The sequence below is a fragment of the Spea bombifrons genome, chromosome 9 (genome assembly GCF_027358695.1).
Source record: "Spea bombifrons isolate aSpeBom1 chromosome 9, aSpeBom1.2.pri, whole genome shotgun sequence".
In the NCBI taxonomy this organism is placed as follows: Eukaryota; Metazoa; Chordata; class Amphibia; order Anura; family Pelobatidae; genus Spea; species Spea bombifrons.
Genome location: NC_071095.1, coordinates 31,071,626 through 31,143,714, shown reverse-complemented (window position 1 = coordinate 31,143,714; position 72,089 = coordinate 31,071,626). Strand labels below are relative to the sequence as shown.

General features: G+C 39.1%; 3 protein-coding genes across 3 annotated transcripts in view; all 3 read left to right on the top strand.

Annotated features, from left to right (window-relative positions):
• DISP2 (dispatched RND transporter family member 2) overlaps nt 1–14,858 on the top strand; it is a 23,286-nt gene extending 8,428 nt beyond the window's left edge. Inside the window, exons 2-8 of the mRNA XM_053475504.1 lie at nt 1,524–1,958; nt 3,839–3,868; nt 4,553–4,676; nt 6,682–6,797; nt 9,407–9,528; nt 10,728–10,825; nt 11,375–14,858. Of these exons, the coding sequence (XP_053331479.1) occupies nt 1,524–1,958; nt 3,839–3,868; nt 4,553–4,676; nt 6,682–6,797; nt 9,407–9,528; nt 10,728–10,825; nt 11,375–14,752 (4,303 nt within the window). The 3' untranslated portion in view covers nt 14,753–14,858. The remainder of the gene's footprint in view (nt 1–1,523; nt 1,959–3,838; nt 3,869–4,552; nt 4,677–6,681; nt 6,798–9,406; nt 9,529–10,727; nt 10,826–11,374) is intronic.
• Nucleotides 14,859–23,153: 8,295 nt separating this feature from the next.
• Nucleotides 23,154–35,448, top strand: KNSTRN (kinetochore localized astrin (SPAG5) binding protein). The gene is made up of 8 exons (XM_053475160.1): nt 23,154–23,242; nt 23,792–23,921; nt 24,065–24,109; nt 25,985–26,084; nt 27,298–27,412; nt 32,019–32,080; nt 34,071–34,145; nt 35,225–35,448. The coding sequence occupies exons 1-8, from the start codon at nt 23,182–23,184 to the stop codon at nt 35,354–35,356; spliced, it is 720 nt and encodes a 239-aa protein (XP_053331135.1). The 5' UTR covers nt 23,154–23,181; the 3' UTR covers nt 35,357–35,448.
• A 1,095-nt stretch (nt 35,449–36,543) lies between these two features.
• IVD (isovaleryl-CoA dehydrogenase) lies at nt 36,544–46,430 on the top strand. Its single transcript, XM_053474904.1, has 12 exons — nt 36,544–36,716; nt 38,797–38,886; nt 39,264–39,315; nt 39,970–40,139; nt 40,571–40,664; nt 40,937–41,073; nt 41,185–41,281; nt 41,644–41,737; nt 41,945–42,026; nt 44,778–44,882; nt 45,367–45,439; nt 45,753–46,430. Exons 1-12 carry the CDS (start codon nt 36,579–36,581, stop codon nt 45,884–45,886), a joined length of 1,266 nt encoding a protein of 421 aa, XP_053330879.1. The 5' UTR covers nt 36,544–36,578; the 3' UTR covers nt 45,887–46,430.
• Nucleotides 46,431–72,089: the final 25,659 nt, after the last annotated feature.

Below are 72,089 nucleotides of genomic sequence, written 5' to 3'. Positions count from 1 at the left end.
GGCTTGATTCCTGGACTTTGTTTTTGGATTATCCCTTGTACTGCGAACCTTCTGATTGATTTACGGACTTTTGACCCTCGGCTGGATTTCTGGACTTTGTCTTTGGATTACCCTTGTTGTACTGCGCACCTTCTATTTGATTACACGGACTTTTGACCCTTGGCTAAGATACTGGACTTTGTGTGTTGGATTGCCCTTACTTCACTCCCTTGCACCCGGTGTCTCTCTGCGCTGCGCTCCGAACCCCACTCAGCCTTGACACACACAATAATTTAATCTCTCCAAAGTTCATTCTATTGATTAATGTCCTCAAAAATATTTTAAATGTGTAAATTCAAACATCATACTAGGTACGCTAAGAATGAATGCTTAATATAAAATTGTTTCTTAGGAGAAAAAAAATGAACAGTGAACTACTCAGAAATAATGAATGTTGCTAATAAGGATACACTGTTCTTTGATGCAGTGGTAACAGAGACATTTTCTTTGAGCTCACACACAATACAAAAACAGATTGACTAATTTGGATATGACTGCACATTAGCATATGAGAGCCATGTTTGATCAATCCCTGGTCATCAGCCATTATTTAGTAACAGAGTTTGCCACCTTAAAAACATACAATTCAACATATATAGCTTGGTTTGATCATAAAAATACAGTATCATGTAAGGTATTTATGTATTTAATTTAAATGTTCAGATTATTCATACAACAAAATGTGTTCACTAACTAATGTTACTTTAAAAGTTTTACTTATTTATTTTGCATTAAGCTTCAAGCAGCTAACTTGTAACGAGCCTGCCTCTTAATTTTTATAGTACACACGTTAACAGCAAATACGGCACGTACCAAAACCATATACTTACACATGCTAACACCATACACTAACACATACAATCTAATGCCCTACAGTCTAACATCCTACACTCACAGGCCATACACTTACAGATACACACACAGACACACACTCTCCTTTTAGCCATACAGCTCACACAGTTCTTCCTTCCCTCCTTCTCCCTATTAACTCTCACGGGTTCCTGTCTTCACTGACGCTTAATACCATTAGGGCCATGTAACTAGGTAATATGCAGTTTTAGCTTCCAACAACATTGATAACAGGTACGTTTTGATTGCCAAATAAAAAGCTACAGGAAGTTGTAACAAATTTAGCTACCGCACATTCATTTAGCTCCTTACTGGCTGTAGGAGAAAAGTGCAAGTTAATAGATGCACATGTCCAAACTCCAACACTATCTCTTAACCCTGCAGCTTGAGCTAAAATGAAGGGAAGAAGGCCTATAACTCACTTAAAGTTGTAGCACATGTATAAGGTAATTGTTCAATTATGCAAATTTGTGTAAACAGTATATTTTTCATTTTATTCCTGTATGTTAATCTTAACAAGACAAAAGCTGTACAGCATTATATCCAACACATAGAAAAATACTTGAAACACAAGAAAATAACCATGTCCAATACAGTTCATTTTTATTTAGGGTTTATTTACTTTTTCCTTACAGGGTTCTTATGGACGGGGAATACAGTCAAGGCAGTGAGAATGAGCTAAAAGATTTTGGACAGCGGGACTCTGTTGCTGTGCAGGAAGTCCACCATTGCTTGCTTCAGGAGTCACCTAGTTTTGTCAGAGATCGCTTGCTGACATCAAGTTATTGCCACACACCTGCCTCAAACAAATCTAATGGACAATTGACACCGCAATCCGTTGATATACACCAGCATCCAAAGTGCTGCCACTGTAAACATCAAGAGTGTAAACTCAGCTATAGTGTGCCACAACTACCAGGTCATGAAGATAGGGGAACATTGTGTTCTCATCTCTCAAGTGTGAATCCTTCTTCAGACACCTCTCATTTGACAACTGATTGTCTCTGGAAGCAGTGGCCAAGTGATCAGACAACAACACAACCAATGCAACATCATGTTGTGACTGTGAGGTAACACATTCTGATGTACCACTTAGCTTAAAGTAAAATGGTCAATGCATGTGGGAATACAGCTATATCAACCATATGGGATCATTGACACGTCCGCTCTCATGTTTGGATGCAAATAAATGTCTTGACTAGCCATCAAAAGACAAGATTTTGTCTCATTAATTATAATTATATAAATAACAAGACTGATACTTGATGTGAGTACATCAAGTGCCATCATACTACCCACGCTTAGTGTATTTCTAGCAAACATAGATACAATGTTTTCATTCAAACCTCTTCAGCTTTTGTGAATGTATCTTATACATCAGTCAATAGGATTCCATAGTGTCTTTGTGAGAATAACAGTACACTAAAGCTGCTTCGTAGTAAGTACTGTTTGTTCCAATATTAGGAACATCTTGCCTCATAACCTGGAGAGGGCTGGCATTAGGGATCGAATGCATTTGCCCTGGGGAGGCTCTCATTTTAAAACTTTGGGCAACCAGTTGAAGGTAGTTAATGGCTGGATTTACTAAAATTCCATTTGGGGTATCAAGAGTAACAATGACTTTAGGCAGGATTTACACATTGACTGTGTTCCTTTTTGTATTCCTTTTACAGACATTCTGTAAATGTGTTTTGCACTAGATACAATTTAAGTCTGTGTCTAAAGTTTGTTATCATAGGAGACCCTGACTACAGAGTCATCAGAGTGAGGGGATGGAAATGCCCAAATCAAATCCCGTAATATGAAAGAGCTCATGTTGCATTTGATTGCTGCGCTTGGAGCCACAAATTCTGGCCCCAGCTAGCATGGGGAAACTAGGCTGTTTGACAGCCTGATCTACCGTGTTTATCACCTGCCGATGCTTGAAGTGGCAGTACGTAACAGTATGTTGTGAAGTACAGAATGTAACCCTCACCCAAATCGATCACGTGCAGCGAGTCCCTGGGTGGATCTTACTATATAGAGGCATTCATAACACAAAGAAATTGGGGGGGGGGACACAAAAGAAAGTGCTACCACAAATGTTGACAAAGGCTAGTGGTAAAAACTGCTTTTGAAATACCCTGAGGTGTCTACTTTTCAAAAATATATGGTTTGATAGGGAAAACTAAATTGGCTGGCTTCAAGGATGTCCCAAATAGGACATGGCAGAATTTCAAGTTGACAAACTGAATCCTCCCAAACAGCCCATGCATGGGAAGTATCACTCTACTCAGGAGATGTTGTTGAAGACATGTTGAGGTGATGTTTGAAAGTGACATATACCAGGAGATGTACATTTATACTTGTAATATCTGTGGAAAATACATGCAAAAAAGTACTACCACAAAGTGCATGTAAAGTGTTAAAATACTAGCATTTAAAATACCCGGGAGTTTCTATTTTTCAAAAATATATGGTTTGAAGGGGGTAAATTGAACTGACCGGTTTCAAAGATGTCCCAAATAGCACATGGGAGGCAGAATGACCAGTTTTGAAAACAAATGGTTTTAAAATAGCGATATGCTAATAAAAACACTGGGTATTTCTAAACTTAGGGCAGAAAGTAGAATCTATTTAACAGTTTTTTTATTAGCTTTTTATAGTTTTGAAATAAAAGTTAAAAAAGTGCTTTTTTTTTGCAATATTTCACCATATTTTTTTTTTTTAAGTAATTAAATGAGAGAGAAGAAAACTACAGCTTAACATGAGCACCGCAGAAAGGGTACAAAAAATAAAAAAACAGCTCTGTCCTCACAGGGTTAACAGAGGAATCGATCAATCGACATGTTCCGTTAATGATCAGCATATGATATTTTTGATCAGATATTCCTTTTGATTCCTTAACTATACAATCCATTGTTAATTATTATTATTACTACTACTAATGATTTACATTTTTCCCTACAAGGCATGATAAAGCTTTCAGGATGCCAAAAAGGTATGTGTAAGAAATGCCTAAAAATACTACTGCAAAATAGGTGTGTAGTGGGGGCAACCTACTTTAGTTAATGTCAGAAAGTTAGTTCTAATATGACATGAAAATTAATGAATGTGATGAAAAGTTATTTGTAAAACATTAGCATCACTGATTAATTTGGCGTCTAGATGTTTTACAGTGAATTAGGGAATCTGTGAAAATAGCTGTACTTTAGAAGTGACACGTTTTTTTCTGTGGCGATTAGCGAGGTCTGTAATGACTGTCTGCAGTGGACTATTCTGTTTTTACCTAGATGAAAAGAGCAGCTCTTAAAGTGCGCTGTTCAGCCTATACAAAACAATAACTGAGCTCTCTAACATGTTAAACATATAAACCTTAACAGATCTGTCATATTATTGAATCATCGGAAGGTTTAATAACATAAAAACAACACAGACACTCTTAAGTAGTTTTAATTTATATGACAAAAACTGTAAGTGGTTGTTCTTACATTACTTGACAACCACTGTTTCCTCATTGGTACTGTGCTAACAAATGCAAATTTTTATACAAAACTAGAGAGTCAGGGTGTTAGTCTACTAGAGTAGGGCCTTTTAGATTTACAGAAATGACTGCATTAAATGAATATGATAAATAGTGATTGTTCATCAGATGCTAAGCAGATATCCTGTGCTTTACTCACAGTTATTCTCAGCTGATAACTGACTGGCCGCTCCCAGTCTTGGCAATCTGGTTGCTTCTAATACTCATCTGTACTCTGGCAGGGCTCCTGGTTGGACAAATGCCAGATTTTTCTGATCCTTTAATGGTGAGTTTTCCCTCAGACTACAGAAAGCATGGTTCACCTTGGCAGTTAGATATCCTTGGTATGGCCCTGGTTAATTGTACCTCCTAGTAGACTTGGCGATAGATTATGACAAATGTAAACATATTGACCATGTGGGTTACCATAGAAAGTAATTGTCAGAAATGGAGGTACATATTGTCTTTTTTTTTTCTTAAGTAACTGTATAAAAAAACACCTCCCAAGCGTCCTTATTTTACATTCTGACTTCAGCTTTTAATTCCAGAATATATATAGTCTGTGTTCACATATACAATCGTTTAAAAAAGAAAGTACATCCTCATCTTAGAATAGATAACAATAATACCACTTCTAGCCAGCCCCAATGCACTATATAACTGAATTGAAGATTAGCCTAAATCATTAATTAACCAAACCATACTGGACCAACAAGAGATATCTGTAGTGTACATATTTGTTCATAAACAGTCATGTGAAAAGAAGTACACCCTGCTTGAATTCCATGGTTTTACATATCAGGACATAACAAAAATCATCTGTTCCTTATCAAGTCTAAAAATTAGATAAATACAACCTCAGATGAACAACAACACATGACATATTACACTTTATCATGATTTATTCAACAGAAATGGAGAAGCCATGTGTAAAAAACTTAGGAATTAAGATGCTAAGTAGCAGGCAGGTGCTGCTAATCAAAGGCCCTTGATTAATTGTGACCACCTTTTTAAAAGCCAAAGTTTTAGCAATGATCTTAGAGAAGCAATTGTTGCTGTCCATCAATTAGGGAAGGGTTATAGGGCTATTTCCAGTCTATAATTTTACAGTGAGAAAGATAGTTAAAAAGTGGAAAATATTCAAGACCGTTGCCAATCTTCCCAGGAGTGGATGTCCCAGCTAATTCACCCCAAGGTCAGGCTGTGAAGGCTCAAAGAAATTGCAAAAAACACAAGTTACATCTCAGGAGTCTACAGGTCTCAGTTAACATGTGAAATGTTAAAGTTCATGACAGCACAAACACCTCATACCAACTGTCAAGCATGGTAGTGGAGAGGTGATGATTTGGGCTTGTTTTGCAGTCACAGGACCTGGAAACCTTGCAGTCGTTAAGTAGACTATGAACTCCTCTGTATACCAAAGTATTCTACAGTCAAATGTGAGGCCATTTGTCCGACTGCTAAAGCTTGGTTGAAATTGGGTCATGCAACAGGACAGTGATCCCAAGCACACTACCAAATCTACAACAGAAAGGCTTAAAAATAGAATCAAGGTGTTGCAATGGCCCAGTCAAAGTCCAAACCTTAATCCGATTGGAAGGCTGTGGCAGGACCTTAAGAGCTCTGTATATAAACAAATGCCTGCAAACCTCAATTCACTTACAACAATGTGAAAGACTGATAAATTCATAGAGAGAACAATAATTTAAAATTATTGTTGCTAAAGGTGGTTCTACAAGCTATTGAGTCATAAGGTGTACTTTTTCACACATGGCTTCTCCATTTTGGCTTTATTTTTGTTGAATAAATCATGATACAGTGTAATATGTCATGTGTTGTAAATCTGAGGCTGTATTCAGACCTGCTAAGGAACAGATGATTGGTACTATGTCCTGATATGTAAAACCATACAATTCAAAGAGGGTGTGCTTCCTTTTACAAACAACTGTATTATGAACAAATATATACACTACAGGTATCTCTGTTGGTCCAGTATGGTTTGGTAAATTAATAATTTAAGATTGTCTTCAGTTCTGTGCATTGTAAGTGGTATTATTTTTAAGCTGTATCTCTGGAAATGTTCAAAAGGATAATAATGTGGGATAGCATAACATTGTTCATTTAGAATATGCACAGCTGGCTCTGTGTAAATTCTCAGTGCCTCTTTGATTAATGTATTTATTTTTCCACTGCTATGCTCTTTAAATACTATTTTATTCTCTTTTTATGGCTCTGCATAACATTTGTTTTCCTGTTGTTACATGTATACAACTAATGTTGCTCTGTTTCAGGGGTTCGAGCCCAGGGACACAGATATTGGTAAAAAATTGACAACCTGGAAAAACATGCAAAGCAATACTGGCTTTAGGAAGACTCTTTCTATCTATCCCCATGGTGAGAAGAACAGGTATAGCATTTGATTACTGACAAATGTGTGCAAATGTGTTGAATATAAGCAATCAGTGGTTGTGGCCGGGGCCGGAGAGGGAATGAAAAGCAGCCCTGGAATCATTTGGAGACCTGCCCCATATATTGTATCTCGTGGTTGAGCTCTTGTACCCACACGCACCCCTTATACATACCTGAGTCACACTATTTGCCATACATATAACTATAAAACATTATTTTTATCACATTATTTGTATTAAAATGCCAGAAAGCAAAATTGTTAATAGGCTTTAATAAATGAAATACATTAGACATAATAAAATTAAAACATTTGCTACTGCAAAAATGTTTAAATTAAGTTCCATTTTATTCAGTGCAACAAAACAGTGATCCCATTATTCTTCACGATATTATTCTAGCACTGCATTATCCAATGAATTCCTCATCCCAGATACATTATTCATGTTTTTTTTTAAATGCACACAGTTCATGGTGCCAAGTGGTCTGCCAATAATGAAATCCGTTCTTACAACTAAATTGGGTTTCACTCTGAAGATCCCAACCACCATTCAAGTTTCTGCGATTCATCCTTTGTGATAAAATATGCAGATTGAAATATGAGTAAATAACACAATATCTTTACTTTTCCTCTCACTGATTTCTGGGCCTAGAAAGTTTCGTCCTCTGAAGGAGTAAGTACAGTGCACACACACAGACAGGCTCTACCACACAGACACCCAAATACACACACACCAGGACAGGGTCTACCACACAGACACCCAAATACACACACACCAGGACGGGCTCTACCACATAGACACCCAAAGACACACACCAGGACAGGCTCTGCCACACCGACACACCCAAACACACACCAGGACAGTCTCTGCCACACCGACACCCAGACACACACCAGGAAAGGCTCTGCTACACCGACACCAAAACACACACACCAGGACAGGCTGTGCCACACAGACACCTGAATACACACCAGGAAAGGCTCTGCCATACCGACACACACACACACACCAGGACAGGCTCTACTGCACTGACACACCCAAACACACACACACCAGGACAGGCTTTACCACACCGACACACCCAAACACACACACACTAGGACAGGCTCTACCACACTGACACATCCAAACCCATACCAGGACAGGCTCTGCCACACCAACGCATCGAAACACATACCAGGAAAGGCTCTGCCACACTGACATCCAGACACACACACCAGGACAGGCTCTACCACAGTGACACCCAAATACACACACACACCAGGACAGGCTCTGCCACACAGACACCCAAATACACACCAGGAAAGGCTCTGCCACAGAAACACCCAGACACACACACTAGGACAGGCTCTGCCACACTGAAGCATAGTGTATTTTCTATACTGCTTTGTCATTAAGCCCTATTGTATTTTTGTCCCCTTCTGTATTGATGCCCCAGCCAGGTCTACCTTTAGTATTGATTACTGTCTTCCCCCCACAACACAACCTTGTGTATTGCCCCCTTTGTGCATTTATTCCCCACACCCTTGTGTATTGCCCCCCAGCATTGATTTATGTGATGCCCCAACTAACCCCCTCCCTTGTGTATTGATGCCACCACCACTTTTGTATTGGTTAATGTGATGCCCAAGCACTCTCTTGTCTATTGTTGATGCCCCCACTGCCGTGTGTATTAACCCCAGCCACACACACCTCGTTTATATTGATTTTGTGATGCCACAACCCAGCCACCCCCCCTTTTGTATTTAATTTTTAATGCTGTCCCAAGGCAATCCCCCCCTCCCTTGAATATGGGTCTGCTTTCCTTTAACTTCCTATATTTTGGTAATACCATATTTTTGTGTTATTTTTTTTTCCTGCTCTCCTCTGACGTGACGATCCTCTTCCTGTCACGAACAACTCTTGAGAGCCGCTGAGCGGATGCGAGCGAGATTGAAATCTCTTTCAATCTCGCTCGCATCTGCTCAGCGCATTTAATTTTATTGGCCGCGCGGCGGCCTTTTGAATGTTGGGCTGCCCGGTTTGTTTCGACAAATGACCGGGTGATGGAGAATTTAGCACCCTTTCTTGACCAAATGTTATGTATAACCCAAAAGCCAGGGCTTTTTTCCACTTTGCCACTTCACCATATGTGACATTTTTACATCCAGTTCTTACCTTTAGTGAGTTTGTTCTGCTCTCTCACAGTCAATATGCTTATGAACTCATCTGCCCCATTAACATGATCAGATTTTGAAAATACATCAGCCTTCAGGCATCAGTTATCTATCCATTGCAAGTGGCTAGAAAACACTTTAAGTAAAAAATGTCCAATTGCCACAGCAACAGTGGAGGATCTTACTCATGATTTAACAGGGTAAATAAGACTGTCTTAGCTATTAAGAGGAGTTTATACTGTATATTTTTTATATTTAATTGTTTTTATACAGAGAGATTCTGATGCATTAGATATATACGTGAATGGGACATAAGGCATTTATACTGCCAAATAGGTCCTATGGTTTTGTCATTTTGGTATATTATTTTATTGGTCTGTTAATGAAACATTTGTAAGGAATCAGCAATCGCCATTCCAAACATTCATTGTATGCCCATCTTCTGATTTAAGTCTGGATGACGTGGACCTCAGCAGAAGAAATGAGAAGTTATTTCAAGGGGGACGTGAAACACGGTTCCGGCGGATGGTAGAGCAAAATGATGGCGTGGATGGCTTTTTCTGTGGTCCTCCAGGTATGTATATATCTGCTCATACTCTGATTCTCTCTTAATCATTCTGCTTTTCAAATCAAAATTAACTAATAATCATTGCCATAGGGCAGTCTTAATGATCTGTCATGGCATTGATAGTTGTGATCAGCCAGCATGGGAAAGCCCAGCAAGGCTCTTGTGTCCTCAAGTGATCGGGCCTTCCTTATATAATGGTATAACAGCGCTTGCAAAGAGCGCTTATACATAATCGATGAACAGGAACCCAGCAGTGCTGGTGTCCCCAGTGTTTTCCTCACACCTGGGAAAAATCTGCTCTTCCAGAAAATCCACCCCAGGGACTCAAAGCACTTGGTGCAAAATAGTTGGATTTACAGCTGCACCATGCTCTCTTCCCACTGCCAAGGGTAAAAATGCAACATCCTGGGTCCAAAACACATCCCCTCAGATAAAAGAGTGATACAAAGCACTATATCATATAATCATCAAACAATTTTTGGATTATAGCGACCCCGACACACTAACCACAAATGTGCAAACCAATACAAATAGTGAAAAAAAGGGAAGAAAGTGTTGCGCATCAATTAATGTGAACACCACAAATATTATTATTATTATTAGTTATTGTTTTTTTATAGCGCCATCATATTCCATAGCACTGCACAATGGGTAGACAGGACATAACAAATGGTACATAGCATAACAATTTGATTTACAGAAACAGCAGGTGAGAAGGAAACTCAGGTACAAAAAAAAAAGGTACACATAGTATAATCCTGTTGTGTAAAGCAGGTAAGCAGCTACTCACCAGCTTTGGCTTTGATGGACATCAATAACCACTGATGCAGGAATCATCAGAGACTGTAAGTTCTCTGTAAGTATAAGAGTCTTATGTGATATTCTTTCTATTGTATGGACATCTGCAGTTCACTTGATTCAGGGATGGAGTATTATTCTCTCACCAGTGTCATACAGTCACATGTTTTGCTGCTATATGTACCCAGAGAGTTCATCTGGAAAAAATATGATCCAATATCCAACTGTAACATACAGGTTTTGTTTTGAGTATATGTGTGTTGCATGTGAGCTGGTGATGTTCTCTTGAAGCCTTGTACAGAGACAACCATTGAATATCAGATGAGTATAGTAACGCTTCCATATGGCAACACATGACAAAATATACAAAAGATTTCATCGTAACACAATGTCTATTTGTTTTGCAGCTTCCAGTTACTCCCAGCTTGTATTTATGTCTAGGACAGCAGGGAGTTTATGGAATCTTCAAGCAATCCAATCTATGTGTCGTATAGAAAATGAAAAGGTGAGTGAAGTGCATGAAAAACACATTCATTCATTTCTGATGATAATTTCACATTGCAGTTATCATCAGGTTGATGGGTAACAATCACACCTGGTAGTGTTGGCCTGGAGGCCTCCATCTGGGATCTGGCAGGAGGGGTGCTTGGGTGGGAAGGCTAGGCTAGCCATGCAGATGCGTTGTGAGCCACAAGTAGGGGAAGCAGCTTCAGCCAGGAAGTGTGAGGAACTGGACAAGAAGTGGCCATAACTCAGTACGAAGGGCCTGTAATCATCCATGCTACCAGGACCTTCCGGGGCAAATCTAAAGATTAGGCAAAGTAATCATGACAATCTGGTTAAGATGCACCAACTTACTGAAGCATTTGGAAATGTGACAATAATGCTTAATTTATTTCAATATGTTTATGTAATACACATATCCCATATGCTATATATAAGAAAGAAAAGCATTTCATTTTTGGCAAATGTACAGCTAGTAAGAAAATAATAATTGGGGTTATGCATTTTGTGAATGATAGAGTTTAGTAATGACTCCGTTTGTTCATTACAGATCCGTTCCCATCCGCATTTTACCGAAGTTTGCAAACGCAGTGGGACCAACGAATGCTGCCCCAGCTGGTCTCTCGGAAACTACATAGCAGTCTTGTACAACCGATCTTCGTGCATGGAAATCACTCAGTCTGACATCTCTCATACATTGGTTCTCCTTAGGTCCTGTGCTCCAGATTACCACAAAGGGACTTTAACTCCTTCCTGTATAGGGTCCAGGTCTGAGAAAGAAAAGCACCCCCATTGTGCCAAGGTGCCTGAGAAATGCACAAGATCAAGTGCAGTCTATCAGCTTCTTCATTTTATGGTTGACAGAGACTTTCTGAGCCCTCAGACCACGGACTACCAAGTCCCATCACTGAAGTACAGCCTATTGTTTTTACCAGCCAAAAAAGGACCAGCCATGATGAATATTTACTTAGACAATCTGGAGTCACGGGATCTGTTTGATAACTATACAGCTATAACTGGAATGGATTTGGGACTAAAGCAAGCACTTTTCCAACATTACCTTATTTTGGATACCGTGTATCCAGTCCTGGCAATATTATCTGTTTTTATAAGTATGTCTTTTTACCTGCGTTCTTTTTTTATCACTTTCATGGTCTTGATGTCTGTCATTGGATCGCTGATGATTTCTTTCTTTTTATACAAGTTGGTATTCAGGATGACTTTCTTTCCCATCGTTAACCTGATAGCAATTATTATCCTCAGCAGTATCTCTTCTAATCACACATTTGTATTCTATGACCTGTGGAGCCTCAGTAAAGCACATAGCCCAGCAGCAGGAATGCTACAATGGGTGAGACAAACTATGCACCATTTTTGGTACCTTATGCTGGTCTCCTGCCTCACAACTGGGGCTGCATTCTATGCTAGTTATATGAGTACCATTACATCTGTCCGTTGCTTTGCTGTTTACTTAGGAACATCTGTGCTAGTAAACATGACCTTTATGATAACTTGGGTCCCTGCATCTGTTGTTGTTTATGAACGCTACATCATAGCTAGCTGTAGTTACAAATCAGAAGACTACTGGAACAGTGGACACAAGAGGTTCTTTCTCTCCCTATATCAGAGGTTTAGGAGTGTCCAAAGTACTTTGTCCGAAACCTCCAAACTCCTTTTTGAAAAGCTTCTTCCATGTGGTGTAATAAAATTTCGATACATATGGATTTGCTGGTTTGCTGCCCTTGCAGCTGGGGGTGCGTACATCTCTTGCATGAGTCCCAAACTGAATTTAACTTCTGATATATCATCTGTTCAAGTGTTTCGTTTGAGTCACCCCTTTGAGAGGTACGATGCTGAGTACTGCCATCAGTTCATGTTTGAACGTCTAGAGCACGGAGAAGGACAGCGCATGCCAATTACGCTAATTTGGGGAATTTTGCCTGTGGATAATGGTGATCATCTCAATCCAAAGACCAATGGGACACTTGTAACAGACGCTACGTTCACAATCCGAAATGCTGAAGATCAAAAGTGGCTTCTGGAGCTTTGTCAGAAGGTGAAAAACCAAAGTTTTTACTATGCTGACCAAGATAAGAAGCCAAACATCTGTTTCATGGAAGATTTTCACCGGTGGATGGAAAGCCGTCAATGCTCACAGAGTGATCAAGACCTCAATCTTTGCTGTAACCAATTTTCTTTTCCATATAGGAGTGACCTTCTTCTACACTGCATAAAAATGATGGTGAGAGAACAAGGCAGGGATGGCCCTGAAGTATATGACATTGGCCCTAGATTTAATGCAGATGGTAAACTATCTGCTTTGGTTTTAGAATTTCAAACTGTGTATCATTACAGTTTCAATTACAGTAAAACCAATACATTTTACAACACCTTAAGCCAGTGGCTGCTGAATGAAATAAAGAATGCACCGCCAGGCCTCCAAAATGGATGGTTTACAAGCAACCTTTCTCTATATAACCTCCAAGATAGTTTAAGCAGTGAGGTCATGGTGGTTACAGGCTTTTCTGTAGCAATTTCCTTTGTGGTTCTGCTTCTTACAACATGGAATGTGCTACTTAGTTTATTTGCTGTCACGGCCATTGGTGGATCGGTGTTAGGCACAGTTGGCCTACTGGTCCTCTTGGAGTGGCAGCTGAATGTGGTGGAATCGCTCTTCATTTCAGCAGCTGTGGGTCTCTCAGTTGACTTTACTGTAAATTACTGCATCTCATACCACCTGTGCCCACATTTTGATCGCCTAAGCCGTGTCGCGTTCTCTTTAAAGCAGATGAGTTGTGCTACAGCCATGGGGGCCTCTACTATGTTTTCTGCTGGGGTGATAATGTTGCCAGCTACAGTGCTCGCATATAGAAAACTAGGTATATTTATCATGATGATTAAGTGTATTAGCTGTGGATTTGCTAGCTTTTTTTTCCAGTCACTCTGCTGCTTCTTTGGGCCAGAGAAAAGCTGTGGGCAGATACTATGGCCCTGTGCCCATGATATAAAGGAACATCGTGATAATCAGAGACCAAATGGCACATTTCTCTGTGGTGGGAATGAGAAAACAAGCAGGTTGAGGAAAGTACAGGAGTCTAACAAAGCAAATGAGCAATATGAACTCCAACCCTTAGCCAGGAATCTCAGTGATAGTTTTGACAACAGCACTTCTACTAGTAAGCTATCAAAACGCCCATCTATTCTATCTGAAGACATACAACTCGCAGAGAATAAGTGCTCCGGAAGAGGACCTGAGCAGGCCCAGAAAGCAGAAACTCCTAACACTGTTGGCCACCAAACCGTTTTTAGCCATGTCCCTGCTTTGCAAACTTCTTCTCCTTATAGACACTGCAGCTTTGGAACTGAGACAGAAGCACAAGAAGAATCATACAGACATTGCACGTGTCAGGGAATAAACAGCAAGACCTGGAATGGTTCTGTGATTGATCATGAGAATGTACACAACACGCAATGTCAATCTCGACAGAATAACTTGCAGAGTTCTAAAAGCAACACCCAAGCACAGATGTATTCTGAAAATAAAAGCATTGACATGTACGAATATTCTAGGTGCCTTTGTTCCATGGGGAGTTCGTTTGATGCTCTCGAATCAAATGAAACATGTCTTAGTGATTGTGAGCCTAAATTATCAGATTCAGCAAGATGTTCTCCTGATTTTCTTACGGTTCCCGACTCTCCAAGCCTCAGGGAGAGGGGCCATTTAAATGGCAAAAGGGAGACGTTAAGACTGGCGCTGAGGGAAACGGTGTTCGATTCGTCTACAGCTTCAAGACAAACCAGCAATATATGGAAAAGTCAGCAAAAACAAGGCATAGGAAACCCTGTTGTTTTGCCAAACAGCAAGCCAGATATGCCAGATGTTTGGATCAAGAGATCTAATGAGCAGAATTCGGGATACATCAGTTGAAAATGAGGACAAACAAAATACTATATATATATATATATATATTTATATCGATGGACATCAGTCAAACACTGTGCAGTTTCCAATGACTTAAGTTTCACATGGTGTCGTATTAAAGAGGAATTCCCAGGTTTTTAAAAATAATGTGTAATTTTCTGATTTAACAATAATAGCTTTTACATAAAAACAACATTATTGGCATCTGCACATTTGCTACGCGTTGTAGCTTTGTTAACCTGTTATCGGAGCGTCTCAGTCTTTATTACCCAGTGGAGCCATTTGGCTACGGATCAATGAGATGAGCTGGATTTTTATTAGTATCGCCATAAACCATCAGCTCAGTACTGTGCTTCATGCAGGGAATAGCATCCGAATATCACATGACTACCTACGACATCAACGTCATGCCGTCTGATAAAGTAAGTTCATTGGAACAAAAAAATGAATATGTATACAAAACGATATTGAATAAAGAAAAATAATTTCTTTTTCCATGGGACTAACTCTTTTATGAAGACCATAGATTGCTTTGGATACGAACTTGAAGTACTTTTATTATCAGATGATACAGCCACATACTGATAAACTATCTATGAGGATACCGGAGACCTTGGGTCTGCAAGTCATTTGTCTTTTTTTGATGGAATGATGGTTCTCTCTCTTTTGGTAGAAAAAGTGACTGTTAAGCATTTATAAAATGAGCAAATAGCTAATTATTTCTCTGTAATTCAACATCTTTCCTAGTATTACGATTACATTATATTTTAGTTACTTTGGAATGTCCTTTTTTTTCTATTGAACAAATTAAAGGTGCTTTCCGTCTAATGTGCTGAATTTAATCATTTTATAATGGAATCGAATAGATATTTTAAACAAAAATAGTTTAATGTCCGTGCCCCTCCGAGATATAATTTCTGTGATAGTGTAATTTTGGCTCATTCATATTTTTTCCTGGAATACTTTATTGTCACGTGACGCAAAAGCGGACACTATGGCTATTGGTATAGAAACTAAACGAAACCATGCATTTTAAAAAGTGCCTATGTTGTATTTATGTAATCGAGTAATTTAAACAGTCATTCACTTCTCTTTAAATGAGAACAAAAAACCTGCTTTGCCAACATTCTATTTAACAAAATATTGAATTTACAGCGATGCAACAGATCATATATTAAAAGATTTCTCCGCTTTATAGAGAAAATTTGATTTGGTTCAGCCTAATTAGACATGGTTTTACTGTAAAAAAAAAAAAAATCCCAAGTGGGTTCGTAATTTACAAAATAACATGAGGTTTTATGTAAGGTTTTTATGCAAAATATGCATATTATACATGGGTGGGTACTATACCTGATATTTTATTGGTGGTTTTTTTGGATCTTACTCCGTAAATATCTGTGCTGATTTCTTGGAAGACCCTTATTTAAAAAAGATGGGCATGTGTCTTAGAGTAGCATTGGTTTACTGAATTTAAAATTAAGCTTTTCAAACAATTGTATTATTATTATTATTTTTTACCGGTATTTGTTTTACACTAAATACAGCCTTATCTTAGCTACACCTTTTGTTTGTCCTTTTATGTTGTGATAGGTTTGCATGGAAAAAAATGCATATCATGGTTGATGGAAATTGGGGTACGGTTATGAGAAATTATTAAGTGAAAAAACTAAAAAATGATTCCCTAAGGACTAATTCCCTAGTGTTTGAATATATGCATTTTATTGTGATTTCCAGCACTCACATGTACACAAATATGCAATCTTCCTTACGGTATTTTGTGAAAGTTTCTTAGAAAGATGTATGTCTGCCTTTTTTTGTATATATATATATATATGGTTTTATCTGGAATAAAGTGCATTCTACTTATGTATTTGTTTGTAGACCATGACCTATAATGTATCTGCTAAAATATTGAGACAGCAACTTTTTGAAGTTGAAGAAAACGTCTGTTATCACAGTTCTTAGCGTACCTGTATTAATTTATTTAAACCATCTAAAGCTTGAGCTTTTTAGTGAATTTCTTAATGTTTTGTTAGAAGTTGAAATTTAAAGTAAAACTGAAGGGAACATAAAGGTGATAAACAAATGATGTGTTTCAGAAGTCAGCATAGCATTGTCCAAAATGTCTTGGTATGTCCCATTTAGCATACCACGACATTTTGGACTATGCTATCTTTTTGGGAACAGTTTGGGGATTGCCCCTCTATTCCAGCATGACTGTGTCCCAGTGCACAAATCAAGGTCCGTAAAGACATGGATGAGTGTGGTGTAGAAGAACTTCTCTGCAGATGATATCATATTAACACTCTCACATCCTGATAGATCGATAAAAAATGTACTCGATATCATTAATGAATATGGTAATTTCTCAAATTATAAATTAAACATTAATAAAACTCAAATTATCTCATTATATCAAACAGAGGCACAAGCTAATCTAATGAAGTCATATATTAATGTTGACTGGGAAAATAAAACATTGGACTATCTTGGTATAAAAATAAAATATAATTTAAAAGAAATGATTAGAGAAAATTATTTTATTCTTATAAATAAAATGAAAAAAAAAACTCTCCGAATGGAAAGGGCTTGAAATCTCCTGGTTGGGGAGGATTAATGTATTAAATTCTTACTATATCCCGAAGATAATATACGTATTAAGAGCAATACCTTTGAGAGTCCCTTACTCTATACTCTCTCAAATTCAAAGTTTGATCTCAGAATACGCCTGGCAAAATAAGATCCCTAGAATTGCTTTTAAAAATTTAACCAGAAGTTTTCAAACAGGAGGGCTTGCGTTACCAAATATAAAAGAGATCCACGAAACTTGTATGCTAGCCCATACTTTGGCATGGGATAAATCACAGAATGACAACATTGCCTGGTTTGAAATAGAAAAGGAGGCAATAGATCCTCTACAACCTTTCAATATAATCTGGTTAAATCACCAAAGATCTAAACATGTAAATTGCGATAATGCTGTGATTAAGGATTCAATAATAACGTTAGAAAAGTGGAGAAAGTATATGAAAATTGAAAAGGGCCTCTTATACTCAACCCCAATTGAGATACTAACAACTTATATAAGTAATTTAGATCTGCGAAAATGGAGAAGATCTAATATTAACTATATATCAGACATGTACGATACAAATACTTTTTTAACTTGGTCTCTCCTCAAAGAGAAATGGAATCTACCAGGTTCCGAGATCTTTAATTACATACGAATAAAATATTTTTTACAATCAATAGGAATTACGAGATCTCAGAAAGTGGAGGAATTCTTAAATAAACATCATAAATTAAGAATAATACATAAAATAAAAGTATTAAAAGATAGTCTTTTATTAGAAGAACCTCTATCTAATAAAGAAAAATGGGAGAAAGATATGGGAGTAATTTACCAATTGAAGGATTGGCTGGAACCATATAACCAGATTAGGAAATATACACATTGCTTAGGTATGCTTGAATTACAGTACAAAATTATACATAGATGGTATAGGACACCAGTACAAATAATAAAATATAATAAAGATATATCTAATCGATGCTGGAGATGTGATAAGGAAGAGGGTAACATCTACCATATGTGGTGGGAGTGTGAAGAAATAGGGAAAATTATAGTTTATATCCAACAAATTATTAATAATATACTAGGATGTAAACTCGATATAACACCTCAAATATTCATCCTCCATATGGGACTGTCCAATTTTAATAATGTACAGAAAAATTTGATTATACAACTTTTATTAGCTTGTAAGCTAATTATAGCAAGAAATTGGAAGACGTTTGGAATGATATCATGTGATGAGATATTTGGCCAGATCCAATATCAGTGCAAAATGGAAGAGGGTTTTTATACAAGCATATTTAAATATAAGAAATTTTTAAAAATTTGGTCTCCATGGATGAAATATGCACATTCACGGTAAAAATAATATTTATATTTAAAAATAAGTAGATGTCTTAAAAACTATAAACGATACCAATTCTAATTATTTGAGTTGAATGGTAATAAATGTGATGTGGAAAATATTGATAACTTAATGAATTTAACACCTTTGAAAGTATAATATGCTCTTAAGTAATGATATAATATAAATGAAATAAGGAGCATTATTAATATAATGTATTAAGTTTTATATTTTATACTTTGTATGGAATATTTATATGTATGTATGTATGTATGTATTTTGTACGTCTTTATAATAATAAAAATAAAAAAAAATTTAAAAAAAAAAAAAAAAAAAAGAACTTCTCTGGACCCCACAGAGCCCTGACCTCAACCCCAGCGAGACCCTTTGGGATGAACTGCTACAGAGAATGCGAGTCAGGCCTTCTCATCCAACACCTCCAGTCCCCAGATATGGCCTATCTATGCCTATCACATGTGCGATAGGAAAAAAGACCTATTTGGCTCAATTGCTGCTGCCGCTCAGCCACCTATTTGAACCCTATTCGCACAGTTAGGGGAGGTTAGGGTTAATTTAGTGGCAGTTAAGGTTAATGGGGTGTTTAGGGTTAATTTAGGGGCAGTTATGGTTGATGGGGTGTTTAGGGTTCATTTAGGGGCAGTTACGGTTGATGGGGTCTTTAGGGTTCATTTAGGGAAATGTATTTTAACCTGTACACTGCGTCGTAAATGTACATTTCATTTTCAAAATGTATATATTGTGAACTCCCATTGGAATCACCCACCAGCCACCACTGATACAGAGGTAAAAATTCAACCCCACTCCTTATGTCAAATCAAATTATGTCATATAATTATGTCATATAAGTTATCCTCCACCTCGCTTAGTAAATGTATGCAATGTACAGTATATGGTTTTACATACATGCAGGTTGCACATGTAAAGATCATGGTACACAAATAAGCATGGGGCACGCATACATAAGCAGGTGTTAATTCCCATAAGCATGCTCAAGAAACGTAGGTAGTTAATACGCATGTCCGCAAGTATGTCATATACAGGGGGATTAAAATGCCTGAAAGGATGTTCCCTTTCTGGTGTCTTCACTTCACTGTATGAAAATATTACAATTTGGTAAAAAATATATACACGGCCTTAATATTTGTCAAAATAAATGAAAATGCTAGGCATATGAGGTGTATCCAAACTCAGGACAGGTATATGAATATAACTCGGGTTTTATTTCTCATTTGCAATAGCTAGGTATAATTTATTATATATAAGACTGTAAATGTGTTTTTTTTCACTTTCACTGAACCCCCCCCCCCCCAATATGTAATTTGTGTGAGTAGAATTGTGCGCATGCACAGTGGCGCTGCCATTTTGAGTTACGATACCCTACCTCCCAAGCTCTGCCACCCGGCATCCCGATTGGCCGGGGGTGGTTGGGAGTTAGGGATACATAGACATGATATATGTACACAAAACATATATGCGCTTTAATGTTATTATGTGAGCAGTTTTTCACGCAAATTCATAATTCTTCATATATTTAAGATTAAAAGAAGAAAACATTTCATTTATCTGTGATGTAAATATAAGCACACTTTGTTGTTTATTTACTCATTACTGTGTCTTTTGGGGGAGGGGGTAGAACGCTGTGAAACCAGCATGTCTACTAAATATTCTACAGGAAGGGTTAAATGAATTTAATGTGTCATGCATATGACGTTGGAGCCACTTTGCTGGTCTAACTGCCAAGTAATTCTCTTTTACAGACTGTTAACTGAAAAATGGAGGTGTAAAACACCCCATGTGCCCCAAGTCTCCATTTTTCAGTAAACAGTCTGTAAAAGAGAATTACTAACGCCTCTAAGGAGATGACGTGCGTAATAAACGCGCGAATTAAATTATCATTTCATAACAACACAAACCGCTTCGCTTCCAATTGGCCTTCGCGTCGTCATATCCCTGCGCCTTGGGAAACCGAAACATTCTCACTGCGCGTGTCCGGAAGTGACGTTGTGATTTTGAACTGGCTCGCGGGCAGGATAACTGGAGACAAGAAGAAAAAAAAAAAAAAAAAAAAAAGGTTAATTTTGTGGGCTATTGCTTAATTCTGCGTGCGCTTCTTTTGTTAAGTTAATGACAATTCTTAATGCTTGCGTTGCGCTCTCAGGTATCGAGGTATTCACCGAGCTGCCTACGTTGTTGGACTCGGGCTGTGTCAGTATATGTTAGAGTTCATAAGTACGGAATTCGGAAACCTTGTATTAAGGATATACTTTGTTGCAAGAGTTACACACAGACACAATAACAAGCGGGAATGTGGGAGGGAATAAAATATTTGTATCTATTAAAAAAAAAAAAAAAATCTTTACTAACAGGGTGGTAGATAAGTGGAACAGTATCTCAGTAGAAGTGGTAGTGGTTGCTATAATGGGAATTTAACTATGCATTGGATCAGCTTATTGCTGTCTTGAGTACAAGACCAATGGGTCATGAAGATTTGAGTCTTGAATCATTATAATGTGCAGACTAGATGGGCTGAATGGTTTACATGTGCGGTGCGTCTGTATGAAGGTTTGGCGGCTTGTATGGTGGGTAGATCTGAAGATCACATATTGTGGGAATGAGAAGACATCCCCATTGGTTGATCGTAGGCTGCGAGGGTATTGTGTGAGCTGAGTATGGATCCTCGGTTGCTATGGAGATGTTGCTTAACTTTTTGTACACATAGCATTAAATGTCTGCTGGCATCCTGGTGTTTTATTTTTACTCAGTTTATTGAATTGGCTAGAAAAGTGTTGGCAGAATTACATGCAATGAAGTCCTTTTAATAAACTTTTTTTTTAGTCAGAAGGTTGCCATTAGGGAACGGCTGTTATATGCCGTAGGGTTGTAATCTTGTTCATTAGGGATCATGTGCTATGATAAACTTTTTTGACATGCAGTTGTCAGCGTATGATACTGTTTTTTTGTCGTTATTCTATACTAATATATTTTCCCATTGTAGGATGTTGTCTTTTTTTTCCCCATTTATTTAATGTAATATTTTAAATGTTGACGCAGCTTGGTATTTAAGGCTTCGGATTGGTCAAGTTGCTGTCTGAGTGAGATGAGCACATTTACACTTAACAGCTTAAGATGTACTTTAATATGATCACCAAACGTAATTTCTATTTAATGATAATTTGTGTGTATGCAGCAGACTTTCCAGCCACACGTGGAGTTTTTCTTTTGATGCGAATACAAACCTTAAACATGAAATCCAGTTTTACTTTTTCTCAATGTCATCACTTCATAATTACAGCTGCACAATTTTATGTCCTTGATCAGTTTTAATTGGTGCTACGTCCAATTTAGAATAGAATATTTAAAGGGACAGTCTGACACCACTGCTACAGAAGAATGGATATTAAAGTACTTTATTATGCATTCTTCCAAAGCTAAAGTCATAAATAACTTGCCTTACAGCCACGCCGCCGAAATCTTCGTTCTTCCTCCATGATCTGGCGTTTGATGATACTCATTGGCTGCTTGAAGCTATGACAGGGGATGCATCTCCTGCAGGACATTTCAATATGGTCCTCGCTTTGTGCCTTCCCTGAACTGTTGCCACAAATTTAACATATATATGATCTAGAATAGAGTATGTGTAGCATTTCAAATGTTCCATTATTGGCACTAACAATCCTGGTCAAACCATGAAAAGCAGCCCTAGGCCGTTAATGCCCCTCTAACAAACTTTACATTTGGCACTTTGCGGCCAGATAGGTAGTGTTGTTCTGGCCTCTGCTAAAACAAGGCTTATCCTTTGATGTACCGGATTGTGAAGCATCTGAGAGAAGTAAAATGGCATCAAGACTGACGCCATACCAGGCCTTGTGTTGGGCTTGTGTGCAGGTTCTTGGCCATGGAAACATAACGGCGCTCTGAATGTCTTTGTGGTGCCGTTGCTTCCAGAGTCAGCTTGGCTCTTGGTAGTAGGTCAGTCCCACCTTGTGAATCTGCTTCCCAGTAACAGCACTAGCAAAGAAGACGTTTTGGGGGAATTTAGGACAATGCTACATTAAAAACAACTGAGCTCTGCAATAGAGGCCATTCTAGTGCAGTTCTTTATGGAGATTGTACTCTCATTTTCTTGATTTTATGCCCATGTAAGCAATTAGTGTGGCTGGAAAAGTCTGATAATGCAAAGGGTGTCCATTTACTTGTATAAAACCAAAAAGGTCTACATAGTAAGGAATTTGTGTATCGAATCAGTCTTCTAGGTATGTGCCAAATTATAAATCTGCACACACAGCGATATGATCAAGAAACTAATTGTACAAGTATACTCGCTAATCCGAGGCCCAAAAGATTATGTCCCGATGCTTCAGTGCAACTGCACCCTGAGATCTTATGTACCTTTGGTCCTACAAAGCCTTGTGTTTCTTTACCAATAATCCCTTATATTATTAGTGTGTAATATGTTTCTTACCTTTCAACAGATAACACCACAGACATACAGCAATGGAAAGATCCAAAATACCAGTGTTTAAAACACAACCAGAGAAGAAACCCACGACTACAGGTTGGTCTCCATCATGTAGCTTTACATGTTAGACATACAGTCTAGCCCTCAAGATTGTATTTGTTTTTAATGTTTGTTGGATTCCCTTTTGCATGGACTCCAACCATTGTACTGCTTTTATTACTTTAAACAGATGTGAGCTGGGGTCGGGGTTAAATGAGACGGGCGTCTCATTTTCCGACTCCAATAACTATAGAATGGCTGCATTGCGTGCAGTAAAGTTCAATGTACAACATGGAAAATGCACTACAACATACATTGGGGACACTCCAGCCATCATGTGGCATTATACAATGCACATGATGGCACTGCAGAGCCCTGCTTATGCATTTCCGCCTTTGCCCACACTTTCCCACTAGACTAATGGTATATACTTATGGTTACTCATGGCAAATATCTAGAATTTTTGGACTTTGGGATAAAACCAATGGTTTGAAGTCTTGCAGCCATTATTGCGACTTCTTCTGGAATAGTGGAATGCTGAAAAACACTAAATCTATTTTGATGGGGTTCGTCAACAATATCATGCCTTTTGTATGTTAATTGCAGACGCGATGGTACCTTGCCCCAAGAAAATCTGCCCCCAGAAACAAGTTCTCCCGCTGTACAGCAAGGATCCTAACATTGCTTTTTCATCGAACACAGCTGAAATGGGTGTTTTCAAAGCAGTTAGTAATGGGTAAGTGATACTTAACAATTGTAGCACATTTGACACTCACCATAACTAACATAACTGTTCATGGTTACACACATTATATTAATATAATTCCCAGCACTCTTGATGTTTCTCTTGTTAGTGATTTTTATTTTTCGTGCACATAGGAAAAGAAACGCTGTACCCAGGAGAGCACCTGGTCCAATACGTGGGTAAGTAAGCAATGACTGGTGTTTAAATAATATTCAAGGTATACAGTTGGATGGATTTGACTATATAAATAATCATGAGACCTGCCACTGAGTGTGTGCACATTAATCACCAGTTCAGTCTCCACCAACACATAGTCTGAACATAAGACATGGAGAGCCTTTGTTTTCCTATTGTTTGCTGTACTTCACTATCATCTACCTAATATTGTGCATGAATTGCTGTGATAATCAATGTCAATAGGGCTATACAATACATATAAATACTGTGGGAAGGAGTATTTAGGGCTTGCTCCTTTCAGCAGAGTTTTACTCGAATGTGCCAGCCCCCCCCCCCGATTGTGTATTCTGTAAATACCAGTGCCTCAGGCAATGCTGGCACGTCACACTAACTCTACTTGGAACACTCAAACACCAACCAAGGGCTGTCTAATTTAGCCTTTTTACTGGATGCGCCTTTGCATTGGTGTCACCATATGTCAGAAGCTGGATGAAGCTTCAGAGATCTCTCAGTCCCACTTAAGTGTCTGGAAGCTGGTCTTTGTGTGACATCACATGCTGGAACGAGCAGGACTGTCTAGCAGTCAGTTCATTTTGGTGTTAAGAAGAGTTAGGCTAGGTTTCCACTTGGGTTTTTTTTGCTAAAACCGCCGATTCAGCCACACGGCGTTTTTTTGTGAAAAAATGCTGCAGCCAGATGTTAGCTGTTCTTCAATAGGAAATCGCACAATGCCATATCCACTTGGCGTTTTTCTGTTTGGCGTTTTTTCAGTCCTCTTTGGCGTTTTTCTGCTTTTTTGGGCTCTGTGGCAGTTTTTCAGAATCGCAGCATGTTGACACTCTGGCGTTTTTTGCAAGGAAATCTTGGTGTTTTTCTCCAATAGAAGTCTGTGGAAGAGAAAAAAACGCCATGAAAAAGCCACGTGGGTTTATTGCCTTGGCGTTTTTTATGGGGTTTTTTTCCACAGTTACAATGCAGAGGATGGACCCAGTATCTGTGTGTCCTACGAGAAATAGGCTGGAAACAAACAGTTTCACACAAAACAAAGTTCATATTTAATTTTACACCATTTGGAACAAACGTGCCATTACAAACAAACATACCCGACGCATCAACTGGATCCTGCGTGCCAAAAGCAACAGCAAACAATTTGCACCATCATTTGGGGCCAATCTTCCTAGAGAAGCAGACATTCGGAATAAAGCATGCCTTACAAACCACAGAAAAGAGACAAAAGGGTCCGCCGGGGCGAGTTGAAGTAGAACTCTACCAAGGAAATGACATCAGGAGGGGGCAGATACTTGCCATTTATCCTAATCCCTTTTAGACGGGTGAAACTTCTAACTTGTAAAGGCTGGAAAAACTGCCTAAGGTCAAAAAAAGCAATTTCCACAGAAAGGCTAAAACGCCAGAAAAAACGCCAAAAAGTAGGAGATTGCAGTGGCGGTTTTCTTGGCGTTTTTCATCAAGAAAAAAAACGCAGGATAAAAACCCAAGTGGAAACCTAGCCTTAAAGTGATGTAGCAGTGGAATTCTGTATGGTTGGTATTTTAGATATTACATGTATAATTTATAGGTTCTTGCCTTAATGGGGAAAAATGTTTTTAATGTCTGAGGTGTGGTGGGTTTTTTAAAAATTGTTTTTAATAATTTGCAATAAACATCACCTGTATGTTTCTGGGATAACGCATTCCTTGTGATATCTTAATTTTAAAAATTACATATTTTAACAAGAATCATAATTTAGCAAGGGCAAACTTTATGCAGATGTTACTTTTATCTATAGTTGCCCTATTTCCCTTGTCTTGAAGTGATGTATGTAAATGTTACACATATATTTGTACATTCTTTGCCTAACTGTTAACTTTCATGTACAGACCTGTTAACAGATACAAAGTGGAAGCAGAACTCAGAGATAACAATCAACTGCTGCAAGCAGCGAATGTCAGCTTACACAGCAAGTTAACCACGGCACAGGTGGGCTTGAGACACCTTTCAGCAAATATTATTCTGCCCGTTTTTCCCTAAATGACTTAAATCAGTCCTAAACCCCTTCAAGACCGGGACGTACCAGGTACGTCATTGATGATGCACGATCCGGCGTCGCTGTGAACGCTGGGATCGGGAGGGGATGGCTGCTACTGACTGCTGGGTGACCCCCAGCGATCCGTGGCAGCCACTCCCCCCTCAGTTCCGTGCACGTGATCACTTCTGAAGCAAATCACGTGTACGGAACTAGGAAATTTAAATGGGTTCACGGTCTTCAAGCTAAGACGCAATACCCATATGCCGCTCTCGAAGGGGTTAAACCTAGAATAGCTTTATACCGTGTTAAAATTCCCTCACTGTTTTAGCCTCTTCCAATTATGCTTATCTACCACCCTCTCGGTAAAATAAAAAATGTTTTACTTTACATCTAAACCTTTGACCCTCTAGTTTTAGCTTGACCGCATTCTAATATTTCTTCTCCTGTATTTTGTTAAACCCCTTTAAGTACCGTATTTAAATGTTCCTATAACCTATTCTCTCACTCTCACTTCCTCCATAGTATATGTATTGAGATGCTTTACACTTTACAGATATATATTTTTGGATCCTGCAAACTATTTACCATTTTAGTAGTTCTGCTACGAACGCTCTCCAGAATATCAGTGTCTCTGAAAGACACTCTGTAGGGAACATTAGCATAAATCCCGGTATACCCTCCCAGGCTGGTAAAGGCTGGGTAAAGGTGTTCCTATCCAGGTATACAGCGCCAAGGAAATCCAGGTCCGCAGTCCACCAATAAATCAATCAGATATAAATAGAATAAAATACACTGAAAATATAAAGTATGCTCGCAACCCAACTACTCCTAAATATTTACCGTTTGCCTTTATACATCTTTCATTCCATATTGCTAGACCAATACCTGGACGAGTCTCCATCTCAATTTCTAGTTAAAGAAATGATAATATGAATCACAGGAAGATAGCCTAAAAGCATACCTCTTATCTAATTACTTGTACGGGACAGTCAACATATTTATAGTATTTTCAACTTTATACATTGAAGGAGATGTCTCATTTGCTAACTCCAATGTGAAAATAATGTGTAGTGTGTGTTACTACAGCAAGGTATCTTGGATTTCACCCAAAGAAGCCAGCTTCTTATGTTATCAACTCTCATGTACATTTACATTTTTATGCAGGAATCTATGAACGAGATGGCCGAATGTCAAGAGGCGCTCAGGGAAGAAGTCAAGGAGCTAAAAGTGCGTTTGGAAAAAAATATGATTATTCTGGAAAATAGAAACATTGACCCAGGTAAGAATTTTTTAAGGTGGAACCACCAGCTACATTAAATGGTTCCGGAGAAATTTTGTGATTGCACGTTGGCTGTTATAATTGTTACATTTAATTAATCTTAGAAATATTTGAAGGACCTCACACAACTGCAGCAAAAGGTCAAAAAACATTGCTGTTTTCTGAATATTCATTCACTGGATTGCATTTGTCAGATCACAGACCCAATACTGGCACCTGTTTACTTGTTTAGCTATGCACTTCCATTGGAACTAGAGAAAATACTATAGAATTCAAAATAGTTTTCGCAAAACAATTTAACCCCTTAACGACAATCCACGTACATGCACGTGGCGTTCTATGTAGCAGTAAACCTGTATTTTAACAGCTAATGTTTGAAATATGGAAAAGAAAAAATGTCGGTGCGCTAAGCTAGTCACAGGCTCAAATAATACAAATGTATAATACGAGGCCTACCAAACAGGTGTAAGCATGCTGCAAAAACAGTGTATTGGCTGTACAATGTATACAAAAAACAAAAACTGTCTGCGCTTCTTACCCTAATAAAGTTGGCAACAAATATATAAACATAATATAAATGAGAGGTTTTGGTTATATGAATTGGCCAAAGCATAATTAAGCTCACCCGCCACGTCAAGGCACACTCTCAATAGGGTGAGAACCTACTCTCACCTCCTACGTAGTGGACACACAAAGCAGTTTATACTGCTACCAAAACCTTATTAATGTGTTGGGGGAGGTGCAATTAAACCTCCTCCCTATTAACCCCTGGACAGCAAGCTGCAACCAGACTGATGAGGAGCCAACAACCTCAAATATGTGCAAACAGGGAAAAGAAAAAATGTCGGTGCGCTAAGCTAGTCACAGGCTCAAATAATACAAATGTATAATACGAGGCCTACCAAACAGGTGTAAGCATGCTGCAAAAACAGTGTATTGGCTGTACAATGTATACAAAAAACAAAAACTGTCTGCGCTTCTTACCCTAATAAAGTTGGCAACAAATATATAAACATAATATAAATGAGAGGTTTTGGTTATATGAATTGGCCAAAGCATAATTAAGCTCACCCGCCACGTCAAGGCACACTCTCAATAGGGTGAGAACCTACTCTCACCTCCTACGTAGTGGACACACAAAGCAGTTTATACTGCTACCAAAACCTTATTAATGTGTTGGGGGAGGTGCAATTAAACCTCCTCCCTATTAACCCCTGGACAGCAAGCTGCAACCAGACTGATGAGGAGCCAACAACCTCAAATATGTGCAAACAGGGAAAAGAAAAAATGTCGGTGCGCTAAGCTAGTCACAGGCTCAAATAATACAAATGTATAATACGAGGCCTACCAAACAGGTGTAAGCATGCTGCAAAAACAGTGTATTGGCTGTACAATGTATACAAAAAACAAAAACTGTCTGCGCTTCTTACCCTAATAAAGTTGGCAACAAATATATAAACATAATATAAATGAGAGGTTTTGGTTATATGAATTGGCCAAAGCATAATTAAGCTCACCCGCCACGTCAAGGCACACTCTCAATAGGGTGAGAACCTACTCTCACCTCCTACGTAGTGGACACACAAAGCAGTTTATACTGCTACCAAAACCTTATTAATGTGTTGGGGGAGGTGCAATTAAACCTCCTCCCTATTAACCCCTGGACAGCAAGCTGCAACCAGACTGATGAGGAGCCAACAACCTCAAATATGTGCAAACAGGGAAAAGAAAAAATGTCGGTGCGCTAAGCTAGTCACAGGCTCAAATAATACAAATGTATAATACGAGGCCTACCAAACAGGTGTAAGCATGCTGCAAAAACAGTGTATTGGCTGTACAATGTATACAAAAAACAAAAACTGTCTGCGCTTCTTACCCTAATAAAGTTGGCAACAAATATATAAACATAATATAAATGAGAGGTTTTGGTTATATGAATTGGCCAAAGCATAATTAAGCTCACCCGCCACGTCAAGGCACACTCTCAATAGGGTGAGAACCTACTCTCACCTCCTACGTAGTGGACACACAAAGCAGTTTATACTGCTACCAAAACCTTATTAATGTGTTGGGGGAGGTGCAATTAAACCTCCTCCCTATTAACCCCTGGACAGCAAGCTGCAACCAGACTGATGAGGAGCCAACAACCTCAAATATGTGCAGCATGCTTACACCTGTTTGGTAGGCCTCGTATTATACATTTGTATTATTTGAGCCTGTGACTAGCTTAGCGCACCGACATTTTTTCTTTTCCCTGTTTGCACATATTTGAGGTTGTTGGCTCCTCATCAGTCTGGTTGCAGCTTGCTGTCCAGGGGTTAATAGGGAGGAGGTTTAATTGCACCTCCCCCAACACATTAATAAGGTTTTGGTAGCAGTATAAACTGCTTTGTGTGTCCACTACGTAGGAGGTGAGAGTAGGTTCTCACCCTATTGAGAGTGTGCCTTGACGTGGCGGGTGAGCTTAATTATGCTTTGGCCAATTCATATAACCAAAACCTCTCATTTATATTATGTTTATATATTTGTTGCCAACTTTATTAGGGTAAGAAGCGCAGACAGTTTTTGTTTTTTGTATACATTGTACAGCCAATACACTGTTTTTGCAGCATGCTTACACCTGTTTGGTAGGCCTCGTATTATACATTTGTATTATTTGAGCCTGTGACTAGCTTAGCGCACCGACATTTTTTCTTTTCCCTGTTTGCACATATTTGAGGTTGTTGGCTCCTCATCAGTCTGGTTGCAGCTTGCTGTCCAGGGGTTAATAGGGAGGAGGTTTAATTGCACCTCCCCCAACACATTAATAAGGTTTTGGTAGCAGTATAAACTGCTTTGTGTGTCCACTACGTAGGAGGTGAGAGTAGGTTCTCACCCTATTGAGAGTGTGCCTTGACGTGGCGGGTGAGCTTAATTATGCTTTGGCCAATTCATATAACCAAAACCTCTCATTTATATTATGTTTATATATTTGTTGCCAACTTTATTAGGGTAAGAAGCGCAGACAGTTAATGTTTGAAATATGTTTGCTAGATAACTACAAATACCTATTTTCCCTCATGTTATATGAGAGAAGATAGAAGACAATGTATCTCTACTTGTAGGTTTCATCCACAGGAGTGTTTAAACTTGGACTGAGCAATTCAGTTTCATGATTATGTTAAAGGGATGCTCCAACCATCAACTGTCCTTTAATACATCATAGCTTTACGTGTGTTTGGTGTCCCTTATATTCAAAAGATTGAGCTGCACACTTATAGAATTATATACAGTATCTCACAAAAGTGAGTACACCCCTCACAGTTTTTGTAAATATTTTATTATATCTTTTCATGTGACAACACTGAAGAAATGACACTCTGCTACAATGTAGTGAGTGTACGGCCTGTATAACAGTGTAAATTTGCTCTCCCCTCACAATAACTCAACACACAGCCGTTAATGTCTAAACCCTGGCAACAAGAGTACACCCTTAAGTGGAAATGTCCAAATTGGGCCTAATTAGCCATTTCCCCTCCCCGGTGTCATGTGACTAGTTAGTGTTACAAGGTCTCAGGTGTGAATGGGGAGCAGGTGTGTTAAATTTGGGGTTATCGCTCTCACACTCATGGCAAAGCACTCTCTGAGGATCTGAAAAAAAGAATTGTTGCTCTACATAAAGATGGCCGAGGCTATAAGAAGATTGCCAAGGCCCTGAAACTGAGCTTGCAGCACGGTGGGCAAGACCATACAGCGGTTTCGCAGGACAGGTTCCACTCATAACAGGCCTCGTCACGGGCGACCAAAAAAGTTGAGTAGACGCGTTCAGCGTCAAATGCAGAGGTTGTCTTTGGAAAATTGACGTATGAGTGCTGCCAGCGTTGCTGCAGAGGTTGAATGGATGGGGGGTCAGTCTGTCAGCACTCAGACCATTTATCAAATTGGATGAATCATCCCAGAAGGAAGCCTCTTCTAAAGAACATGCAGTATTTCTGCATTATCCAGGCGCTGCCTAGTGTACTATCCGGATGCAATTTTTAATTACGTTTTATTTTTACGAAACATTATTTATTTAGTTTCTTAACACATGTAAATATCTGGAGGGCAATAATGTTTAATTGAATCACACATTGCATCAAAGATATTTTGTTGACGCCACATAAATTCCGCAAAGTAACTTTCTGTGATGTTTCTTATTACGCCATTTGACTGAACCCCATAATCTCTTAATTGTTTGTGTATGAGTACATGTTTCTAGATCAACAACATTTATATATTTATAACTTACTGTAAAATGTTGAAAATCCTCAAACTTTCAAGCTTGGCAGTTTTACATTTACCAAGAATCATACCATATTATTGATACTTCTTTCGCACATTCTCTTCTGATATTTTAATAGCGTAAGGGCAGGTCTAGAACTTTGACAAGAAAACCCCCACCAAAAATCCATTGTTGTGGAAGCGCATGACCTGCGTGATTTTTCAACAATTCCTCCGCATACTTCTTGCAAAGAATTATTTAAATGAACAGTTTCATTTTCTATCTCTAATTCACAGGCTTATACCGTACTACATTTGTTAATTCATAACGAATTACATTTTTTATTTATTTATTTATTTTTATCAGTTTCGGGAGAGAGAATTCTAGCATCTGCAGAAGAGACCCTCAAGCAGAAAGCTGAAACCAGGGTAAGAAGCAAATTGCATGTGCTCGGCTAATATGAGTATATTAGAGTAGGTACTGAGCTTGTTGGCTTTTAGTACTTCTGTGCTGAAAAGCATTTTTTGTGATAAGTGCAGAAATTGTTTGCGAATAAACTCCATCTTTTTATTTGCTTCTACAAGTAAGTAAACCATGCTATCTGTTCTAACCTTTATGGGCCATGTTGTTGTTTTTTTCTTGCCCTTTCATCTTTCCCTTTTAACAGCACATTTTTATATCATGGTTTCTTCATTGGCGTCTTGTGTCTTCAGACTTGGAGGCTGCTCATGATATGATATTTTGGGTGGTGTTCCTTGCTCAAACACAACCCTGAGCTGATAGCAATGCTTATCCGGTGAACTCTTTTACTTGGTTGACTTTCATTAGTCAGAGTGGCTGTTTGGTTAAGAGATGGTGTTTTATTTACTGCAAGGCAATAACATAACAGTTCTGTCTAGCAGATGGGACTAAGATAAGAGATGGCCCAGATACATCTAAAATGCAGTTACCTTTTTCTCAATTGACGCAAGAATATGATTTATCTAGGGCTGACCTATGGAAACCTAGCCGGGAGCTTTTTACCCGAATAAAGAAAATATTCACAGGAAATCACGTAGACAAAGTGTTATCAAAATGTTTTGACTTAATTAGCTTTGCCATGCTTGAATATATTTCTCCAGCTATCAATACATGGGAACAAGAATTAAATATAAAGATTGATCAGGATAACTGGTTGGTATAGATCCCTATATGATGTCACGGGATCCATCCATTCGTTGTCGTTAGCTGAAACTCGGTTCAAAATACTGAATAGATGGTATTTGGTACCCACGAGATTGCATAAGATGTATACAAATTGCTCATTGCACATTTGCTGGAGATGTAAAGTAGAGAAGGGGAATTTTGTCCATATTTGTTGGAATTGCGTGGGCGTGAAAAATCTATGGTCCAAGATATACGATTTAATCTTTGCCTTAACAGCAAAGACCATTAATCGATCTCTTGTAACCGCTCTACTACATCTAGAGTGGCCAAATTGTAGTAATAAAGAAAAACAGTTTATTATTCACTGTTTTATTGCAGTGAAAATCACGATCGCTCGTCTGTGGAAACAAAATCTTCCAATTCCATGGAACATGGTAATCTCCCAGCTGAAATTCCAAATAAAAATGGAAAGACAGTTATATAAATCTCTCATTTTTGATAACATGAATTGATTATTGGATATTGAAACGTTTCGGGACCACTAGTCTCCGCGAATCCATAATGCAGCTTTTAGATGTTTTTCTTTCTTTTTTTCTTTTCTTTCTAAATGTATTGTACAAATATATGTGTATGTTTGATTTTTTTTCTCTTTGTATATATATAATGAAAAAACTAAATAAAGAAGTATATATAAAAAAAAATAAAAAATAAAATGCGGTTATCTGGACACATTGTTTTAACCGTGTACTGGTACATTTCTCTGACAAAGTTCAGGCTGTCTGTCGGCATCACTGGCTTCCTGCTGACCAGTCGTGTGTAACGGCGCTTGGTGTGAGTACTGGTACAGCATTGTATAAGGAAGTCACGCTCATGCGATTGGGCATTCCCTTTTGGTAGTTGCCAATGCTGGCACCCACCAGCAGTTCACTGGAGGACAGGAGAGACTCAGCAGGGTCTTTCTTAGGGCTATGGATCAGACTAGTTGAAAGAGAGGGAGAACAAAAGTTTCTCCCATTCCAAAAAATATATTTAAAAAAAAAAAGGAAAAATAAAAATGAATTATTAATTTTATAGGGATCTCGAGCTACACTGCCCTGGGAACAGTGCAAAAACACAATATATAATATTCCTTAGCCTTTCCACTACAAGTTAAAAAAAACAAAAAAAAAAAATTCTGAACGGTTAGCATGGTGAATATTTTCATGGTCATTTAAATGGTACAAATATTTTACAGTGCTGAACAGCCATTAATATTTATTACTTTTGTTCTAGCATTTTACAGATAAACTAATAGAAGACCTGCAACGTTTTAGCCAGATGGCGGGTGAGCAGAAAACAGTTTTACAGGTATGGATCTTTAAAATGGGAACACTCTTTGCAACACACTGCTTTGCAACACACTGCTCTTCTACACAGGGAGGTTTCATTTAATTTGTCTGTGAGCTACAATGGAGTTGCATTGTAAAGTAATATCAGGGTGGGCAATACGGAACTTTTTTTTTATAGATATCACGTTACTGAAGAGCATAAAAAGACTGAGATCAACTCAAACGGGACTGAACAGTCGCTTAATCGCCTGCCCCATGGTGCATCCCCGCTCAGGAATGTCTCGTTTTAGCTGACTTCTACCATTACAGGGGTTTTTTCAAGGACATTTAGTGTGATCCTGCCATACAGGCAACCCAGAACCAGAATGCAAGGCAAAGTTCCACTGTTGATTCTTTCATGCGTTGTCTTGCATTTTAGTTGGGGGCAGTATCGCACTGATATGTCAATGAATATTTCCTCAATATTTCTGTATTTTTTGGGTCAACCCCAACTGTAAAGTCCAGACGTGGACCGCCTTGCTCACCTATGCCTAAAGGGATACCAACTGCACCCTACTGATAAGACCCATGGAAGCTAAAATGTATGACTAAGGTTGCTCTCTCATGCAAGGGAAATCTGCCTTCTCGGTTCTGGACTGCCGCTGTGGGAAGGATTAGCAGTGATGTATGTAGGCCTAGGACAGCAGGTTCAAGGGGGTTGCAGCCCCTCTGCTGCGTTACAGTGAGCCACAGGCTTTAATGCCTGCATTCAATGGGCCAGTTAAAAGGGACAATACTGATCTCCCCGACCATCCCATTAGTGCTATGGAAGGCTGTGCTGAGTCTTTCCTTCCTAAGGGCAGTGGAGGGGGTGGCAGGCAACGCTGCCCTGGATTGGGCCTAGAGCAAAACCAAAGGTAAATACATCATTGAGGATCAGACTGATATTCCTCTGTAATGGCACAAGTGAGCTAAATTTTAAAATGTTCCCAAGTGCTGTCAGCTTTTTGTATCAAACTGCATTTTGGTGACATCACACATGGTAAGTCTTCATACACGCCTCCCTTTTAAAGCAATGTACTTACATGTAAAAATATTTTTCATCATTTATATCGGTAGACTCTTAAGGGCAAGTGGGAAGAGGTCGACAAGGACAGAAGTCAATTCGTTGAAGAACAGGAAGCTTTCCAGAGAGAGATGGAACAATTTAGAGCGTCCCTAGAAGAAGCCAACCAGTGGCTTGCTAAGTGAAGAACACAACAGGAAATTGTTGGATGGCAGTACAGACAATGTAAATGAGTTGGTTTATGTTCTTTATAGGTTTTCTCAACTCTGTCTTCGGACACCACAAACTCCTTTTTTTTTTCTGGATCGGTGGCTGCACCAATGTTGAACATCTTGCACTATAACCAGCAATGACAAAAATGCCATCGGCTAATATTAACATCAGCAATAGTATTTGTGATGTGATAGATTTATGCTTTAATTTTACAAGTCACTTCACAGGTCCTGCCGAAATGACAACACCCAATATTTTGCTTGTCTCTTACTAAAACAGAGCAATAAGCCATTGTTGATTTTAACACATCTGGCATTTTTCTTTGGAGAGGCTCCCTCTTGAACTTAAGTCTTCATTATGGCATTTAATTTATTTTCTTGTTCGTGTAGAAATCTCACTAGGACTTGCATGGACATATTTCAGTTTGGTAGATCGTCTTTAAGTTCAGCAGCTTTAGTAAAAACTGCTGGATCTTACTGGCAGAGTAAGGTTAATTTGACTTTCGCTGTATATTCTACTGAAATATTGTAGCCATGGTAATGTATGAATATTTACAAACTACTCGACCACATATGCTTTCAGGATGGTTACACATTTTCGGTTTTGATCTATTGATTGTAATTCCTCTCAGAGCGCTTTAGCTATCTGCATAATTCTCATTATGTGTGTAACTGCTCCTAAATTTTTTTTCAGCTATTTAACCTGTTTTTTTTGTTTTTGTTTTTTTATATACAGTTTCTGATACTAGCCTGCTACATTAAAAATGCTGTGGATGCACATTGCATCAATTGTACTATGCTTTACATGTATTCGCGTGTGTATGTATTGTAAATAGGTCCATGTATGTGATTAAACTATTTGCTATTATTCCCTCGCTGGGTTTGTTTTCGCGTTATTGGTGGCAGGAATTCCGTGTTACGGTTAATTACATAAACCGTTTCAGAATGCGAGGCGATGACGTACAATTCAACCTCATGCAGGAGAACTTCAAGGTGAGCGCTGCTTAAAGGGACAAGCACGATCGGACGTCACGTGAGCGGAAGCCTGGGTAGCGCTCTAACGGCAATTGGCTAGGACACTGCCCTCCCGTCTTTCCTTAGCAGTCGATTGGAGCGCGCTGGCTGTGAGATTGGGGGGCGCGGCCGCATAAGGCACACTGATTGGACAGGAATCGACCAGTTATTCCCTGCTGTCATGGCTGTGGTTCTCCATAGAGTTATTGCTTCCAGCCGCCGTGGCTTTCCGCTGCTGGTTCGGAGCACAAGGGGTTGTTCCGGTAACGGAGTGCCCGTGGACGATACTGTTAACGGGCTCAACGATGAACAAAAACAGGTGAGGGCAATCTACAAGGAAATCGCTAACATACCGGCCTGCACCATGTCTTAACATGTGTTGTTATATCTGCCGACTAACCTGGATTTATGCGGGCGGCCACTTCATTAAGCGTCAACAAAACTGTATATCTTTAGAATGTAGTGATAAAAAGAACGATGGAGAGAAGCAATAGGGAACAGATATGGGGAAAATTGCATCCAGGCTCCTCCCCCAAGAGCAACATGGAACTTTGGGTTAGCATAGTGGGAGACCTTCATGACGTCATTGGATTACAATTGTAGTTAGTATGACATCAGACTGTAACTCTCCACATCTTTGGGGTCTACTCATTAGAGGGAGAGTTTGCAGGAGAGTTGTGTTTCAGCTTCACTAGAAATGAAGACTCGACCCAAACGAGCCTCTGCTGTAGGAAGCGCTTAGCTGGTCCTATATAATGCATAGATTAAACTGAGATTTGTGAATTGTCTCCTCACCCATTAAGCTATGCTTTATGCAGGGCTAGCGTGGCCCTTTCTGCAGAGAAACATGCTAGTGTTGTCCCTTCATAATGAGCGGTGAAATGTGAGAGTTGGAACCATAAGCCTTTATCAAATAGACCTCTTTGTTTTCATACTCTGTTGGGTGCATTATTCAAAAATGACTTAATTTTTTTATACTTCTGGCTCAAGCAGTTGCAGAGGTAAAGGGTATTGAACATGTTTTTATATTTTGTTTTCTTCTTCTCCCTCTGATATCCCTTGTACTGATCACTACTGAATCCGCACTGCTGATCATGTGATCAGAGATACCAGTAGCACTCTCCTGGGTTTCTTCTCCTCCATGCATTGACACCTGCAGGGAAGGAATATTGTTGATTGGGCATTCAGACGTGCCCGTTAGGGCATCCGGCACAGACCATGCTGGCTCTTGCTACAGAATGACCTCTCCCCCTTCATAAAACACTGGATGTACCAATGGTCCCTAAGGTGTTTTTTTTTTTTTTTTTTTTTTTGTGAAGATGTTAGTATGTCCATAGTAGCTTTAAGGGATTAAAGTGCATATGATGCCTGGAGCACACTACGTACCTTAAGTGGGGGTGGGGGCCACCCTCGGACCAGTGCTCGGCCAGCCTCTGGACCAGTGAAATCTGCATGAAAGGTAAGGGACTGCCGAAGGGCAAATAAGTGAGTGTTTAAGGGTAGAAATGAGACAGGGAGGCTGTTTCAGGGGGGGGGCAGCGGTGGCATAGGCAGGCTCTATTAAGGACAGAGGTCTACCACGTCGGTGTCTGGCGCAGTGTATAGTGATGGGAGTTATGCTTTACCACCAGCAATGTCTGGCTCAGTATATAGTGATATGAGTTATGCTGTACCATATCTCTTTAGAAAATGGTTTTTCATTTATTTGTAAGCATTTGTAAGCATTCCTTTAATGCATAGTGATATCAAGGCTATGAAATTATTAAGGGACATCAGAGTCACCATCTTTTAATGTATGTGATAAGCGTTCACTTTAAGATGGTTTTTTTCTTGCACAAATACATTGAGGGATTGATCAGAACCGTTTCCCTGTGCATTTGTTTTGCCTTAGCTTGCAGGGGATACATTACCAGTGCTATAGTTTTCGTTTGTTGTATTTATTTTATTTAATGCGTTAACATTGCCATACATAGAAATTAAAAAAAATTGTATAATTTACAGTCTGTCTTTTTTTTATGGAAATAATAATGGCAACTGGTAATATGGCCTTTCATTCTGACAGCAATTAACTAGTATTCTGTTGCATCTGAAACATCAGCCATTTGCGAGTTTTTTTTTTTTTTTTGTTTTTTTCTTTTTCCCCCTCAAAATCTTTCTAGACCTAAAATCGCCTTCTCAGCTTTTCTCCAAAGTACATGTGTCAGAAAAGCCAGATTCTCGTAGGCGGCACAACTTCTGATGTGATTATTTTGAAACGATCGCTTGCTTTACAAAAACATGTTATATTAATTAACTAAACACAGATGTATACAGTGCAATATTTTCGCATTTTCTGATGGATCCATGGAGGCAAACTTTAATATATAACAGTAAATCTATTGGACTTCTCTTGTTTTTAGTTACGACATACTCTGCACAGGTTCCTGCAGGACAATTTGGCCCCCAAGGCCCAAGAGATAGATCAACAGAATGACTTCAAGGACATTAGGGTGAGTGTGATCATCCATTCGGCGGAAGAGTATAATGCGTCCTAGAACTTTTTATATAGTGTAATAAACTAGTGGTAATAAAATTCTAACTAACTGATACAAATAGGCATGGCTACATTTTAACCCCTTAATGACAAAGGCCGTACATGTACTCAAAATGCATTGTTTTCAATGGGTTTAGGGACCGCCCATTGTCCTTAAGGGTTTAAAGATGTTGTGTAGACTAAAAAAAAGAGGGAACACATTTTTTTTTAGAATTTTTAATTCTTCGTATTTTTATCTTGCATACACTTGTATTCAGTGTTACATTTTGGTGGAAATGGGAGTGGTTGTGAATTTTACAAATCTATATATCTATTTTCTTTATGTGGGTGCAGAATTTCTGGAGAAAACTTGGAGACCTAGGACTTCTTGGCATAACTGCTCCAGGTGAGTGCTTACTCCTCGGTGGGTGGTAATAACAATATTACTATATTTATAATGGCCCATAAAGTTTTGTAGCCAAGGGTGAAAATGCAAACAGTAACGTACAAAAACATAAAATATACTATGCTAAGGTGTTTAACGGGGTCCTGCTTAGTGCAAGATGCGCAGTTGGATATAATTGGTTGTTCATGATAAATACAAGGGACAAGAGACAGAATTGAATATAGTATCAATCATATAACAGTAAGCCATCCATATAAATAACTGTGTGTGTGTATATATATGTGTGTATATATAATATATAATATATATATATTATGTGTGTGTGTGTGTATATATATATATATATATATATATATATATATATATATATAATTGCCAAATTAAGTTAAATCTGTTAAATTTCCATTTGGGTTACAAATTTTTTTATAATTTATACATTTTGTCCCACATGGTCGATCTAAGGGAGATGGCGTGATATTTTTGAAATCATCTATGCATTTTAGAATCTGTTGGTAAATGTAAAGTTGTTTTGAAGAAGGACATCTAGAAGCAAGACCCTTTTCATGTGACCCTCGCAAACCTTGGCTTTCTACAAAGCATGTTATATGTTTTGCATTTTGTTACACTGTATATATATATTTTTTCTTCTTTTAGTGGAGTATGGAGGGTCTGCGTTAGGTTACCTGGAGCATGTTTTGGCGATGGAAGAAATATCACGTGTATCAGCTGCTGTTGGCCTGAGCTACGGAGCCCATTCCAACCTTTGTATAAACCAGTTAGTGCGGAACGCAAATGAAACTCAGAAAGAAAAATACTTACCCAAGGTATTTCTTAATAGCATTTTTGTTTGTGATAATTGCTCTGAGTGTTAGGTGCGTTAAGTAGCTTTTATCATACATAATAACATAATATATACATAATAATAAAAGCCGCTGTAGTGTTAAGAACCAATCACTCTGACATTTAGTTCCAAAGAATTATATAGACTACTTTCATTTTCATATGAAAAAGGCACACTTTTCTCGGGTTTGCCTTATTTTTTGTTTTTTGGAAAACAAAACCATAATAGAAACCATTGTTGGAATACTAGTAACTTAACGAAAGATATATAAGGTCACAGGATGACCTAGAGACTGCTGGTTTAAAGGTAGGTTAAATTGCGCAGCAAGTTCTCATGGATATGTTAGACTTGAATTATCGGTAATACGTGACTCAGCCAGCTTTTTAATCTGCTTTTCTTCTGTCTATTTAACAGCTTATTAGTGGGGAACATATAGGTGCCCTAGCTATGAGCGAGCCAAACTCTGGGTCCGACGTAGTGTCCATGAGGCTGAAAGCAGACAAGAAAGGTATGTTTCCCCAGAAAGTCATTAGGGTGTTCACAGGACTTGTTAATGGAAAATACTCTGCTCCAATAAACATCCTTTAATTAATTTTTTTTTTTCCTGCAAACCTGACGAAACCGGCATATGGTTGCCGCCTTCCTTAATAAATTAATTTTGCCCGTATAACTTTCAAACAATGACTTTTCATCACTTCTTACTTATCTTCTTAGGAATTATGATAATCATTATTTGAGTGCACAGTAGGACTCTGAATCTTGTTTTTCTTATAATTAAAGGGGATTATTATATTCTGAATGGCAACAAGTTCTGGATCACCAATGGCCCCGATGCAGATGTGCTGATAGTCTATGCTAAGACCAGCCCCTCAGCACAGCCAGCATCTCGTGGCATCACTGCCTTTATCGTTGAAAAGGTCAGGCGTCTTCGTCTTCTTCCTCTCCTTTTTTGTCGTCTTCTTCTATCCTGGTAATGTTTTTGGTTGTCTTCTTCTATCCTGGTAATGTTTTTGGTTTTACTTCTGAAGGGAACTCCAGGGTTCAGTACCGCACAGAAGCTGGATAAGCTGGGAATGAGAGGATCAAACACTTGTGAGCTTGTGTTTGAGGACTGCAAGATTCCTGGTGGGTGACAATGTATTGGTAATGGGGCACTTTAATATTATGACCCAAGGTCCAAGAATGAAATTCTGCCCTCGAAAAACCATGGGCACCAAAACGATGGCCACATCCATTATGTGACACTCACGCTAACACGCACTCTACCCAGACACACTCGGTAACCACACAACTCATTTACCGTTGTGAAGCCGCAGCCTGTATTTAATGAAGCTTGCATTACAAGCGGCTGTTCATGGAGAGTATTAACTTTAACCTGGGAGGGTCATTTGATTCTACCAAAAAGTAAAGTGCATTATTCTTATTAATAATATCAACCCTGTGTTTTATTATTATTAATCCATTATATATATATTCCATTTATTTAGAAAAGAACATTCTGGGACATCTGAGTAAAGGGGTCTACGTGCTGATGAGTGGCTTGGACCTTGAGAGGCTGGTGCTCAGTGGCGGTCCACTTGGGTAATTAAACGTTTACATAGGAGGATGAATTATAGGTAGACATTAACATGACACCTAGTCAGTCCATTTCATTGATTTAATATGTGCATCACTCATTGAAAAGAAATAGATGTTTGGAAAAGCAATAGTACATTTCAGGTTACAATGCTTGTCTTAGTTTCCTTGTTTTTCATTGTGGTTTTTTTTTCCTCTTGATCTCTACCTCAGCATTATGCAAGCTGTGCTAGATCACGCAGTTCCATACCTCCACACCAGAGAAGCTTTTGGGCAGAAAATTGGTCATTTTCAGGTAAGAAACATACAAGGAAATCAGATAACCATTTGCATGTTTTTATTCCCTTTTTTTATGCTGTCTTTCACAAGTCATCATTACACAAATTAGCAAACTTGACTTATCCTTGAAAGATTGAAAGCAAAATGATATATTTGTATTGCCTTTATTTTCATAGTTTGTCATCGGATAAACACAAAAAATGGATATTGCCATATTGGTCCCAGAGAAGATGGCCACAGAAGTTTATATTACTTCACTATCTAATAGTGTTTGTCCACTAAAACAGGTCTTGATGAAGCCTAGATCTAAGGCACCATGACAATTACGAGTTGCTTCGTAATGCCAAGGAATTCACATGCCTTGTTTATATGGTTGTCGGAATCCCAAAGAAAAGGCTGTCTGGTGATAGGCTGGTTACCCTTAGTCAGCAGGAGCCAGCATTCCTGGCAGAACCAGTGTCACAGTGCTCACTGATTAAATAGAACTGGCCCTAAGACTGACCTCTGAGGAACTCCGCTGGTAACCTTTCCTTCATTTAATGTACCGTATTTCCCCATGTATAAGAAAAATTTGGGGTCTAAAAACTGGTGGTGGTAGATTTTTTTTTTTTTTATTATTTTTATTTTTTTTACCGGAAAGGGGACCTGCTGCTTACCTCTGTGTTGCTCAGCAGCGTCTCTTGATCCGTTGCGGCGACACAGGAACCCAGTGGAGTCACGTGAATGTACACGTGAATGACTCCTCTCAGTTCCTGTTCGAGCAACGCAGAGGGAAACAGTGGCCCACACGGAAGTCTGCGAGCGGCACCAGAAGATCTGCAGTTCAGGTAAGGGTGGTGGAGTAAATGAATGAATATGTGTGTGTGATAGCATGGATCCGTGTGTAGGGGGCACAGGGAGGCCGAAAGTGATGTGCATGTACTGGCTACTTGAGTATGATAGGAGTGTGACTGCTAACAATTGCTAGCAGCTAACTTCAATCACACTCATATCATGCCCAGGCAGCCAGTACAATAACTTTATGTAATATTTTTTTAAAAATGTCAGGCCCCAAAATTAAGGTGCGTCTTAAACTTGGGGAAATACGGTACTCAATTTACTATGACACTCTGTCATAAATCTCTTTGACCCAGCAGAGAATATGTTTAGAAACTCAGCTGTGCTAGCAAAACACATTCTTCTCCTTCCGCGTGCCTTATTGCATAAGGCATATGAATGAGTCATGATGTCACAGAGAAAGTCCTGGTAAAGCCCCCTTCTATGACTTTAGTCCCTCAACCCTTTCTTACCTATATGGTTAGGTTACCTGAAGTTAGGGGGAGCTAATCTCTCAGTGGGAGTTGCGATGATTTGAAACTGAAACTACCCTTCAGACTTGTAATGAAATAACAAACACCTGATCTTGGGTTCTACAAGATGAGAAGATAAATAAGTGAAGGCGCTTGGTATAGTCCTGAACTCTTTTTCTGTGTAAACACACTGTAAGCTCGTGGATATGCACACACAGTTGTAGACACATGCAGAGATAACTGACACCCGGGGTATATTCTTTAAATAAAACTATGAGTACGTTTCTCACTGAAACCTAGACCAGTCTTCACCCTGGGTTTGCATCATTGATCCATGGGAAAAAAAACAAGGTCATGCCTGCTTCTTTTAAATGGGAATGCCCACCTTTTGTCTTGTGTGTAACTAATTTGTGTTGTCCGTAGGGTACCTACCAATGTTGATCTCGTAGACAAGAGCATGGACACTTATACAGCAAGTTTTCCATGGATGTTCCTTAGCTCTTCTTTTGTTTTTTTGATCTTGATTTATAGGCATTTCACTCGGTGTCCCAAACTGTTGTGTATCGCCTTTCCTAGCTGGACTTTGGACAGTAATGGGCAGTATTACAAATGCTGCATGTGAAAAATATTGTCACATACGCAGAAGCATTTTGCAACAATAAACGGCATGCATAAGGATGTTTGGTGTGATTTGCGGCATAAATATTTATGTAGCATCATGTGCCACATGACTCATTTGGTCCTTTCAAATGCTAATTTCTTAATAGCAGTGCATCATAAGTATGTATATATTCCTTGCAACCATTGGACAGTAATATGATAAAAAAATATTATATATTCCTTACAACCATTGGACAGTAATATAATGATTAATAAATAAATAAATATATATATATATATTCCTTACCATTGGACAGTAATATGATTAAAAAAAACTACTACACGCTGCTTACACTCTATCAAGTAAGATCAGCATATTCTGTTGATGTCGGCTCCCCATGTGTGCTTCATGTTGAATAAAAGCTTATGCAAGAAACATCTTTAACGGGACGGTCTAATGTACCTGACACCCCACTACAGAAGAATGCTCATTAAAGTACTCTGTGGATACACTTACCTGACATAGAAGAGTGTGCCCTGCAGCCCTCCTTCTCCAGCTCCCATGTATCTAGACCCACTAATAACAATATTTGTAAGTCACTGTGTTCTGTGAGCCTGCAACCCTGACACATGCAAAATCAATCATATTTTCATTACAGATGTCTCATTATGATTGCAAATTGTTGATATATCACCAACAAATTCTGCAACGCTTAGTTCTGTGAATAGCATTATAAAAATAAATGAAAATAGTACGTTATGAAAATCCTTTTGAAGATTGTTGTTGTTTGTACATCTCTTCTTTCTTATTGCCTGAGCTCTTTGTCTCAGCTTTTGATCGTCAGAGACTAATTGACTTCTTTCTTCTCTTGAGCCAGCTAATGCAGGGAAAGATGGCTGACATGTATACCCGACTGACAGCATCCCGTCAATATGTTTATAATGTGGCAAAGGCCTGTGACAAAGGACACTTCAATGCCAAGGTGAGATGATGTTGGGTTTTTCAGTGAAGTGGTACATCAGAACTGATGTGGTTGATATACAGTGAAACTTTACATAAAATAAGAGTCAATTAGGGCCCACTTACAAGTATTTATGACTCCCAGTGAAATAGTGTACCCGTGGGACATAAGCACCTTAAAAGAACAATGTAATTGTTCTCTACTTTTCTTTTTACATATGGAGCTGTTGAGTAGGGTTGCAATCATGAACATGCCTTGTTATGTCTAAAGGTAGGAAAAAAACATTTGAAGCCAACATGGTCATGGCTGTGCAAAACATGGCAATCCAGTTGTTGAGCTACAGCTCCAATGAGGTCCAGTAAGTCAAAATTTGAGCACAAAGTGTGGGTGGCAACCAGAGCTGGAAGGCTGCATTTGGTACATCCCTGGGATGAGATATTCAAATGTGTTTGCATCATTATTATTCTGTAATATGTTCTAACTGTTGGTTTGTGTGGCTCCTCAGGACTGTGCTGGCGTTATCCTGTATTCTGCAGAAAGTGCAACTCAGGTGGCTCTAGATGGCATTCAGTGTCTGGGTAAGAATGTGTCAAAAACATCTAGAATTTAGCTTAACCTCTGGACATGTGTTTTATTGGATATGTAGAGAAGATCATGGTGGAGGTTATACTGTTGTCTGCTTTTGGAGAACTTCATGGGTTGGAAGGTGACAATTTCAATGTATACTCCTCCTGTTAAGAAAGGAAGACTTTTGTTCATAATCATCAAAGATCCAATGACCACCTCTGCACTGGGAGAAAGAACGGACTATAGTAATGGAGAGGGTTTTGTTGACTGCTTGGACCAATAGGGTTTCGTTGCCTAAACTTGTATTTTCTTTTTTTTCTACAGGGGGCAATGGTTACATCAATGATTATCCAATGGGCCGTTTTCTTCGCGATGCTAAATTGTATGAGATAGGAGCTGGTACAAGTGAGATTCGAAGACTTGTTATAGGCCGTGCCTTCAATGCCCTATACAAATAATCAATTGGCATATTAATGAAGCTCTCTGTTACCTGGGAAGAGACAGTCAATAAACACTCCTTGGATTTTTCTCACTCTCGCAATAAGACAGATCCCGCGCTTCCAATCTGGTGACAATTTATTTGTAATCTTTCTGCTTTAAGAGTTGCCAACAACTGCAACCACATGCAAGGGATTTTCACTAATGAATGAAAACTAACATCACTACAACAATGTTTCTCACTCATTCATGGTCCATAGAGAAAAACCTTGCCCATGACATTTGTGTACGAAATGGATCGGTTTTGTTTCCGTAAAGTTGTCGTATGCCTAGGGGAATTTATTGTGAGAGTTACATAACACACATTTTTCCACACTACATGACACTGTTTTACTATACCGGAAGGCAAGGACGCAGTCTAGTATTGTCTGTCTAATTTCGGTTAAGAAGGTTAATAGTAATGAAGAAAGCGACTTATGTCTAATTGTTATTCGTTTAATGAGAGACGCTACAGGATGATTTCTTGGACTCAGGGTGAAAATAATTAAACTTGTTTAACAACAAGGTGTTTTTTCAGTGTATATTTTGTACAGTGAACTCAGTGATTATATATATATACACACACACACAGTGCCCCTCCACTGATATTGGCACCCTTGGCAAATATGAACAAAGAATGCTGTGGCAAATTGTCTGTATTGTTTAACCCTTTGATCTTTACTTCAAACAGTACCCAAAATGCTCTCATGGAAATCAAGTAGTTGCAATCACAACACAGGTTTATAAAAAAAAAAAAAGGGAAATATATTTGTGGCAGAATTATTGGCACCCTTTTAGACCACACTTTTTGCAACCTCCCTTTGCCACAATAACAGCTCTGAGTCTTCTCTTATAATGTCTGATGAGGTTGGAGAATACATGGCAAGGGATCTGAGATCTGAGTTGGCCGTGGTAGGGCTTTGATTTTGTGGTCAGTAAACCATTTTTGTGTTGATTTTGATGTACATTTTGGATCATTGTCCTGCTCAAAGATCCAACCACTTTCCATTTTAAGCAGAGGCAGCCAGATATTCATAGAATATCTGTTGATATTTAATGCCATAAATTCTAACAAAATGTCCAGGCCTTCGAAAACATGGCTTTCTACTTCCAGAAGGCCAAGGAACTTTAACTTTTTAGAAAATGTGACTACTTTTTGGCAGATTCCCAGGGTAGATGCAACAGTAGCTAAGACTGCAAGAACATCTACTATTCCCCTCGAGTATGCAGCTGCTTTAATTGGTGAGCTCACCTGTAAAGACCTTCCTGACGTCCTTCGTAACCATGTATTTTCACATTGGTGATCGCATACAGTAACAACATGCTAAGAAGGAAAGGAATAAAAGGCATCCTCACTTCTCCTTCCAGGTTTCCAGTAAGTGTATAGTCACTACCACCTACCTCATCTATGGAATCCATGGAGGTGGGTTCAGTGAGCCTCTCATGGCAGAGCAAACCGGGGTCAGGGTCACAGACACAGCAGCTAACAAGTGAAGGTCAGGATCATGGGCACATCAAAAAAACAAATAAGAAACCGCAAGTAGGATGCCAGCAGAACAGGGTAAGATAACATTGCTGCACTGAGGTACTATTGTATGGGATTCCCAATAGAAAGGGTTGTCCTCCTGGAGGAATGATCCTCCGAAAATCGAGCTGGACCAACTTGTGGAGGCTACCACTCTAAACTCTAAACTTTTGGTCTCTAGGTGATATAGTGAAATGTTTTTAGAAATAATACATAGTCAAACTTTCTTTGGGTTAGGAGGAACATTCCAGATGCGAGGTGCATAATGCAGATCTACTTCATGGTCTATGGTCCTGTCAATATATTAAGGCCTTCTAGGCGGAAATCCTGTTATGCATTTCCCAAATTATGGCTACACTGTCTATGCCTGGTCTATGTCTCTCCTCTTTCTTTTTATCTCTCCCCTTTTCTCTGATTTCTCATCTTTTTTATCTTTCCCCTTTCTTCCCATATATCTTATTTCTCAATATTTCCCCCTTCTCACATTTCTCCTCTTCATCATTATCTTCCCTACTCTCTACCTGTCCAGGAATTCTCACAAAGCCTGAAACAGCTGCAGGATGCAGACATTTATCATCAAATCCCTGAAGCCTCACAACCAAGGAGACTGAGAGATGAGGTTCCCAAGAGCAAGGGGAGACACTGAAGAAAGATTCCTGAGCCAAGTGTGACAATACATGCCTGGACTGTTGTCTATGTGAGGTTGCTCAGATCCTGGGTCTGGTAGGGATAAGTTAGTGGATATTTAGTTAGGTCAGTCTGCCAGAAACGTATAGGTCAGAGAGGGATCCAGTTGGAAGCTAGGCTTTTGCTTCATGATTCTGTTTTGGGTAGTTGGTTATGTTCTATTGTAAATAAAAGTCACAATTTACCAAGATATTGTTGTTTCCGAATCTTATTGCAAAAGAAGAGACTCTGTTTTAGGATCCAAGAATTTACTTTAGCTGCCCTCCCGTAAGAGGGTTTTGTCACTATATATATATATATATATATATATATATATATATATAAATATATTTGTAGAATAAATACTCTGCAGCTGATAGCTAGGGGGAGGTGTGAAGGCAGTCACAGAACCCTCATTTTTCCCTTGCAGGAAGTGAAAGGGACAGCCCCAATAAAAAAAAATGTATATTAAAGTAATCTGAGTAGTTTAATATGCATTCTTCAAAAATGCATCCGCCGTGTTCCAAGCCAGTACTGGAGGTGACTGACCATAGGTATACCATGCATCAGAAGAATAGCTGGGAGGCTGGCAAAGGTGCAAATGCATATGGTGGAAAGATTCTGTTGAATCCTTCCCCCATTGCAAAAGTGACACAACTGCATTACAGTTCATATGCATGGCAGAAGTGTCTCTTTAAATCTAGGCAGCTGACTTTGCAAGGTCAAATCTGAAAGGCTATCTACGGAGTTCTCTGACTGATTCTGAAACTCTGTGGCGACTCTGGCCTTTCTGTTTCAGAATATGTAAACATTACACATATAAATAAGCAGTCTCCTCAAACAGAATCAACTACAGGTCCTTCTGAGTTTATATTCCTGGCCAGCAACCCGTGAACTGGATGATATTACAAGCCTATAGTACAATAGTACCTAAAACCTGCACAATAATAAAGCTAAATACACACTGCCATTCAAAAGTTTGTGGTCACTTAGAACTTTCCTTGTTTTTGAAAGAAAATCATTTTTATGCATTAAAATAACATAAAATAGATCAGAAATACAGTGTAGATGTTGTTAATGTTTTAAATTGCTATTGTATATGGAAATGGCTGATTTTTAATTAAATATCTTCCCCCTTATCCCCATTCCTGTGTTCCAATGATACATTAACCCAAGCTTTCATTAAAAGGACTAATTAATAATTAGAAAAGCCTTTTGCAATTAAGTAAGCACAGCTAGAAATGTTCTTGTTCTCCGTGAAAACAGCTAAGCGACCCCAAACTTTGGAATGGTAGTATGGTAGTGAACCTTGGGAGTGTCTGCCATGGGAACATGGTGGGTATCATGGGGTGACATCTTAGTTGACCGATGTGCACCGTGTAGGTACAAGGGGTATGGTAAGTGTGGGTGCAGCCTGAAAGGTAACTTGGGGGAAAAGTCTTGCTGTGAGAGGTCCTAACGTAAAACCTTCATGACTTTCCATGCCAAGAAAAACAATGGGTATTTTCTGATTGCCACTAATGTACATCCATGCTCACACACCAATGCTTGCTTTCACCTCACTTCTACCACATTACATGACCCCACCACATTCCTATCTCCCAAGGCTGGCACCTTGTGAAGACCTTTGGACCGTCCTGGATGGCCCCCAGCCCCGTTTTTTTTTTAAATCTAATTTGTGTTTGTGTAGTGTCAGTAGCCCCTCTCTTTTCTACATGTCTACCCTGCGCTATTGTTTGTGCTGTGGCGCAGGCAAATTAATGTGTCGTGTAGTGGGTCCAGTGCAGTTATTTTATACAATAACCTATACATGTGGGGTATTTCTGTAATCTGGAGCTGCTGCTGAATACCTTTCCGTGATGTTTTTTGCGCACTTGAACCTGACCTGTGCAAAAAATGCTAACCCACGTCAAAGTGCTTTTGGAAAAAAAATATAAAACACAAAAAATAAAGGATAAATTCAGAAAAGGTTGACAGGCAAACATAAGAAGCTCTCACCTCAGATAGTCTACTTTCCAGAAATATACGCTTTGTAAATTGTTTAATGTTTTAATTGTTTGTGATTACCGCTACAAACTCGTATTTAATTGAGAAAATAATGGAAAAACAAACAAACAAACTTTGAATCAGCAATGTACGCAGTATAATTTATATATATTTTTTTCTTGTATGATTTTGGAACAGGGTGATAAAATATGTATTGTGAACCCTATTTTACTTCCTTGTTTGGCGGACGCGCCCCAAGTTTAAATAGAAGATAAAATGTGAATACGAGTCTCAGCCAAAACTCCCAGGGTAAAAAAAAATTCCTTTTATTAAAGTTCATATTTTTTGTCTAACCTAAATCTGAACCTCACCAACGCTCAATATCCATGTACTTCTACACTCTAATCCAACTCAATGCCAGAGCTGTAAACCTACCGGACACTTATTATTATTATTATATTTTATTTATATAGCGCCAACAGTCAATGCAGCGCTTGACACAAAAAATGTTATATCAGTGGAACTGCTGGATTTTCCCATAAAGGTGAGATCTGTGCATTCCATGGTCACCTGTTTTTTTTAATCCTGTTTGGGGTAGACGATGGCTGGATTGTCCAACCTCACTAGAGATTAAAAAACAGTAACTCCATGGAACGCTCTACTTCACTTCACTTCACTTCGACATTCTACTTCACTCCACTTTCTGTCTATGTTATATTGCATTATATAATGCCTTTTCCCTATAGCTCTCATATCACTCTGTATAATATCCCTAAACACCGGGTATTGGTGTACATTCTCCGGCGTGTTTCCTCTCAGCCGTCTTTTCCCGTGTGCTGTCTCCGTGTTATCCGACGTCTCGTAGCTTCCAGTCAGCGCTGCCTGTCACGCAGTGAGTGTCTCGGTCTCCCGCGCCCGTGTCTCTCCCCTCCTTCCCCGTGCTGTCTCTCAAGCTCCCCCCCTCCCCTTCTAGATGCTGTCTCTCACTCCTCCTCCCTACAGATGGCTGCTCTCCTTCTCCACCTCCCCTTTTCTCCGTGTGTTTTCTCTTAATGCAAATTGAGACTCTAGAAAATCCTGGATCCCCTAAAAGATGGCGCAGACTGATTGCCCCCCGGGATGTGCCTCCTGCCCCACTTGATAAGCCAGGTAAGATCCGGTCCCTCCCGCGGGCTGCTCTGCTCTCTGTTACTCCAATTTGTCAGTATATTTGGGGTGTTTTTGGTTGCACCTTGTGTTCTGTGTTTATGAGGCGAATTTCTCATTAACTGAGGTTTATGAGGTAATTAGGCATGTTGTAATTTGCAGTGGTTTCCCCTCCTTCTGTGTGGCCAGGGTGCCTCCCACATGCTAGCTGTGCCACTACCACCCTTGGGTGCCACACGCCTATTTGATAAGATGTATACGGTACCCGTGCAAGATGTCACCTGTACGGCACACCGTGCCCTATATAAATATGTTACATATAGACAATTTCTATTTGGTGCCTAATCTAACGCACACACACACACATCCATAACACACACACACACATAAAGCAAATCTGTACCTCTTGGATTGGGGAATCGTGATGAAAGCGTAATGTGTATGCTATGGTACCATATGATGAAGCCCATGCGTGTGCATTCTGAGCGGTGTTAAACATACAATTTAATGGCAGATAAAATCCATTCGGCCCATCTAGCCTGCCCATAATGGTTATGTACCGGAGGCCCCAATCCACAGAAAGCGAATAAGAAGGCAGATATACCCCCCCCCATCCTAAAAGCGTACCCCTATTTATTTATTTAAGGTTGTGTGCAATAAACTGCTTGGTGAACGGTGTTCAGGCTGTAGCTGCGGTGACGTCATATATCATTATAATATTACAGGCTGCGAGATATCGTCATTCTAGGATTTAACCACTAATGTGCTGATGGCTTTGCACATCATGTCTGGTTGCACACGTAAAGGGAAAATAATTCAATCCAGTGAATATTGTAGTTGTAAGATGACCCACTGAGCATTTAGCGAATGGGCAATTGTTGTTGTTGTTGTTGTTGTTGTTATTATTATTATTATCTGCTTTCAAAGACCGAAATATTGTTCATCTTGTGTTTTCAAGTGAGCAGGGCCTTTTCTGACATTTGTGGTGATTTACTGTATTTTCCCAGAAAGCAACATACACTTTTTGAACAAAGAAATATCTTAAAATAGCAAGCATTCTATATTCTACATACAATTAAATAGCTGGTTGGTTATTTTGTTTCTTAAATGGATACTTTTAGCAGTGTGAGGCTTATAAACAGGTGCAATCCAAAAGGACGGCTAACTTCTTGGTCACAAATGTAATCCAAGCCAACGTAAGTGGTTAATATGGGTTAATAGGCGTAACTTGTTTTTAAAGAACTAAAAATCAACAATTGCCGGATAGGCCACAAGTGTCCAAATCAGTTTTTGGGGTCTCTATAGGCGTTTCTAATACAAAATGCAAAGATGGACAGCCACTGAGAATCCCAGCTCCTCCACATGTATTATATCACTGTAACATGTGTGATGACATGCAAAAGATGGGAGTTGCTGTCCAGCTTCACACATGACCTGTTGCTGACGATTACATTTCATTTATTTATATGGCGCCAGCGGATTCCGCAATGCTTTACAATCAGGATACAGTTAAATCCCAAACAATAACAAACTGATACATAAGTAGAAGAGGGCGCTGCTCTTGTGAGCTTACAATCTAGTCGGTTGAGGGGGGGGCAGTTAAACAGTAGGAGAGAACTGCTTGGATGAGGATGAGTTGGTCGAGTTGGGATGAGTTGTCAAGGTTGCTGGTTGCTCAGATGGCCCAGACAGGGTGCTGGCTGAGAGTGTGCGAGGAAAGGTTGAATGCTTCTTGAAAGAGATTGGTCTTCGGAGAGCTTTTTGAAATTTGCATATGAGGGAAAAGTTCTGACCGAACATGGAAGGGAATTCCAGAGAAGGAGTCCAGCACATGAGAAATCCTGGATGCAGGAGTGAGAAGAGATAATAATGGTAGAAGAGAGACGAAGATCGTGGGATGAACGAGGAGGGCATTTAGGGGTGTATTTGTATAGGAGGGTGGAGGTAAGGGGTGCGGAGTTGTTATGGGCTCTGTAGGTCAGGGTCAGATGATGTCTCTAAGAGAGGATACGATGTTCTGTTTTACACAGATGACTATAGTGTCTACGGTCTCAGTAGTTCAGGATCAACTAAGGAGTATCCCAAAACCTGCACTGTTTGTGTTTTCTGTAACTACCTCTGCAAACTGTTGGCTATAATTTAAAGGGGGACGCCGGCCAAGTGTTTTTATTAATAGTATACATTTAGAAAATATTGACTTTTGTTTGTTTGTTTGTTTTAACCGTTCCAGTGTTTTCAGGCAGCTCTATAATAACCATTTGCATGTGTCCTAGTTCTGTTATGCTAGCCCAACATGCTCTCATTGCCTGTGGTAAACAATAGAAAGGCTCACCCAACTGGGTGCTCTCATTAAAGTCTATGGTGAAACTGCCTTTATTAGCTTTGCCTTCAAGAATCAGCTGAGTGTGGTGTCTGCGCATGAAAAGTCACCCAAAATAAAACTTGACTGGCAACAGTGGCAGCCTCAACGTCTACATGGAAAGGAAATGTATCAGAAGAAAGCAAGATACATCAGTTTTCTATTCATCCTTGCCTATATTATTGTGTAAAGCACTGCATTTTATGCTGAAAGATATATTTTTATATATATTTAATGGGACTTCCACTTTAAGATTTCCTCTAAGTATCAGGTGTTAAATTGAGTGATGTTCTGGACTTTACAATGGGTTAAAGTTTGTTGTAAGTAAAATATGCATGCTGATGGCTCCGGTTTGTGGAGTTTGTTGCTGAAACATTGATATTTGGATATTTTGTATGCATCCCCCCCACACACACACACACCATCCTTACTGTAGATCTACAGACAAAGTACAGAATGTTTAGTTTGTTACTTTGAAAATTATATGCACAGCATTTATTTACATAGTATGTTATCCTAGCTTCATTTATTTCTAGGAGCAATTTCACCGTTATCGTTGAAAATACTTGTAAAAGGGCAAATACATGCTTTCTGACCCAGGCATTAATAGATTGACATCTAGTAAAAAAACTGGTTTCCAAATGGTAACATGCACCTTTCTAAAAAAAAAACAAAAAAAAACCAAAACACTGCGTTGGTGTATTTTTGCTGCTAAAAATGACATGTTTTAGGGTATCGGTTGATAGTATGGAAATTGAAAAAAAGCAAATGATGTGTCTCTCTCTCCTCTGGCACTCCAAGGGTTACATGTCATGTTACTACAGTCACGTGATAAAATGGCAAGGGTAGTGGGCATTTTCTTGTGGGCTAGTTATGAAAGTAAGAGGCTGTATATCATCAAGCGTTCATTAAGTACATGAAAGATTGGGAGAGGATGTCAAATTAACAGCTGTGCTTTTATTGGTTTATCTCTTAAATTATACGCTGATAAAAATAGACAGAAGTGCCAGACACGGAATAAAAATATTTTTAATTTGCCAATAATTGCTAACTATCTGTAAGATGCATTTGTCTGTAGCTTGCGTACGTATTCTATCATTTACAAGCGGCAGTGAAATTATAATGATAAGTATATTTTTAATTGTCACATTTAGTATTTAGCGAGAAAACCTGTTCATGATGGGCTTTGAAAAATAATTATATTAAAAAAAAAAAAAAGCTTGAACTTCCACAAGTGACTGAACTCCAAAGGTTCCAAATTTACAAATAATCCAAGTGCCGAATATCCTTGATTCAGCTCGCCATTTTTTGTGAAATTTGGCAACACAGCATTATTGCATACACTACCATTCAAAAGTTTGGGGTCGCTTCTATTTCTAGCTATAACATAATTGCAAAAGGGATTTCCAATGATCAACGAGCCTTTTAACCTTGGATTAGTGAGCACAACGTGCCATTGGAGCACAGGAATGATGGTTGCTGATAAACGGTCTCTGTACACCTATGAAGATATTCCATTAAAAATCAATAGCCATTGACGACATTTACGTCTACGCTGTATTTCTGATCTATTTTATGTTTTTGTAATGGACACAAAATTATTTTCTTTAAAAACCAAGGAAAATTGTAAGTGACCCCAAAGGTTTGAATAGTAGTGTAAATGCTCAATACACAGGAGGCCCACAACTCATGAGTAAAAACAAAGTGTGTATTTATAATATATGCAATATTATCCTCTAACTTTGAAGTGTCGTGATATAGGGAGAGCTATGGGCTCCTTATTTATGTCATAGCTTTAGTATTTGAGCCTACTAAAGGAATATGTAACCTTTAAACATCCAGGTAGCGTGAGCCCTGAACTCATTGTGGTAGATGATAATATATATATATAATAACAAATAGTGATAATAATAATAATAGTAATAATATGTATAATAACAAGTAGTGATACTGTCCAGTATTGCCCCTCAAGATTTAATCTATTGGCAACTTAATATCTTCATAATGTACAAGCATATAATATAACATGATTATTGCCCTTTTATTAAGATAAAACAAGCCGTATATTGAAACATTCTTTAAACATACCCTTGTAATTGATCCATGGCATCTGGCCTTTTCAACTCCATCTTTTGGCCTCTAGGGTGTAGCTGTCCAGCAATTCTGTTTGTTTCAAGAATGAGGGCTCTACACAGATCTGGCTTTACTGGCTGGAGGTGATTGCCTAGGCTGATCTCTGTGCAACCTCTGCACGCCGTGTCAGGATGAAACATGGACACCTTTGGTGGTTCAAGTGCAGCCTTGGGGCCGTGGATCCTGGCCTACTGTAACGAGCAGGATCTAGCAGCAGAGAGAGTTAATGGACCACCGAGCGCGCCTGTCAGTTGTGTGATCGTCTGTAAGTGCAGTGAGTTGTTGGAGTGCCTGTCTTTGATTGTTGTGACTTGTGTTCTTACGTGTGCTGTGCCTGTGAGTTGTGTAAGTAAGTCCGTAGAGTTTTTGTGTGAGCGCCTTTTAGTTAATAATGTGTTCTTGCGGTCGTGGCTCCCAGGCTGAAATGTTTTGTGTGTATTTATGCATCACAAAGATGTGAACTGGTTTATTTTGTGTGGTCCCTATTGGTCCCCGTCAAACCGTTCCTCCGTTCAATTGAGTTTGACACCCGTGATCTAGGGTTTAAAAATAGGCTCCTCACCTTTCAACATTATTTGCTATAGGTTGTTTTAATTCATTTAGTTAGGCTAAAAGCTACCTTGGAAATGTAGTTATAGAAAGCCAAGTTGTAGCATTTATACAAGTAACAGTATGAAGACGCAGAAGAGAAAATGAAATTGAATTCTAAAAATGGGAGGATCTGTATGTTTTAGTTTTAACATCTAAACAAGTATGTCAGCCTTCATTAAGAATGAATCAGTTAAGTGAAAGCCATTGATTGCTGTACTTCTTTCAGTAGGGCTTGTTATGAGGAATGACAGCCTGTTTCTGTGGGTGTCATAGGATAAATTATCTCACAATTTATCCATCACAAGACAAATCAAGTTCCCAAGCGTGTCTTTTCTTTCTTGGGCTTTCCTACTTTTAGCATGAGCAGATTTAAGGGGAACATAAGAATGCTGACTTTAAGGTGTCAGACGATACATTTGCTTTGTGTTGGTACAGAAACAACCAAAATCTCTCTTTTTTTTTTTAAAGGTCTGCATTTTTATCTATAGACTGTGGTGTTTTAAATGTGCAGTTCCACCTACTCTGCTGAATTTAGCATTGGAGACATAATTCCTAGTACTCTTGCATGCCCAAACCTTACCCAAAAAAATAATTATTTAATCATATTACATTCTGCCACGTTTATAATTTTTGGAAACTTTTAACACAAAAAGATTCCACTTATGTTACTATGACATCACCGGAGGGTACCATTCCTGTGGTGTATTAAGACCGCAAAGGGATGTCCAGAAAAAAAGGTTTAAATAATAATCAACTGCAAAAATCTAGACCATTATGGACATATGGACAGAAAAGCCATACATATATATATATATATATATATATATATATATATATATATATATATATATATATATATATATATATATATATATATATATATATATATGGCTTTTCTGTATATATATGATTTATGTGGGACAGCGGGAACACCGACCACAAAAAGTTAAAGGTTAAACATGCAAAAAAAAGAACCAATCTTCAGGTTTCAAATTATCAGTGGTCGTGAAGGGGTTAAAACTCATTTACCTTAGAGAAGCTAAACTAAAGAGAGTAAGGACACGGCGGGAGGGGAAATCATCCAGATCCCGAGAAGAGGAAGCTGGCTGTTCTTGTGTTGTAATTACATTACTTTACATATTATTTATAGAGCGCCGGCAGATTCTGTACAACTGTTACAGCAGAGTTCAAATTAACAATAACATAAATAACATACAAACAAACTGACAACACTCCAAATGGATAAGACGTAATTACTTTTACCATACCGATACTTTGCTTATTTTAAGCCCTCCTTTACTGAGTGCGTGTTCTGCCCAAACCTGAGGATTTTTCAGCATTGTTAAACGGTTTCCTTAATCAGGATTCTCCTTTTTTCATTTTTTCGAGCACACATTTTTGTTGCTTTTGGGTGGTGGGAATTGTAATCCACAAAAGTGGATGCTCGAGAAAAGCCTAATATTAGCCCATTTCTAAAAAAAAAATATATATATATATGTGTGGGAGTAGGGTATTTTTGTCATTTTTTTATTATTTGAGTTTTGTGTATTTTATGTGTGTAAATGTTTTTGATATTATTTGCAAGTGAGGGGGTGGCTAGCTGTGCCATGATGACTGATCCCCTGCATGATAGCAGGGATAAGACAGTTTTTTTCATTTTTTTTTTTTCTTTAATTTATTTTATTTTACTCTTCTGAGGGTCCTGAAGAACTCGCTTTACATGAATGGAGAATTACGTTCATTGAGAAATCATCTTATCTTCTCTTTTGTCAAAATTGACATTGCTGTTTCTCCCTATACGTTATCGCTCCTGTTTTGTTAATTGACAGATGTTGGTTCAGACAGCCGTTGTAATTATGTGGTAAGGGGAAGATAGATAAAGTCAGGACAGGAAGTTAATTAATTTTCATCGAGTCCTCCAATAGAGATAAGAGGACCACCTGATGGAGATCATGAGCTGAGGTGTACTCCGCCAGACTCACTCCGCATGAGTCAAGCCTTGCGCGATAGCCTGCTTGGTAATGTAGATAATGTGGATCCAGAGGAAAATGTGGACTCAAAAATGATTTTTTTTTAATATCTGGAGGACAGTATTTTTTCCTTCATCTTGATGATTGGATGTTTTCCTTTTCCTTTTTTTTTTTGCTGAAGCTGTAGATACAATATATATCATTAACCATGATTACTCTAATTTATTACTAAGTTCTATGCACTGTTTCAGTGAATAATGCATTTTACCGCTACTAAGGGATATAAACGGTTTGGTTCTTTACAGGAGAACTATTACATTCAAGCTCCTGGTTCTAGCTTTCACTCTTATGCAATATAGAACATGGATGGAATGTAATCTTTGTGATTTGATTCAGACAGTATAGATGGAGTCTATGAAGTGTGCTACACCATCCTTCTTGGGCTGATAGTAGGATTCCAATGCAGTCTTCACCGAGGTATTATGGGAAATGGAGGAAGATTGCATTAAATGTCACAGCTATGCTTTGGAGGATCTCCGAGCAGGAAAATATAACGGGGTTACATTTCAGCTCCAGAATCAGTTGTGATGTGACAGTTGGGCAGTTTAGCAGGGAGCGCTCTTGGGTAACCTAGGTATGAAGTGCAGCGGAATGAGGAAGCAAGGATGGAACAATGGGCTTGTTGGCAGCACCTTTATCAAAGTGCTTTCCTTGACCCAAGTCCAGTTGACATTGTTCTAAATAGACCCGTGACAATACCCACCCCAGCGCTATTGTCATATTAGGCAAAATATCGGGTTAGAGGACCTTTCAGATATGGAGAGGTCATATACTTCAAGACATTCTAAGAAATCATGTCCACCATTAAAGGATAATTGTGAATCGGATAAAACAGCATTAATTCTTTGTAGCCTATTTGTTAGAACAGCCTACCAAACCTCTGTCTTCCTAAGGTGTGAGGGAGGGATTTGTACTTTTCTAACAGTTATCAGGACCATTCAGTTCCAAAAGAAAATAAGACTCAACACTGAAGGGGTCACTGTGTTTGTTTTTTGTTCTGGTTCATCTAGATCAGTAAATACATTATTACTATGGATTTAAATGGCACATAGTCACATTCTACAGCACAATGAGTTGAACGGCACATAACATGTTCATAACAGAAGTGTTCTAGACAAACAGGCTTACAATTCACAAATCTCCACTTTTTGTTTGACTTTCTGAATGAATATTAAATAGCTAATTACTAAAAGCAAAATGGTTTAGGGGATGCTGACTTCATTTAAAAGTTAAATGTAAACCACTTGTTAAGAGGAACACCTCTTTTTATCGTACCAAGTAGCTTAACACGTTTAATCAGTCAGTTCGTTTGAGAGCCAGAAGTAAGTCTTAACTCAGGTCAGGTAATCAGGGTTGCTATGGGTGGGTAAGAAGATACAGTTCTATGAGAAGTCATCCTCTTGACTTTAAATATCTCTTCCTTGGGTAACTTTTGAAGTTCCCAAAAGATTACAGCATTATCTTTTATTTCTAGCATGCCTGTAGCATGGGACCACTTTAAAAGTGGAGAATACAAAATTAGCAATAAGATTAAGATTGAACCGCTGCGTTGAAAGCTCCAAACTTTGAGCTGCATTTGTAATAATGACATGCCATAAAAAGATTATACGCAATATATCACCTAAAGAAAGATGTGTAATAAAATGCACATACAGAACCCAGAGTCACCATTAAACAGAAGATAAAGGTTGCACAGTTGTCATAATAAGCACTAAAGGCTTTATAAAGGAAACCATTGTCAGACAATAATTCCTAAATAGAATCATGACACCACCAAGTAATAAACACAAAACAGACATTTTTCTTATAAAAATCAGAACCGATTTCTGAGAATGAACTTTAGGTAGAGCTGGGTCCCTGGAGATTCAGCTATTTTGGTGGTGGATGTGCCTTTTACCCCATGGGAAGACCTATGAATGAGTTACTGTGCTGGAGGCAAGAACAGAGGAGAGGGATTTGGTAGAACGTACCGTATTTACTGTGGCCGCCATCCTCACTACATGGATATGATGTCATATTTGATGCGCCATCTTTTAATGCGGTATATGTAGGCTGTGCTGGCTGATGTTTGGTGGGCCGGCACCCTTGTATGTGCGGCAGATCCCATATTTTATTTTAATCAATATGTCAACAGGCATAACCTAATAATTTAGGCCCCATGCAGCCTTTTCCATACACATTCATGCTAACACACACACACGTACACATACACATTTATGCTCACACACTTACACGTACACATCCATACTCACACACTTACGCGTTCATACGGACACATTTACCCATAAACATCAATATTCACACACACACCTCCATACTCACACAAACTTACACATACACATCCATGCTCCACACCAACATTTACACATACTTGCTCATACACATTTACACATATGCATCCATGCCCACAAAAACACTTACACATACACATCCATGCTGACACATTTTAACTATATACATCCATGACCCATGTAGGTCCTGGAGTGTGGGACAATTTTTGTAGTTTAGTTTTGACGAGTGGGCACCTGTGACGTTACAGAGTCTGATCTATGCATGTGCGTAGGTATGAGATGACTTTTTTATGTTGAATGGCTGATCTAGCAATAGGTTAGCTGCTAGCATACAGTCACCCTTTTTTCACATCTTACTATAGAAACCAACTAATACACTAAGTCCAGCTGATCCAGTAACCCCACCAAACAAAGAACTCGTTAATGATCATATTCAACAATTAGGGGATTGTCGAAGGGGTATGCCAATGAAAAGCCTTGTGCCACAGAGAACAATGATATATTAGCAGCCCCTATTGTTTTTCAGTCCTTAGGTAGGCCCTTTGAACTTGACATTAATGACACAAGATACTATTGGCTTCTGTAATTATTACGTACAAGGTGTTTTTCATTATATTAATTGTTTAGTGTACGAATCTGGCACTTTCTATTTATTTGCTTTATAATATAGCCACATAAATTACAGCCACACTTAAGAACAATGCATATTAAAGTATTTGCCTCAGATAGAAACTCCTACTAAATGTAACTCTTCTGACATATGTTGGTGACATATACCTGTGATTTATTTGTTTTTGCAAGGCGGAAAAAAAATCAGATTTATTTCGTTTACAGATTCATAATATTACATTTATTAGAAAAGCATTTGTATGTACCATGGGAGCAGCATCTTATTTTCCTGCATGGCTATTCCTTCCATGTTAAGATGATGGTTGTTTATTTTAGGTAGTGAACAAGAGAGATAATTGAAGGACAAGAATTAAATCAGAACGTGTTTGTTTTGCGATATTGAGGATCCTAATGAAGGACTCATTTCTAAAAAAAAATATCTCTAAGCAGTTATGCTGGCATACAAAAAGCAATCGCTCTGCATTGGTTCAATATACTCAATAACCATTTAGTTATTAATAGTTATTTAGTTATGTTAAAATATGTGAAAATGAGAGTTCCATTGTAAGGAGAGTAAATAAAGTTCTGACTTGGAAAAACACAAGGATTTTCTGAAAATTAAAATAATTCAGATTCTAATTTCCAGATCCTAATTGGGCTTTAAAAGTCAACAAATGAGACGTGGGATCCAGCAGGAGGTCAGAAACTGGTTCCGAGTTTAAAACCTTTGTAACTTTAGGATGTTTTATTATGTTCCAAAGAAAGTGGTCTAGATTACCATTAGCAAGTAGTTAATACGTCCCATTGGGGACGTTTCCCCAAGGGCTGACATATTTGCATTGGATCTAGGAGCCAGCCAAAAAAAAGTTAAAAGCCAGCTTTTTATTTTGATCCCCAATCATGTTTTTATTTTCCTTGCAGCAGGGGTTTGTTGAGCCTTGCCATACACTAACACACTCTGACACCAACAGAAAGACGCTAACATCTTATTCTAAAGATTTTAGACTTTCTGTGGGAACTCATCCAGTAGAGGCAGACCTTCCTCCTCAAAACAGGAGGACGGGGCTTCAAATAAAACATGACACCAGAAACAGGAAGAGGAAGAAGTGTTTACTCTTTACATTCTTGTTGTTCCCAAATCGTCAGGAGACTTCAGACTCATCATAGAGCTCAAGTTTCTGAACCGTTTTGTGGCTTACAGGAAGTTCAAGACGGAGTCTATCAAGTCCAGCATAGAGCTTTTTTCCAAGGGAGATTTGCTCGCTGCTGTCGGTCTTCAAGATGCCTATGTTCATGTTCCCATCAGGCAGGAGTCGCAGAAGTTTCTTTCGGTGGCCATTCCGTCTACAAAAGGGACTCTTCATTTCCAGTTCCAGGCTCTTCGTTTTAGTCTTGCTTCAGCTCCAAGAGTCTTCACCAAACTGCTGTCAGGGATTTTTGCTTTCCTGAGGAAGGAATCAAGGTGGTCCCTTATGTTGCTGTGGCTTCTGGCAGCAAGCTCTCTAGATCTTCTCTCCCACCAGATTCATAGGTCTGTTTGAGTGCTTCAGGATTTTGGATGGATCTTCAATTTCCAAATCCCTTCTGCTTCACACCAGACGGGTCCTTGTCTGGGGTTTATCCTGGATACTTCCTGTCAAAAGATCTTCCTGTCAGGGGACAAGATTCAAAATATCACCAGCCTTACCTGTTAGATTTTATCCAGACGTCTCTCCAGCCTGAGGCTGCTCATGCACCTTCTTGGAAATGCTGGTGTCTACGAGGCCTGCCCTGGCATGGGCCCTTCTTCATATGCGTCCACTACAGTGTTTCATCCTGAGGACATGGGATCGATCTGTTCCAGCTCTCTCAAGGAAGGCTGCCATTCCAACCAGCATTCGTCTTTACCAAAGATGGTGGCTTCAGGTGAAAGGACTGTTTTGGACCAAGCCTGTTTGGACAGTAGTGTCTACAGACACCAGCTTATCCGGTTGGGGAACCACATTGGAAAAATAATTCAGGCAAGGTTTTTTTCAAACCAGGAACGTCGTCTTCATATCAGTGTGCTGGAACTTCTTGCAGTCTGGAAGGTGCTCTTTTCTTGGCAATCCAGGTTACAGGGAAAAGCAGTGAGAGTTCTGACGGCCAATCGCATGGTGGTGGCTTTCCTGAACAAGCAAGGAGTCTTCAATTGGGTGCTCTTCTTCAGAAGATCTGGAAGTGGGCCGAGTTTCATCTCTCCCACCTTTCGGCCGCGTTCCTTTGTGGAGAGGAGAAAATTACCGCAGATTTTTGTTCTTCAAGGAGAATGGAGCTTGAACACTACAACATTTCTGCAGGTCACGAGAGACTGGGGAATTCCACAGATCAACCTCATGGCGACGGCAGCCAACAGGAGACTGCCGTTGTTTTATTCCCTGTCATCGGCGGGCCATCCGTTAGCTCTGGATGCCTTTTCCCAAGCTTGGGATTTCAATTTCCCCCTCTTCCTCTCATCACCAGGGTTCTCCGAAAGATCAAAATTGATGCCGGGTGATCCTGATAGCTCCCGACTGGCCCAAGGATTTGGTACGCAAACGAGCCTCCAAAGAAGTTGGGGAACAAGCCGTACTCCATCATCAAGGGCCTGTCCTACACCACCTACTTCAAGTTGTGAGCGTGGCTCCAGATTTCCTCCAAGCTGGTTTTCAAAAAGGTCTGTCTCCAGCCATCCTGAAGGTCCATGTGGCAGCTCTTAGCGCTCTGTCCATTCAAGAGGCCCCTGGTGCCCTTCTGGGACCTGAATTTGATCTTATCTAGCCTAACTTCTCCTCCTTTTGAGCCCCTCGAAGACATCCCAATCAAGTTTCTCACCTGGAAGTTGGTTTTGTTAACAGCTTTAACTTCAGCTAGAAGGACTTTGAGGATAGGGTCATTCTCCGTACTCCTCCAGAGTTCCTTCCTAAGGTCGTGTCGCCTTTTCATCTCTGTCAAGATATTGTTCTTCCGGTCTTTTGTCCTCACCCTACGAATGACTAGGAATGGCAGCTCCATTACTTGGATGTGCACTGGTGTTTGAGCTTTTACCTAAAGAAGACTGCTCCATGGAGAGGATCTTCAAATTTGTTTGTTTCCTTTTCCGGAACAAGAAAGGGTCTTAGCGTTACGAGGTCCTCTATAGCTAGATGATTGATCTCTGCTATTTTCGAAGCCTACAAAGTTGCTGATAAAGAACCTCCCTCTGGTCTCAAGGCTCATTTCCACCCGGGCGGTCGCAGCATCTTGGGCTGAGGCTGCTGGAGTTCCTTTGGAGCAAATTTGCAAGCTGCTGTTTGGAGTGTTCATACCTTCGGCAAGCATTATCGTCTTGAGCCTGCCGGTCTAGATGATGCCAAGCTTGGTAGAATAGTCTTGGCGTCCGTTGTTTCTTTCCCTCGCTAAGTAATTTTTTTTTATATATATATATCTCCTGTGCTAACCAATTTCTTTTCCTTGTCACTTCCCGGTAGTGATTTGTTGCCCTCCCTAATAAAGGCTTTTTGTTTTCCGTAATTGTTTTTTTGTGTTCACTGTGGGTAAGGGGGAGGTTCTGGAGGGTTTAAATCTTTCCTGCCCTATTTGGATAAGCTGAGAACACGTCCTGTGATTTAAGTCAGAGAGGCAGGGGAAATTGGTTACATTATGAAAGTAAGCACAAATTCATTATGCAAAACACTGACGTTTCCCAAGTAGGAAGCCTAAGCAAACGTGCATATAGTCATCTGGGGAGTGATAGATTTATGAAAGATCATAGCAACTGTAATGATTACACTTTAAAGGAAGAGATATAGATGAATGTCTGTTTCTTGTGTGTTCTGGACACAGTTGTTTCATTATATTTGAACAATATTCAGATTGTTTTCTACATATTTCTACAGTGATTATGGCCACATCTCAATGCCAAAGTTCTTGTACTGAGGAGGGCAAGGAGAATGTGTTCCCTTGATTTCCTCAATGTTCTATTTGAACTTATTCTGTGAATTTTGAAAATATGTTACTTAATTACCAAGATCATGGGGTGTTTTATCTGAGCCTGTCCCAGCTTGCATTTCTTCCCGTTTTGATAAGCCAAGCCGGACTGATTGTTGGGTTCAAGCTCACATTTCAGGTAAGGTGGATGGGTGATCTCACCTCTGACCATGCCCACTCCTACCAGCCACCCTGCCCATTCCTACCTATAGCCATACCCTGACACAGATGACCCAGTTTGAACAACAGAAATGTTGGTGAGTGTGTGTGTGGCGGGGTGAAGATAGTGTTAAAGGGGTAGCTAGTGTAGGTTCAGGAAAGGGCTTAGCTTTGGGAAGTTGGGAAAGGAATGGTGGAATCAGCGTAGATACAGGAAAAGCTAAACAACAAATAGTAGCTTGATATGTACAAATGCCTGTAGTTTGGTGAACAAGATCCCTGCACCTACTACATGTAAAAAAAAGTTTAACCTTATACAAAGGAATAAGGATAACCTAACTTTAGAAATTGGTATCAATCAAAGGGGTTGTTCGCACTAGTATGATATATAGAACCTCCCGACACGCAGAGGACCTTTGCCTTCTGCTGCTTGAAGAAAGGACTAAGGCGTCTATGAAAGTGAGGTTATGGTGACTTTAATCTTCCTCGTGTCGATTGGAAAAGCCACGCAGTTGGGTCAGCAAGGAGTAGAGACCTCTTAAATTCCTTACAGAGACAAGTCTTAGGCAATTGATAGATGAGCCAACAAGGAAGGAGCTGGGTTTTGATTTAGCTATTGCTAATGGAGACTTGATTTCGGGTGTCATCGTAGGAGAGTGTTTGTTTGGGCACATGATTTTAGAAAGGAGGATTTTACTAAAATGGAGCGTTTTGTAGACGAGTCTCTGGTGGTCTGGACATCTTTAGATGAAGTCCAGGAGAAATGAAACTATTTAAGAGATGCTCTGCTAAAGGCAGCATGACCTTGCATTGAATTTGTTAGTAAGACTAAAAGAAAAAAAGGAAAGCACTGTGGTACTCCGCAGATGTGGCAGATATAGTGAAGGAGAAGACCGAAAATGAGGAAGATGAGAGCAAATATAAAACTAAGTTTAGGGAAGCAAAAGGCGTTATTAGATGCACATGCTGAGGAAAAAACAATGCCAGGTTAACAAAAAAGGATGATAAACGTATATAAGTGAGAGAATAAAGCATAAACCAGGAATAATTAAAGATAAATGGTAAAAGGATAAAACTAGCAGACTGCTTAAATACTTCTGTTTTTACAGAGTAAGATGAAAGTGAGGGACCCTTGTTAGCAAAGAGAAATAGGGTGACAGGTAAAACAGGCGTGTTTACAGAGGTAGAAGTTCTACTTAAAATTCCAAAGTAAAAACCTGACAAATCCATGAGATCAAATGGGATACACACAGTCATTAAAAGAGCTTTGAAGTGTCCTGGCAAAACCATTGGCAGTGTTATTTAACCAGTCACTAATGACAGGAGTCGTTACAGAAGACTGTTCCTAACTGTAGTACCGCTTCACAAAAAAAGGCAACAAGAAAGACTCTACAGACCAGCAAGTGTTACCTCAGTAAAAGTAATGGAAGCCATGCTAAAGGATAGGATTGTCAAATATCTGGGCGTAAATAGTTTGCATCATGGGAAAGCGCATTGGTTTACTTCAGGGTAACTTGGTAACTAAGGTAGTAGACCAGGGAGACATAGTCTAGATGTCAGTAAGGCATTCAACACTGTTGTCCATTAAAAATGTTTTTAAAAAATTGCAGCCTTTGTGTTTGGATGTCAAAATAGTTCAATGGATAAGGCAATGGTTTCATGAAAAGAGGCACAACTTTGTAGGTAATGGTGTCTATTCAGAGGAAGGAATTTTTATTAGAACCCATACTATAGGAATCAGTACCAATACTTATCATTTTAGTGATATTACAGAAGGTCTTAACAGTGAGGTGAGAAAATAGAGAAGAAAAATGCCAAAAAGCTCAGCACGTTAGGGTACTTGCCATGAAGTAGTTAATGTAGGAAATGACATGCGTGTTCCCTATAGAAATGTTAGTTTAATAAGTGTCAGAGCTGTAAAAGAAGAAGCACCTGCATTGTGTAGGGTGTCACTGTCACTGATATATTTTTTAAACTGCAACATCGTGTGATGCCATTCCATTTCTTTTGTTCTCACTTTCAAAATAAAAGAACGGAAACTTTTCATTCCGCAGATCCAAGCAAAGAGTGTCAGGGGAGATTAAATAGTATCCTGCATTAAAGGGAACTCTCTCCGTAGATATAGCTACTATTCAACAGACAAAAAAGCCAGTCCTCATGGCAACGCTACACCTAAACAGCGTATATCATTATGCTTACACCACTCAGAACATTGCGGCTGTGTAACTACAGGGAATTTATAGAGCAAATAGTGTCTCCAACAGAAGCAACCTGCAACAAAGGAGACGTTCTGCAAACGGGTGAATCGAACCCATGACTGTGGGGACTGGATCGCAGCCGCTGTTCCGGGACAGGCTTTTTTTTTTTTTTTTTAACCCTGTATGGGACTGATTGATTTTGGAGACAGGCGATCGGCTGCAACCCTCGTCCTCTTTCTGGGCTCCATCTACAGGCAAGGCCAAAAGCGCAGGAGAGTCGGGGACTGGCCAATGAGAGGAGTCTGGAACAAGATCAACTGGTAGACGGCAGGGAACTTTATTATTATTTATTGTTTTATATAGCACCTTCGTATTCCATAGCGCTGAACAATGAGTAGACAAGACATAACAATTTGACTTACAGAAGAACAGGCGAGGAGGGCCGTGCTCAACGAGTTTACAATTTGCAGGACCCGGCGGGACAGGCTCCAATCTGGGTAGCCGATGTCAAGCAGAGTGGAATAAGCAAAATCGAGGTGATACCAATGAAACAAGCAAGGTAACCAAAAGGGCAAAACAACATTGTAGTCTGGGTCAAAACCAGAGAGCAATATAGACAACTGCAGGACCAACACCAATGAGGACTAGGAAACAAGGCTCTAGAACTGGTGGCCTGGAACAGCAAGGCGTCTATAGGCCACTAATTAGACTTGTTAGGTAGGTAAGCAGGCCATAATGACAGGGTACATGGGGAGAACCGGAACTCAACAACCACTGAGCCTAGTGGTGACATAGTCACCTATGCAACATCCCATGCCAAGGGGTGCAGGTTCCCAAACATTAAGAATATGCATGAAACAACCCAAAATGTATACCTTTATATCAGTCTCTTTTTATTTTATGTGTAAAACGTTTTTAGAAATAAGGAAAGGAAACCTCATGAACATGTCTCCTGTGGGTATAGGGAATGGGGTAAATGCATATAAGGGGGCTCAGCGGAATCCCTAATGAATCGGGAGGGGACACTATATTTCAAGATTTATTGATTTAAACGTAATGCTACTTTCGATGTTATTGAGAAATATGTTCTCTGGAGCAATAAGATTGGGGAAAATTATATGTGTAGCATGTGGCCGCTGCCGGCGGGGTAAGCAAGCGTCGAAATGTAACATACGGCCTGTCGTATCCAGCTGTCAGTCACACTTAATCTCATTAGGTGGCCGCTGGCCTTAAAGTGCCAGGCTCGCCTCATTATCATCAGTCTGGCCTTGTGTACATAGTAGCTTTTATTTTTTAATGAACTGGATGTCCACAACCTAGCCTACTTTAGCATTAAAGTGCATATGATGTATGGAATATTCCTATAAATTACTGTTAGCTCTAACATGCCGAAGCACCCTAAAAAAACCAAATTTATTTGCATTTCAGAAAATAGAATCATCAAATGAAAAAAGAAAAGATCATTATTTTACAAAAATCACATGCTCTTTCAAAGTAATCTTTTGAGCGCAAAATATTATTGTTTATTGTTTTATAGAGTGCCATCATATTCCGCAGAGTTGTACAATGGAATAGTTTTAATACAATTTTTTTTTTGCAGCAAATTGTTAGTGCAGATTTTTTTTAATGACAAATTTCCTTTACCAATTCCAAACAGCAGACGGCAGTGTGTATTTTATAATAGAATTCGAAGGTAATTAAACATATTCAGTAGACAACTATATTTCTCAATAGTAATGATTGTTATCCTTTTACATCGTTATTGTATTAAATTGGAAGGTACGCTCCAGCGCTCATATGCCTAATGTAAAAATACATAGGAAATTTGTTCAGCCGCTCAAATGTATTCAGTTATTATAAAAATCAGTTATTTCATTCATCTGGGTCCAATAATATTAATTCTATAGATCCCATAGGGTCATGGTGCTTATGCATTAACAATAACCAGAGTATGTGTTTTTCTGCTGGAAAATGTGATGGGGGGGGGGCTTATGATGACATCTCTTGCTTGTGGCAGCATAGTTCATGTTTTTTGCCTTTAAAACACATGTTGAATCTCTACAAAAACACCATATTAAGGCACAAGTTGACTATATTCCATGTTCATGCAGTATGTTTTTTCATAGTTCATTTAATAATGTACGTAGAGAATATGTAGAATAGATGTGTAATTCTCTGCATATATTTGTATATTTACAGTGCAGATTTTTACTTTATTCATTGGGTGGTAGATAAGCGGAACAGCCTATATTAGAGGTTAATATAGTAAGGGTTTTAAAACATCCATGTGGCTATCCTAAATTTAAGATGGGACCAAGGACTGACTAGGGTTTGCGTCTTTACAGCAGAAAAATAAATGGTTAAGTTTGTATCTACCATCACGTTGTAGGTTTCTATGTTATATATTTGCAGTATGTTTTTTTTTTCTAATATAGTGTAAACAATACCCCCCTCCATCCCCCCCGTAATTTTCCTTCTAATTCCAAACTCGGCGTGTAAAAGAAACTAAAAATAAATAATTTTCTGAAAAGCTTCCACTTTCTCTTGACATACAATATATGTGGTTGTAATCAGGGCCAGACGGGATGATGTGGTCAAAAAAAGCTGCTCAACCATTCTTTTAATAGAAAAAAAGTAAAATAAATACAGTATACAAATTAAATACAATTATATAAATGTAATGTAAGTTCTGTATTAACCTCTACCACTTGGAGGCTGTTACGTGTATCTAACACCCTCTCAGTAAAGCTCCTTACATCCCCTCTGACCGTCTAGATTGAAACCATGACCTGTTGTTGTAACATTTCTCCTGTGTCTAGTTAGGTGGGATGCATATGCGCTGGCTTTGTAAGCCCCAGAGCTGCAGCTGTGGTCTGAAGTTCTGTGCCACTGATGGGCTGCTTAAAGCTGTAGTTGATGATTTCATATTTTATGGATAATTAATTTATACTTGGAGTTAAAAATGACAGACTGACATGGTGCATCTGTTAATCCGAACAGAAGGAAATAATGGTGGTGTACATAGGAAATATGTTACGTAAGGGTTGGAGAAAACAGCTGTCCAAAGCATGTGGAGGCTAGGGGGGTAGTATCTAGGAGCAGTTGTCGAAATAACATAACTGACATAACTATGCAAATAGGTTAATGTGAGACATTTCCTAAACCGGGGAAATAAAGTGTTTGGACTTTGTATGTATTTTTTCACTTACAACACTGAAATGGTTAAAGCCACATACCCGTAATTGTCTTTCATCCAGGAGGGATCAACTTATTTGGTCATAGAGGGTGATGGACAGTGAGTAATTGATTAAGGTCAGCTGAGTCCCAGAGGAGGACTGACCATCTTAAATCTCCATAATAGAGGAATTCCGTTACAAGGAAACACACTTGTTGTATATAAACATAGTAGCCAACAGGTTAAATAGTGGGATTTTAGAAACTCTTTCATATGTCCTTTCTTCAGCATCTCACTGTTTCATAAACAAGCCCAATATTTCGAGCATCACCCCATACCCTACGAGAGGTCCAGCTATACTATGACAGTGGTATAGGCATCCAGGTTAACTCTTGACCTTTGTATGGATCAGATTGTTCTGATCTTCTTATGTCGGTTTAAGCTTCAGTAGGTGTTCAAGTGGATCTGTCACTTTTCATAAATTTTAAGTTTTACAGGCGTGTGTGTATATGTATGGGTGTGTGTGTATATGTACAGTATATCTTCATATATATTTATATATATTATGAAAAAGCTGAAAGTTATGTTGTTAATAGCAAGCATGTATAAAGATTAACAAATTTAAAACAAAACAGGTCCTAGGAAAGTATAATGCCCCGTACTGGGAACTTCCAGGGTTTGCCTCATAGCTTTTAGGGTTTTTATACCAATCTCAGTGTCTCTAGGTGACTGAGTAGACCAGGGGTCACATAGTCTGGACCTGATTCCATATTCATATTGTACTCTGTGATCGCTGAGCATTCCAATTACTATTCTGACTGAAATATCATAGTTGAAATCGCTAGTATATATATATATAAATATACAAGTGGCTTTACTGAGCATATATTTAGAATGCTATTAGAACCAACTGGTTGCCACGAATAACATACCCAGGAACTTAACGGATGAGAACCCAATAGGTTTCACCCATAGTTTCCGTGTAAGCGCTGCACCTCACCGTCCGTTTCCTCTTTCTCCTGGCATGGGAGCAGGGCCGTAGAGCAGGGTGAGGCGAGTGAGGCACTTGCCTTGGGCGCAGCTGCGAGGGGGCGCCCAGCCGCCCGATCAGCAGCTGTAGGACTGGTTAGGGAGATCACAATCCCCACTCTGCCCCGACTGGCAGACCTTGTGCTCCTAAAATTGAATGGAAGGTGGCGGATGGAAAATGAGAAAAGTAAGAGGAGAGATGTAATGGCAATGTCTGTGTATATATGTGTATGTGTATGTGTGTGTAAGAGCAGTGTAGGTATTTGTGTGTTTGTAAGCTGGTATGTGTATGTGCATATGTGTGTGTAATGGCAGTATATG

Excerpts from the sequence above, each read along its gene's own strand:
- IVD (XM_053474904.1), top strand. The coding sequence starts at position 36,579 with ATGGCTGTGGTTCTCCATAGAGTTATTGCTTCCAGCCGCCGTGGCTTT. Across the intron at positions 41,282-41,643 it reads TGAGGACTGCAAGATTCCTG|AAAAGAACATTCTGGGACAT; the intron begins GTGGGTGACAAT and ends CCATTTATTTAG. Across the intron at positions 42,027-44,777 it reads AGAAAATTGGTCATTTTCAG|CTAATGCAGGGAAAGATGGC; the intron begins GTAAGAAACATA and ends CTCTTGAGCCAG.
- KNSTRN (XM_053475160.1), top strand. The coding sequence starts at position 23,182 with ATGGAAAGATCCAAAATACCAGTGTTTAAAACACAACCAGAGAAGAAA. Across the intron at positions 23,922-24,064 it reads TTCAAAGCAGTTAGTAATGG|GAAAAGAAACGCTGTACCCA; the intron begins GTAAGTGATACT and ends TCGTGCACATAG. Across the intron at positions 32,081-34,070 it reads AGCAGAAAGCTGAAACCAGG|CATTTTACAGATAAACTAAT; the intron begins GTAAGAAGCAAA and ends CTTTTGTTCTAG.